Genomic DNA, 72089 nt, shown 5'->3' on the forward strand with positions numbered 1-72089 from the left:
AAGCATCCACTACATTGTCTGCTGCAAGACCATATTTTCTAACCATCATCCCCAACCCACCGCCGCTCAAGAACCCCCCAACTCCAATCGCCGGCACAAACCCTGCCGGAAATCCAAGGGTTTGACTTTTCTCGCCAATTCTGTAGTAGAGTTCGCCCACGGTTGCCCCAGATTGAACCCATGCACTCTCGTCCTCCATGTTGATGGTAATTGAATTGAGGTTTATCAAATCAATCAACACGAATGGAACGTTTGCGACGTAAGAACGACCTTCGAAGTCGTGGCCGCCACTACGAGTTCGGATCTGGAAGCCATGGCTTTTGCAGCAAATGACTGTGGCTTGAACTTGGGAAGCATGTGATGGTGTGATGATGGCTACTGGTTTAGGAGTTTCGGGATCGGAGAATCTGCGGTTGCAAATGGAGAAATTTAGAACATAAGAATAAGATGAAGAAGATGGAAGGTGAATGAGGGTTGAATTTGAGTCATTATTGTTGGAATGAAGATTAATACAGTGAACAAAATCTTCCATATTATAACCCCAACATCCAAATGTTCCTAATGAAAAAAGAAGAAGAAGAGATATGAAACCATAAAAACAGCTCGAAAAATATTTCATTCTTTAATTTTTTATTTTTTTTTTTCTTGTCTGCTTTTCTGATCTTATGCAATTGCAAACTAGTAGTTCTTTATATATAAATAGTAGTAGACTCAAAAGTCTCATTATTGCAAATTCACGTGACTCTCTCTTCTAATACAATATTTACTGTTTTACAACATTAATTGTCTTGGACAATCAAATAACCCTACAAAGTATTTCCCTGCCAAATGTTTATTTGTTTCATCATCATCCTGACATAACTTAATGGATAAAGCTCTGATTACCATCCTAAACCAAATCAACCTTTCCATTTGTCAAATCTGATTGGACGACGAACTTATCCGACATTGGACGACGACAAGGTGGCCTAGATAGACAGAAAATAGATCTACGGCAAAGGTTTTGGTTTGCAACATAGAGAAAAAGAAAAAAAATAAAATAAAACCTGAAATGTGTTAAACTCTTATACCATGGGTTTTTTTATTAAGGTCTTGTTCGATAACCATTTCATTTTTTTATTTTTAGTTTTTGAAAATTATGTCTATTTCTTTTCATTCTTACCATAATTTGTATCAATCTTAAGTAGAAGAGTTGTATTCTTAACCCAATTTCAAAAAAGAAAATTAAAATTACTTTTTTTAATTTTCAAAATTTGACTTGACTTTTGAAAGTATTGATAAAAAGTAGATATCAAAGCACAAGATTTAGTGATAGAAAATGTGTTTATAAGCTTAATTTTCAAAATCCAAAAAGCAAATATGAAATGACTACCAAATGGGATACTAATTAATTAGTATATTCAATATGTGTGTATACAAAGGTGAATATACATAGAGACTAGGAGGATACATAAGAAAGTTTTAAATTAGCCTTAAATGTAGATACTAATTTTCTAATTTTCAGTTCACAATATATATGGTAATAATTTTAATTCATATCTCTTATGAGTCATTTTTGGACTAAGAATCAAGAGTTTGGGACCACAGGGTGTTAAGGATAAAACCAAAATAATTATAGATGAGGGTAAGATTTGAGCCAATGGGTCGAGGGAGAAAAAAATCAAGGAAAAGAAAGAAATTGAGACAAACAACCCAACTTGCCCCCATCAGCCTCGAAGGCTGAGGCCAAGGTCTCTTTCCACCCATGAAGGCCCACTTCATGTGCACCATGATCTCAACCCCCATGTCTGACCCAAGTTAAGCATTCCCTAATGCCTTTTAGATTAGGAACCTTAGGTCCATTTCTCTATAAATAGGAAGACGTAGGCATCATTTAAGGTAAGCAATTCTTTCGATTTCAAGCTTACTCTGACCCTTTGTCGATTACTGATTTGAGCATTAAAGATTTTGTGGCAGGCACCACACCAGTGTTTTCTTCTTCTTTTTCTTGTAGATTGTATTTCTTCTCCAAAATTACAAATTTTTCATGAGGGGCATGTGAAGGTCAAGTGAGACTTCCTAATCAAATTTTGCCATCAACAATATCTATCCAAAATTTCAAAAATAATAACAAATATTTCCAAAAATTTTGATTTTTAGTTCTCAAAATTTAGCTTGAATTTTCAAAATATTTATAAAAGGTAGATAATAAAACAAATAAACTCATCCGTTGGGTGGGAATGCAATCAAAGTGCCACATGGGTTAAACAAGAGGATAATCATGGGTTTATAAGAGAGGACAACTATCTCCAATAGTATGAGGCCGTGAGAGTTTGTATCCAAAGTGGACAATATCATACCATTATAGAGATATATCCAATGGTATAGATATGGTGTTTATATACTTCATTTTCAAAAAAGCCAAATAATTATCAAAGATAGTTGTAGTGACCAAAATTTTAATTTAACTAATATACTATAACCTCATAATTGAAAAATTAAGGACTTAATTAAGTAGTTAATGTGCTTTAATAACAAATTGATTATCAAACTTATTGTTCTTGTTATTATCGTTATCATTATTATCGCCATTATGATAGATAGGAATGTATGTAATGCTTTTCCCTTTAGAGATAAGGATGGAAGACGCATACAATTCCATTAAAAAAAATTGTATAAAAATAATTTTAAGTTAATGAAAATTAAGTCTATAGATACTATTTTCACTTTCACATTTATTTTTTTTATTATTTAATTTTTAGTAATGATTTAAAAAGTCAATACCAAATTTTGAAAATTAAAAAAATAGTTTTTAAAATTTTGTTTTTATTTTTAGAATTTGGTAAAGAATTCAACTATTGTCTTAAGAAAAATGTAAATTATTGTAAAAATATGGAGAAAATGGACTTGATTTTCAAAAATCGAAAATAAAAAATGAAATAATTACCAAACGAGGTCTCAATTTTTCAATCTTTTCGATATATATATAAATATATAGTTTAGTCTTTCAACTGTCATCCCTATATTTTCAATTTGATAGTAATTCAGGACATAGATTTTAATATATAAAAATTTAATACATATACTTTTAAATTTTCAATGATTATAGTCTTCATTGTGATTTTTTAGTAGGACTTAATGACATTTCCATCCCTATATTGGCTTCTAAATTGTGGACCAAGGGTTTGGAATTGCAGTAGTTTTTCAAGTAATGGTGGGTAACTATACTTCTAAAAAAATCAGTTTGAAACCTAAAAAGGTAGGGTTACATTGTTTGATAAATAAATACTAAATTATATGTTTTAACTTTAATAACTAAAATAGGCCTATTATTAATTTTTTTTTCTTTATAATTTGTAGCTTTAAACAATGGTTTACAATAATATATTTTGTTTGTTCTATATTAAGTTTTAAATATTAAGGAAAACAGCTTTATTTTAGAAAAAAAAATATGGTACAATATTTTAAAAAATAGATGCATTCAACTTATGAAAATTAGAATACATATTTGATTAGGTAAGAAAGAAATAAATATATAAAATAAATCTTAATTTTAAAAGATAAAATTTGAATTTAAAAACTATATATGATTTTTGGAGAATCTAAAAGTTAATAGAAAATTGATTTTAAATAGGGGTGAAATGAATATGTTTTTAAAAGTCATTTTGATACATTTAATTCCAATCTGTTTTACTAAACAAAAAAAATACTTTTAAGACTTTTTTATAATCACTTCTATCCCTCTCCAAAGTAACCCAAACATGTTTATAAACTACAAATATTAGATCAAACGTTAAATGACATTTAATTTTATGGAAATTTCCATGACAAAGATTAAATTGCTATAAATTTGAATTTATGTAGACCAAATTATTACATATTAGAGTTTGTTGTCTAAATTATTAGAAATTTCAAAATATATGGACTAAATTATTACAAAAGTATATTTTTTTTAACTTGAAAACTTGCAAAATGCACTTTATAAAAGTCAATCATTTTAGTCCAAACAGAGAATGGGTGGGGATATATAACCTCAACATGATAAGGAGTCAAATATTGTTGCACATTACCAATAGGCCATATTTTCTAATTATACAGTGGTCATCTTCATCCCAACTATCATTGAACAAAACTCTTAATCGTTGAACAACCATAACAAGAAAGCGTTCAATACAGAGATGAAGAAAGTTAGGGCTACGAGTTATATTCTAATAATTTATATTTGAAACAAAAGAATAATAAATATAATGTTAAAAATCATATAAAACTTGTGAATCTTAGTTAAGATTAATAGAAAGAATAATATAAATAACAAATCTCAGTTAGGATAATTAATATAATATGATATTTTAAATTTCAAAATAAGATTTGAAAATTAGTTGATGTACAAGATTCGAAAATTGAATGAACTATTAAATCTGATTTCAAAATTCAAAAGAACTATTAAATCTCGAGATTTATGGGAAATTAAATTATCCACTTGAAATGATGATCTTAATTGATGTTGAAAATTTGTTAGATATATAGATGAACAATTAATTAATTACAGTCTCATTAATAAAGATGTGAAATTAATTACACTGCAATTAAAAGAGACGATGAAGACATTTTAGGATTTCAAAAAATTGTGTTCGCATGACATATATGTGTTTTGCTATAATTCAAAATGATTTCGCTTTCTACTATTTTTTTAATTGATAGTGTAATTACTGTTATATACCAAATTATTCCTTTTACCAAATCCATAAAAAGTTGCCCAATAAACCTCAAAATTAGCGTTTTGGGCCTAGCCAAACATCGATCTCAATCACCAACTCCAAAGTCGTCCACTACATAACAAATTCAAGGAAATCTCGAAGGGCCAAAAACTTTCCACAAACCCTAAAAAATGAAAGAACAAACTTATAGACAATATGAACGCTACATGAGAGTGTTATAGCATTGCAAGGAAAAAGTTTAGCATCCTACATTTTACAACTTTAAGTGCTAGCGTTTCAACGTTGCTCGTCAATTTTTCCAATAGCATCATGATGCTAATGAGTTAATTAATTAATATTTGATTATTTTATTTGTAATAATAAATTAGAGTAAAAGTTCAAAATTAACGAGTATAATCTTGAATAGTATATGATCGACATAGCGATAGAACGTTCAAAAAATAATAGAGATTCTATAACATATCAATAAGTTGAGTGTCTCATCTTGATGACATTATCCATACGACCCAATTTATAATTGTTACAGATAATTTGACCCATATTATTCATGTAAAAACATGTGAATAGAGACATCATATACAATGAGTTTATATAGAACTGGAATCTAAAGTACTTAATCTCTCTTTGTAAATTTATTATTGAGAAGATTAATATTTCACAAGTTGGATCATATACGACTTAATCTCAATCTTAAATGAGTTATGAACGGCCGGTTGTGATGGTTCGTCTTTTAATTTTCATGTGTGAGAATAACTTTGTAACCGGTTCAATAATCCTACCATTTTTAGAACTTGACCAAATAGAGAGTTGAGAACATAATTCCACAAATGAAATTTATTACTCATATAGAAAAACTAGATGAAAAGTTTGGGACCCATCTCTCTTTGGCCCAAGAGAAACTTGATTTATGATTGAATCATAAACATATTGTTCACTAGACATCAACAATATCTAATGTACAAGAAGTAATTATAAAGGTAAAATGAATATTTGATTCAGTCGTAAGCATGGACAATTCATGAAGGATCGACTTGCTTGTAATTGGAGTCACTGAATCTCGAAATACAATCGAATTCATATTCGTTGCATCATTCTATCACAGTTAGAACTATCTCTGTGTTGAACACTTTCTTATTATGGTTGTTCAACGATTAAGAGTTTTGTTCAATGGTAAGTGGGATGAAGATGACCACTATATAGGTACGAAAACATGACCTATTGGTAATGTGCAACAATATATAACCTCATTTTTTATTCCTAGACATTCTATTCCCAGTCATCTTTTATTCTCGGACATCTATAAAACCGTAAACCAAACGGCTCCTAAGATAACACCTATGTTTGCTAGAAACAACCTCTAAAGGAAATTGAAAGTTAAAGAAAATATCCTTACCGTTTGATGTATTTTCCTTTCTATTGTAATGATGGATGGAGGAGACTTCAAGTAACTTAGGAGCTTGAGGTAATGCTTGAATACCTTAGACAAGAGGTAAGGACATGCTTAGGGTCTAAAAAAATGGAGTAGGGAAAGACTCACAACAAAAGGAGATTGAAAATGGATTTTTCTTCCTAATTTGATGTTACTGTTGAATATTCTTGTGAAATCCAATAGCAGCACTTGAAGTAACTTTGAATACACAATATTCTTTCTCACAGAAGTGTGATTTACAACATTAGGATAAGGGTTAAAGAAGAAATTTTTAAATTTTTTTTAGGCTCTCTTGAAGGATAAATGAAATGGCACTTAGGAAACTTAAGAGAAGTTTTTCGAAAAACGAGGAAACCTCTATTCTCCCTCCTTAATGCATGCATGACCTAGATGTATTCAAATAGGATTTTTGGCTCTTCAATTCACTCACGTAAACTCTTAATTAACCTAGAGGGGAAGCTCAAAAGGTTGGGCTATGAAAACTATACTATGATTGAAGTTAACTTAAGATATAACTAAGATTATTCTTATTAACTATGTACTCTCTTCAAAGAAGCATCAGTTAATGAATTTTAATTCTTATATTTTCAAGCAAGCATCACTTAATGAATTTTAACTCATACTTTTAAATCCCTAATAAAAAACTTATGACAAAAAGTTTAATAAAGTAATGTTTAGTAAAAAAACTTATGACAAAAAGTTGCAAACTAAAAAATTCGTAGATAACTATACCATTCATCCACTTAACTAATATTATATTTCTATCAAGTTGAGTAAATTTTTAGGAAGGTAATAATCATATGGAAAACAAGTATTGAAATCAACTTTGATAAAAGGGTTGTTTTCAAATATAGAAAAATAAATCAAAATATTTACAAAATAGAACTATCAATGATAGACGATGATAGACTTCTATCAGTGTCTATCAGTGACATTGATAAACACTGATAGAAGTCAATCAGTATCTACTAGCGTCTATCATTGATAGTTCTAAAATTTTTCTCTATCTTGTAAATATTTTCAACAATTTTACCATTTGAAATTGTTTTCCTTGATAAAAAATAATTATATTAATTAAGCTTAGTAACACTCGATTATCTTAAATTAAGTTTATGAAGGATCCTATACTAGATTTAAATTTGCAAAAATATAATAATATTATAAAATTACAAAAATACCCTTAATGATTGTTTGGGTCATTACAATAAATGTGAAAAGTAGAGAGAGTGGAAGATGAATGTTTCATAATATTTATTATTGAACTTGAGTTGTTTACACGAACGTCTATGTGGAAAAAACAAGATTAAATCATACAAAATACCCTTAAACTTTGTTCTTTGTGTCAAAAAATCTTTTAAACTTTCAAAAGTTTCAAAAATACCCATAAACTTCCAAGATGAGTTTAAACATACCTTTACCGTTAGTTTTGGATGGAAACCGTTAGTATTTTGTGTAAAAAATACATCTAAATTTTCAAAAGTTTCAATATTATCCTTGAACTTAAAAAATAGATAAAAGAAAATATTCTTTATGTTATACAAACAGAAACCGTTAATATCGTCTTACTTCTTTATTTTCTCTATTTTTTCTCCCATCTCTTCTTCAATACCCTCTTACTTCATTTTTGTTAACTAACATTTGTTTATTAAAAAATAATAAATAAATGAAATGGTACACTTTAATTAAGATATCTGGATTATTATAATAATAAAAAATAAAGGAAACACCAAGGAATCTTAGAACTTGAATATTTTAACAAAGTTGTACTTAATAAAACTTCAAATAAATTTATCACCATGTTAAGAGTGGAACATTTTTAAACTTTTTTTTTTTAATTTAGATTTATTTTTTACGATAAGATATTAACGGTTCCTATTTATATGTATTAATGGTGAGAGTTTTTTTTAAAACTTTTTTTTAAGCTTCAGGATATGTTTGAAACTTTTGAAAGTTTAAGGTATTTTTGAAACTCTTCCTAAAATTTTAAATGTAAAATACGAAAATTTAAAATTATTTTTGACACGTGTACAAAGTTCAACAATAATTTTTTATAATTTAGAAAAAAAACAGAAAAGATAGTTAATCAAACCTTAAAAATTTTGTGAACTTCAGCCGCCAGACCCACCCTTTCGAAATCCCACTCTTTCTTCAACCTCTCGTTGCCGCAGGTACCGCCGCCCACTCTGTCGCCGTCGATCAGTGCCACCACTCCAATCGGTCGTCTACAGGTTGCGTCCACTTCGCCGCTGTTGACTGTAGGTGTTTCCGTTTCTCCCTCTGTCTCACAGTGTCCCGCCGTCCTTAGACGCCAGTGTGGTTTTGGGTGTTAGATAAGATTTTGACTTTCTGATTGGGGCGTTTTTGGATGCTTTTTGGTGATCCATTAAGGTTTGGCCTATAATCCATTTACCCACCAAGTTTCGAGTGTACATTCGAGGTCTTGAAGGGGGGGTTAAATTGTTGTCCAACAGGAATTGAGAACAATTGCGAGTTATTAGTGAACTTCCTTTGGGTTCTTGTTTATTTGGGTCCTAGATTCGAGTTTTGAAGGTTGTTAGCGTTGTATTGCAAAGTTCAAGTGTGTCTGGTTCGTTTTTGGTAAGAAGTAAGGCTTTGAAACCATTTGGATTTAATATTTCTATTTGGAAATTGGGTTTACAATTGTAACCCATAGTATTTGAATTTTGCATACGTTGGATTCATTCTTTAGAGTAAGAGTTGTTTGGAGACTTCTGGAATTGAATTCTTGGTTTTTTTTTTTTTTTTTTGGTTTGTAATTAAATTCTTGGTTGGGTTACTGACCATGTTATTGGAGTTTGGTCGGGGAGTTTAACCCATCCTACAATATGTTTGTTTTCTATATGTTTTCAAAGGCCGATGATGATTCCTTCATTTCTAGTACGTCACTTTCTTGTTCTGAAATTTATATTCAACTATCTGACTCTTGCTTTCAATTCATTGATTCTCTATCGTAATCACTACATACACTAAAGTTGAAATTGAATTGTAAAAAATCCCCTTCTTATGTTGATTATGTTTAGTTCGGTTTGATTGAAATTGTATCACTTTATTTTCAGATCATAGAAGCTTTGTTTTCTGGTTTCTGTATGCATATATTGAATTTGAAACTGAATTCTTTCTTATGTTGATTTTGTATTTGAGTTGGAATTTTTAAATTTTTTGTGATATAGCTATTTTAGTGCATTAATTCATCATTCAGTCTTCTTTCCACCTAGTATGTTGTAGTTTCTTTAATTTTAGTTTTATTTGCACTTAGTTTCATTCCAATCTAACTTTACTTTGTTATCTTTCTTTTAGGACCCAAACTAATTGATAATCACTTCAATAATTATCTTGACATGTGCTTGGAAATTGTTGAAGGCATCATTATTTGCTTGTAGATGGTTGTTATTTTATATACCATTCAGTGTGAGTGTAATACATATTTAATATGGAATTACAATTTTTATTTTCCGTGCTACAATCTAAAAAGAATCTTCATTTATATTTTTCTAAGATGTTATTTTTTATAATTTGAAATGTATAAAAACGTACCATTTGAAATGTATGATTAACTCATAAAAAAAGCTTGATATTTCATTTTCACATTGAAGTTCAAAAGTTTTACACACTCATTCGAAATGCCAAATATTTTTTTATTCTATGAATGGTGCAAAATGTAATAAATCTAAGTTCATGAGTTATTTGTCAACCTAATCATATACTAACCGAAAAAGATAAGCCTAACGCATTAGTTATCAAAAAAAATATTTAGGTGTTACTAAGCTACACTTATAATTTGACAACTAGAATATTTAGTTGCCAAATCATTAGTTTTTTACTATTTAATAAAGGGTTGCATGAGAACCCCTAAACCCTAACCTCACCAAATCCATAAAAAAACTTTAAACCATAACCATTGAAATCCTTAAAAGATATATTATATAAATATAAATTGTTAAGTTATTGAATGTTCATGTTTGAGTGCTAAGCATTGAATTAAAAAATTTGTGTTTATATGACACTTTGAGAGAATTCATTATGTTTTGAGAAATTGCATTTCTTTTTTTTTTTTGGTCTTAGAAAAGTTAGAAAAATATATGTATAGTTGAAAATTAAAATCTACCAGAGAAAAAAAAAACAAAAAAAAATTAATTTCATTTATAAAAATTACACAAAATAATCCAATTGAACTCAACTCTGCATCTAATATAGATTTTTTTACTCAACTCATCACTTCAAACACAAACAATAATTACCAACTCAATTATATACTCAAACACAAACAATTTAACTTTTTAGATAATTTAACTCTCTAAACAATAATTATCAAGTTAATTTTATACTTTTATTGCATGTCAAACACCTCTTAAAGGCAAACACACGGACGAGATGAACACGGACCAATAAGAGCAGCAACCGACAAAGACAGAAGTCAACCACCACATCCATAAAACAAACCAACCAACAATAGAGGGAAAAAAACAACCAACAAACTAACATCTAAAATAGAAGCCAGAACCAAACCAACCAAATAAAAAACAAACAATGTCTGAATTCTGAAACATAGCTGCAAAACACAACTATCGTCAGCCACAAGCACTTCCCATTCTGCCTTAAAAAAACATTACTGAGGATGCAAAGAACCAGGAACCCAAGAGGACATAACACCTCTGTTTATAGGTGTCAAAAGAAGATTCTAAAAATGTTTAGTTACTAACATAAAAACTAGTTATGTTGAAAATTATATACACTTAAAACGTCATAGTCTAATAACTCAAACGACTATTTAGAAATTACACATCTTAATAACTCCAACCGACTGTTTAAACATATATTATTCCTAAAACCCTTATATGCGCTCCAAAAAGTCACATATAACAACTGAAACGACTGTTTAGAAATTACAAATTACATTTAGCATGCTGAACATTGTTCAATCAAACATTTATTTTATCTATGATACATAAGAAATTAAATGAAATTACATTATTATTCCAAACCAAAACTACGTAATTGGTAGCCTAGTAATTTTGTCTATTACACATGACATGATCTCATAAGACACATCCAGACAATAAGCGCTTAGATTCTTACTCTCGGTGGTGCCGGCGGTATGCTTTGCTCATGCCGAAAGAAGTTAAATTGATCCACCTTCGCTTTCACTTCCATCAACCTTTCAAAATTGTTCCCAAAGTATTGATGCCCCCAAACGCTAGCTTCCTCATAGCTTGTCAGGATCCTGTCCTCGTTGTTTGTTCCAATGTCAAGGTCTCTATAATTTGCATACGCTGCTCTCGGCGATTTCGATACAAAAGGAGTCATGTAATTGTAGAGCTCTCGAGTCCATTCCAAGTGTCTGGAATCAGCATCAGGATGTTGCCATTTAACGTAGTAGCCGATATGTATGGGATATCCAGCTCGATGTGCGGAAGGGGTTTCTGATTCAGAAATCTCATTCATTTTGCCTCCAAAAGGGATCAGTATGAACTGCACTTTTTCAAGTTCTTCATTTTTAAACCTTTCCCACATGCCTTCAAGGGCGGTTTCTGAGATCGGTTCAGTGGGGTAATCGGATTTGATTTTCTGTCTGCCGTTGTCGAGTGGTGATCTGTTGAGCAAGAGTTCTAAGCTTTTAGCAGAAACAAACCCACTTGCTGAAAATGCCATTGATTCAACCCAACTCATTTCGAGACAATCTTCTTTTTTTAGCCCTAGCTCTGGGAAAGTCTTCTCCATAAGAGAGAGAAGCTCGGTTGCTTTTCCAAGATATAAGGAGAAGAATGAAGCCTCCATAATTCTTCCACTTCCATCGCTTGAATTGAAAGCTGGTAAGATTAAAGGGTGCTTTTTAGTTTGAAAATTTTAACAATATAAGATTAAACACACGACAAATGAGGTTGAGAGATTTTAACTACTAACCTTAATAGCAATAGAATATATCAATTATTATGGTGAACTATTATTCTTACTTTGATCACTATTTTTTCTTATAAGTAATTTATATTGATTATGGGTTAGAAGTATTTAGACTTAGTCTAAACAAAAGCCCAATAACTAAAAATATTAATTATTAACGTATTCTAGAGAAATTATTTGCATAAGATATTTGGAGTGCATATTGTAGAATTCTCAAAACAAATGGAAAAAAAAAAATGTGTAATTGTAAAGAATGGTCTAGATAGACATTTGTAGTGACTAGACCATGAATGTGTTCGCAAAATCGTAAACATAGATTTAGGAGTGTCAACTATAAAATAGAAGAGATGTCTTAGCATTTGTATCAAACCAAAAAAATTAAAAGTGATCAATAACACGCGGATAATGTTACGAAATCGACAATTAAAGAATACAACAGAAACGTTAAGAAAGATTGACACGCAGATATACATGGTTCACTAACTGTGTGTTAGCTACATCCATGGGACAAAGAGAGAACAATATTATTAGAGAAAATGTTTTCTGAATACAAAACGACACCACTAGGGTTAGAGAGTTTATATAATGTGCTTCTATAAACCCTGAGATTATAATCTTAAATAATCATAAATGATTAAAAATATGCTAAATATGAATTCTAAATAGGTTTTGGAGGTGTTGCCCCCGAACTTCCACCAAGGCACACCGCCCCTAGACTTGGTTGTTCGAAGTCCCGGCTAACAAATTAAAGGCATTCCAATAAGTAGCCTCTTTCTTCAAATTCTCCTTCAAATTTCCTCTTTATCTTCAAAATTTCTACTACGTACGCATAGTGATTCTTTGTTAATCATAAAATTGTTATTTTTATCACTATATGTAATCTTTTCTTCCTTATCTTTGTGGCTTTTCTCAAAGCCATCTTGCTCTTCTTTCCTTTTCATCTCCACATGCTTCATCTGTACTTTATATATATATATTTGAATGGATTTGGGACATGATGAAGATGCTACAAGAATACCAACCTAATTGGGATTCTCTAACGCACCTATTAAACTAATATTGTATCTTTCTCTAAAAAGTATTAGTCTTTCATTTTTGGATAATCATGGTTGTGAGTGTGTTTGATATGTCTTTTATGGAAACAAACAAACAGGGTGTTTTTAAGTGTAACTGAATCACTTTGTATGTTTGCTTAAAATATTATTTTGATCTCAATACTTTCAAATTTTTTCTATTTAGTTTATGCAATTTCAATAAATCTTAAATTTAGTCCTCAACTAACTATTTTATTGACTTTTTAAAATATATATATACATTGTTATCAATTAGCATTTTAATTTCTTACACGCATTAACTATCTTCCAAGGCATATGCAATACACATTATCTATTTTTCTTACACACATGAGGGTAAAATACCTATCTGGGCAGAAATGGTATAAAAAAAAATACTTGGATATTGCATCTCAGGCTGGACCAATCTTTGTGCAGCTCACCCAAGTGTCCAATCACAAGTTATCATATGATAATTTTTTTTAAAAAAAGATATAATATTTAATATTTTTTCAACCTTTATGATTAAAAATGATCATCGAGATGGAGATGAGTGTAGCATGAGTTTTCATCTTAACTAATTTCATAGTTGGCTCATGTGGTGAAAGAAATGAGCAAACCTGTGACCCATGCAGAGATGAAAAGATCTTGATCTACCTCCGGTGCGACGTATTGCCAGCGATGGATTAAGTCAGCCGCATTTTGGTCCCATGTTTTGCTGAGAGAAAAGGACGTAACAGTTGGAGGGACTGGTACCAACTTCAACTTCCATGCCAAAACAATCCCAAAGCTTCCTCCTCCACCTCCTCTAATGGCCCAAAACAAATCCTCTCCCATTGAATATCTATCAAAAACACTCCCATTTGCATCTACAACATAAGCATCCACCACATTGTCCGCTGCAAGACCATATTTTCTGACCATCATCCCGAACCCGCCGCCGCTCAAGAACCCCCCAATTCCAATCGTCGGCACAAACCCCGCCGGAAATCCAAGGGTCCGACTTTTCTCGCCAATTCTGTAGTAGAGTTCGCCCACGGTTGCCCCAGATTGAACCCATGCACTCTCGTCCTCCGTGTCGATGGTAATTGAATTGAGGTTTATCAAATCGATCAACACGAATGGGACGTTTGCGACATAAGAACTACCTTCGAAGTCATGGCCGCCACTGCGAGTTCGGATTTGGAAGCCATGGCTTTTGCAGCAAATGACTGCAGCTTGGACTTGGGAAGCATGTGATGGTGTGATGATGGCTACTGGTTTGGGAGTTTCGGGTTCGGAGAATCTGAGATTGCGAATTGAGAAATTTAGAACATAAGAATAAGATGAAGAAGATGGAGTGTGAATGAGGGTTGAATTTGAGTCATTATTGTTGGAATGAAGATAAATACAGTGAACAAAATCTTCCATATTGTAACCCCAACATCCCAATGTTGCTAATGAAAAAAGAAGAAGAAATATGAAACCATAATAGCAGCTGCAAAAATATTTCATTCTTTAATTTCTTTTCTTTTCGGCTTGTTTGATCTTATGCAATTGCAAACAAGTAGTTCTTTATATATAATTAGTAGTAGACTCAAAAGCCTCATTATTGCAAATTCACGTGTCTCTCTCTTTTAATACAGTATTTACTGTTTCACAACATTTAATTGTCTTGAACAATCAAATAACCCTACAAAATAGTTATTTGTTTCAATTGTCAAATCTGATTGGACGACAAACTTATCCGACAGTTTGGACGACGGCAAGGTAGCCTAGATGGACAGCAGAGGATCTACGACAAAGGTTTTGGTTTTCAACATAGAGAAAAAGCGGAAAAAAAAAAAAAAAGAAACCTGAAACATGTTAGGCTTTATACCATTTGTTTTTTATTTAGACCCCGGTAGTTGTTTCGTTTCTAGGTTTTGGTTTTTGAAAATTATGTCTATTTTCTTTGGTTCTTACCATAGTGTAACATTTTGATTTATTATATAATTATGCGTTATTTTGTTGTGGATTGTTTGGTTAGGCCGGAATTCAAGATTTGATTGATTGGCTCAATTAATTTCAATTTAATTGAATTAATTAAGATTAATTGGTTGATTCGATTCGATTTGTTTCATGAATGGAATATTTAGTTAATTTGAAAATTTTGGAATGTCAAAAATATTCTATAGGATTTTAGTAAATTTGAATTTATTTGGATTTATTTGGATTCAGGTTAGGAAGGGAATTGAGTAGGAAAAGGAAAAAGAAAAGGACAAAAAAAAAACATTATATAGGAGGGTTTGTTTGGGTTAAAAGTGAAAGAAGGAAAAAAAACAAAGAAAAGGAAAAATTTTATTTCCATTATCTCTCTCCCTCTCGGGTTGCATGCAGAAAAAAAAAACAAATCGGGCACCTGAAAGCCATAGGAGAAAGAAAAATCAAATTCATTAAAGATAACATTTCTGGAGATGAACACTTTACCATCTTTGTTCAGACATCGATGTCCCTTGTGAACCATGGTTGGACCCAAGAAAACACATTTATTAGAATGGAACTGAAATTTGTTTGGTTGGTATGCTCAAAGACATGGAAAATAGGTGCAACCAAACACTCTTAGTTTTGTAACATCTAGTAGTTTACTATACATCAGTTGTCTAGGTGATTGGTTCTTTAGTACCAGCGAGGGAAGATCATTTATCAGATGATATGCATTAAGAAAGGAATTCCACCAGAACTGAAGAGACATTGATGCTTGTTCTAGTAAGGTTTGTCCCATCTATACTAGGTGTCTATGTTTTCTTTCAGCTCTTCCATTTTGTTGAGATGTATAGGGACAAGAAAACCGAGAGGCAATGCCTTGTGAATTGCATAACTGATGCAATTTGGCATATTCACCACCATTATATGACTGCGGTGCTTTAATGTTTGTTTTAAAACTGTATTTGAACAACTTGTAGGAAATGTTTGAAAGTCTGTAGTGTATCTGACTTTTGTGTAAGAGGGTAGACCCAGAGATATCTACTATAATCATCAATAAATTATATGTAATATCTATATCCTTCAGTGGAGTTTGTAGAGGTTGGACCCCATACATCTGAGTGTATTAAATCACATTTATGTTGTGCACGAGACAAAGAATTGAGGAAGGGTAGGCAATGGGCATTACCAAGACAGCAAGGTTCACAAAACTTAATCTCTTCATTCAACTTAGTAGGAAGATTACAAGTTTTTAATATAGTCTCCAAAACTCGAAGAGAAGGATGACCTCGTCTCCTATGCCATAACCCTTTTGATTCTACTAAGTTTGCTCCACTTTTGGTCAGAACAAATGTTGTAGAATTGTTATTTTTGTTCATTGGGTTGAGAAAACAGCTTGCCTTTTTGATATTTACATCAACTGGGATCATCTCTGCTTCATTCAACTGATATATTCGTCTTTAAGAGTTCCTTTCACCAGTACTTGTCTCAAACATTTGTCCTTAACAACACAACAATCATTATAGAACTCAACAGAAACATCATTATCTTGAACCAGTTTTGATATACTAACCAGATTCTTTGCAATGTTTGGTACACACAAGATGTTTTTAGATTCAGCTTACAACTAGAGGAACTTAAACAACATTGCCTATTGAGGATATGTCTAACTTTTGTCCATTCCCTACTATAATATGTTCATTACCTGTGTACTTAGAGGGATTTGCTATATTGTTGGGATCTGTTGTGACACGGTTGGTTGCTCCACTATCTGCATACCAATTAAAGTCCCCTGCTGATTCAATCTGAAGAAATGGATTCAAGTTCTGTGAAGTAACGAAGGCTGAGGGATTTGCCCCAGGGTTCCCTTAATTCTAAGTGTTTCCTTTACCACTGTTTTGATTTTGGACATATTCTCGATTGTACCTTTGATAGCACACATCTACAGCATGTCCATACTTGGAGCAAACCTAACAGGTAGGCCTATTTCCTCCACCACGACCTCTTCCTCTGTTTCCCCTACTGTTGATGTTTCCTCTAGATCCATTAAATTGTTGCCTGTTAACTCCTTATGTGTTGCTCTGTCCAAGGGCCTCGTATGTAGAGTTGTGCCAATTGAAAGCAACATTGGTCGAGGCATTATGGGCAAAGGTTGTAGTGGCTTTTGAAGTATTCTGGTGTTCCAACCTCTTCTCGAATGACAGAAGTTCAGATTGTATATCTAACCAAGAGATCTCAGGCTTACTCTGAATAACTACCACCACTGGATTATACTTCTCATCCAGCCCAACGAGTACCTGAGACACTAGGTTACGTGTAGACACTTGGCTACCAGCTTGAGCCAGATTATCATAGTGAAGCTTCATAAGTTTCAAATATTCAGACGTTGACATTTTACCTTTACGAGTTCGTTGAAAAACTTGGTGAAGATAGTCTTCTTCTGCCCTCGACTGAACTCCAAACAACGAGTGAATGGCATCCCATAGACTCTTAGCACTTTCGTACCCCGTCAGTTGTATAGCAACTTTAGGAGTCATAGAGTTGTATAACCACCCTAACAAGAGTTGGTCTGCTGTAACCCAAGCTTCATACAGTAGGTTCAGGGACTTCACGCAGGTAGAGCTTGAAGCTCCATCTGAGGCTTGAGAGTCTGCTTCACCAGGTTCAACAGTTGACGAAGTAGACACAATGAACATAGGAGGACATACTTCAGTTCCAGACAGATGACCTTCAAGTCTGTATCCTTTCAGAATTGGAAGAGCTAGCATCTTCCACAGTATAAAGTTTCCTCTCTCCAACATGGTGCTAGTTATTTGATTTAGCAATTGGTTAAGGGGAGGTATGTTGAACTTTGACGATTCAGTGGTCGCATTGAATCCTATGACAATGGCGTTTGCCATAGCTGCTTTGAAACCACGTTAGAAAAATAAAGCAGATGGAAAACGGTACCGTTTACCTCTTCGTTGTGCACGATAGAGTCAGGTAGATAAACAATGTGAAGATAAATCTTATCGTTTACCTCATCATACTACAAAATGGAGCCTCGGAACTTATACAATAGTAAAACGAGTTATCGTTTATCTTTTCATTGTATACGATAGGATTCAGGAGCTACACGATAGAGGCTATCGTTTACCTTTTCATTGTACACAATGGACGCTCAGTGCTAAAAGATGAACGGTGTATTCAGTCGTTTAGCTAATCGTTGTATACGATGGAACCAAATTACTAAAGGATAGACAAAGAGCTTTTCAACTTTGCCTCTTCATATTCTTTTCTTACATTGGAAAGAGGCAGCATGCCCAATTTATACACTATTCCCTATTTAAGAGATTCAAAGAATTAAAAAATTATATACCAAATGACTAATGAAATGAGGACACATGGTCCAATACATGAAGAAAGAATATTTGTTTGTTATCACCCAATCCTAACAAAAATCTAGAGCACTAAGGGACTAATCCTTCATGACCCACCTCAGTGATATAGCATTCTTTAGCTGATGTCTTTTCTTGACTCATCCTTGGTTGCTGATGTGGCATATTCTCTAACATTTCTCTCTCTCATACGCACGCAAGACGGAACCCCCTTTCATCTTCGTTTCTTCTGTCTCGGCTTTAGACCCACACTGACGCCCTTAACGTCGCCAGCCATTTCACATCACCAGCCGTCGGAGATCTGTGCACGAGTCGTTTAACATCGTGTCGCCTCCACCCAAGTCAACTGACGTTGCACTGCCATCAACCCTCAAATCGCCAAATCCAGTTCTCTAGCCGTCTCTCTTTCTCTCTAACGTCGCTTTGTTCGTCCGACCATCATGGTTCATCACCTCATTAAGTCGACGTTGCTAGTCTGCCACGCAGTTTTCCTTCACCACTATTTCGTCAGATTTTGGTTTAGGGGTAAGATCTTGGTTTAATGGTGAGATTTTTTATTTTTGGTTGAGTGCCTACTTAATTTTTGGATTAAATCTTACTTGCCTACAATGTATTGACTATAGATTGGAGTTGGTGTGCAATTAACTTATTGTTTAGTGGGTTGATTTTTTACATTTTCGACTTAATTTTGGGTATGTAATTAAACCTTATACTTTTTTTGGAAACATCAAAGGTTGATGTACATTAGGTGTTTTAGGATTGGACCTAAAGATTTAAATTGAGGTTTTTGAAGTTGATGTGAATGTTGCATATTATGTTAGGGACATTAGTTCAAGTCTCTCGTTGGAGATTGGTTGCTTCAATCTCCAGGTAGTAGGTGTTTCGTAAACCGTCAACTTACTTACTAGCCCGGGTGATTTTGTAACCATAGTTTTACAAGATAACGATCTTAACTACTTAAAACAAGATGTTATTTGTTAACCCTAGGTGAGCATGCATCTTATCTTTGTTATAGATTTTAAATGTCTAATTCATTTTATAACACTTTCTAAAATATAGACATGCTTCCAATCCATAACCTTCATCAGGCCATTTTACAATTTAATATAACTAATTATATTAAATACATGAAACCCTAAATTATGCATACTATATATTATAACAAATTATAACATACTTTCAATGCATGATACATACTTCCTATGGTAGAATTTTAAATCTACATTGCATACTATATGCACATACAAGATTTATTTAATTATAACATACATTTAGAATGCATAAATAATTAAACACGCATTGATATGGCCCAATTTTGGCATCCTAAGCAAGCAAACAGCCTAAATTATTACAATAATAATTAAAAACTGCCTTGAACTATCAATGGACCGTCTGAACCAACTTGAATCGATTCCAAATCACCCAAACCGGACCTTCAATGCTTGAATTTGGGCTGAACCGATCAAAATCCTGTTGATCCAAACCTAAAAGAGTAAAATCGGCCCAATTGAACCACTTGGACCACCGATCAAGAGGTCCGCTAAAATTTGCTTTCTACCAGCATAAAATGAAATAAAAAAAAGATTGATTCGGCCGCCCTCCGAGGTCGTATCGATTGGTTGCCCCGCCGTGATCGAATGAGAATGGATAAGAGGGTTCGTATCGCCGGAAAAGCCAAAGGATAATGTAATTAAATTACTCAAATCAAAATTTGCACGTTTCAAGAACATTGTTGTGATGCTGCGAGGCAGAAGCGTTTCCTACTGCAACCAGCTGTTGAGCGTGCTTCAAATCTTCTTCAATTACAACCTAATTGTAACTCTATTGACTCTAATAAATTTATAGACACTTAATCATATATTAAGGCCCATGAACAAATAGCCAATTACAACAATTACTATAGAATTGAAGAGGAATCTAATGCTAAAATTGTGAAAATATCCATATCAGCACCATTTCATACAACTTATAAAAAACACCCAGTAAACTAAAATTAACGTAAATTGAGTGCTTAAATCATGCTCTGATACCAGTGTTGGTGTTGACAATCAATAACCTGGAGCAATTAGGATCTTAAGCACTCTAACTACATCAATTTTAACAATCAAGCATGCATGGTCATAAAAATAGAAGTGGGGTTTTTGAAATTCACCTTTGAAGATTCCTCCAAATTAGCAACGATTCCAGCTCGAATCTCCTCTCCTTTGACTTCAAGACTACCAGTTCATCTTCCTTACTATCCTCTTGACCCTTAGATTGGATTGTGGGAACCAAAATGAGAATGACTTTAGTGAACTTTGGAGAAAAACTATTTTTTGTGTCAAGGAGAAGAACCCATTCTTCATCAAAAATTTCTCTTGCATGAACTCTCTTCTACTCCATGAAGCCAGGTTTTATTCTCATTTCACATGCAATCAGATTGCATTCTTAGTTGACACCAAATACTTCAATAGATAATGGAATTGAGAGGTGGAAGAGGTGGTGGAAGAAGTGGGAAAAACCCACTTCCTTCCATTTTTTATTTAAAAAATTGATTTTCATTAAAATCAATTTGATATAAATTTAACCAAACTCCCTTAAATTAATTTCATATAAAACCAATTCAAATAAGTAATTTTAAATAATTAATTAAATAATTTTAATTAATTAAAATAATTTAATATCAAATATTAAATTATTAAACCACCAATTCCTTAACCACGAATCATTATTCATGTGTTTCATATTAAAATCATATTTAAAGATCTTTCAATTCTCCAATTTCGTTTAATTCGACAATTAAACGTTTAATTATATCACATATAATTAATAATTCTCTCAAATCGAATTTGAACGTTTCAAATTCTCTCATCACGTTGTTCTAAGATTTAGTCCATTTACGAGTTAGTAGAGGGACCTAATGGACCTACAATCATCAGCTCCAACGATCCGAGATTAATTGCCTAAACTTTTTTAACTGAATTAACTAACATTCGTAACTATCGGGTCATTCCACTAAAGCCCAATAACTGCACTTTTCTCACTATAGATATATTTCTGTCCACTTGATTTAACCATGATCAGTAACTCGATCTTTCCCAAGTTGTTTGTATTAATAGCTGAGTGAATATTACCGTTTTACCCTTGTAATACATCTTTCTCCTTAAGTCTCCACTGATCTACTAATGAACAATTGGTTTATGGTCCTACCAATAAATCGAGTCCCTCTCAATCATAGAGAGGGTGGGGCCCCTTGTTCAAGATTAGGAAACAGTACTTAAGGGAACAACCTATCTACTAACCCTAAAATGGGTAGGAATGAGTTCCATATTGCAGGACTATGTCCCCAGTTGTCTACCCGATCTTACCCCTAAAATAAGAGGCTTATTGAGCGGCGCTGTTGGGCCACTCTCACCCATGGAAATTAAAGGATAATTTTGAATAAATAGAAGTTCATAATTAGCTCATGATTGAGATCGAGTTTCCTTTGGTCATCAGATTGAAATAGTTAATTTTAACAGTAAATGGTCATTATAAAGAAAAGATACTATTTCGTGGTTCGATCTTATGCAAACATCCTTTGCATAGGATGCCCCCACTCGCATGTGTCTACATGAACGATTTTGGAATCACATCGTTTGTATCTAATACAAAGCAGACCGCATCCATAGTGTCCCCAGAAGATATCCAACCCTATCCTTATACTTATAGACCGTTTTTTCTATATATTCAAACCCTTCCTTCTTTATGTCTCCACATAAGGTTCAAGTATGCTATAGCCAGGGGTTCGTTAGTTTATTGGATTTAGGCTTTACAAGTGCAATTTTACATATTCAATAACAGCTTTATTGAATAAATCTCAACATCTTTATTGTAAATAAAAATGTTTAATTTACAAATTGCAAGTTTTAGGACATACAACCCAATAAGACCCTACCAAGACAGAGTTGTGGTTATGTTCCATATAGATGATCTTTCGGTATATGAAGTGTTTGGGCAACCAGAAAGTACTATGTGTGGCTTTCTTGCTTACAGATAATGCTACCATCTGATGGCAGTCCACTGAAAGTATGATTGGTGTTGAAGCTAGGGCGATATTTGGGAGCAGTTTAAAAATCGGTTTTACCTAAAACACTTCTCTGCCAGCCTGAGGAATGCTAAAGAATATGAGTTCTTAGATTTGAAGCAGGGTTGGATGTCGATCGAAGATTATGATCAAGAGTTTGACAGGTTGTCTCGTTTTGCTCCAAAGTTGGTTAGCACGGTGGTTAAGAGAGCCAAAAGATTTTTCCAGGGCCTAAAAAATAAGATACGTAGTTTTGTATGGGCCTTCAAACCGACTACTCATGCAGAGGCACTCCGTTTGGTGATAGAGATGGACACTTTAGAGGAAGGGGAACGCCCAAGACCTCAAAGGTCAAAACCCTCATCAAGACAGAAGAGAAAGGCAAAGCATAAGGCCCTTGAACCCCCACCGAAGAGCTTAAGAACGTTTGGACCATTACGACTTTATCAGCAAAAGAACCTAGAGATAGAAGGGGTCTCAAAAGATAAGCTCGTGTCTAGAACATGCAAAAAGTTTCATGTGGGGTGTTGTCTAATTGGTACGAGAGTATGCTTTAAATGAAAATAAGAGAGGCATATGGCAGACAGATGCCTTGGTGTTCCTATTGAAGGTGGTTAAAATCAGCCACTGAACACTCAGCACAATTCTAATAGACAGCAGAACAACATGGTGGGGTTTATGTCACCGATCGTCATGAGGCCGAGTAGTCCGGAACAGTAGTGATAGGTACACTCCTAATCTTGGGACATTATGCCTTGGTATTATTTGACTTTGGATCATCCCGTTATTTCATATCATCATTGTTTGTAAAGCATGCTGATAGCTTGTAGAAATACAAGCTATTGTAGCATTTTACTTAGAACTATGAGGATTGATGAGCAGAACATGCGTTAATTTTGCTAAAAATTCATGTGGAATAATGAGTTTACATTGATTAGCACTAAATATCCTATCGAAATGCTTGTCTATGAGCAGAATAGCTATAACCAATTGCCCAAGAGGGTAAGTAGTAGCATTCACTAAGCAAAGTAAACAGTGTTCCTAGAGATAGGAATAACCTTATGCTCAACGTAACCATGCGTTATAGAGATATAAGCATGTGGCTGACTATCGAGAGATGTATCATGCGTTAGTGTGACGAGCTAGGATTACCCTTGTGACCAAACTTCTTGGTGATATCTCCTCCAAAACTCTACTTCTCCATGCATTTTATTATGCGTTAACAATTGCCGCATCTCTATCGATTCTCATAGTCAAACTTCAATTATTCAATCTGTTTAGCTAGGAGTAAGAGTAGCGCATAGTAATCAGCTTCTTTCTCTTTATTTTTATTCCCCGCCTCAAATGAATTAATTTACAATCATCTTTTAGTTGCAAGTCCCGTGTTTGACCTCGGATCATCCCGAGGAACTTATGATCTTATTATACTTGGCAAGAGAGCAAGAAAACTTATGACAGGAACGCATGATCATCGCATACACAATTAACGCATACTACAATTCATCAGATTAACGCATGATCAGCGCATGACCATCAACGCATATCCATTAACACAAAATCAAATTAAAATTTTCCTCGCATCACATGCCACGTTAGCTTTAGAGCCTTTGAATTATGTTTTATCAGTTTCTACTCTGTCTCGAGAAATTATGATAGCAAACAAAAAGATAAAAGCATGTCAGTTAGAAATAGAAAACCGTACTCTAGATGTAACTTTAATAGTGGTTGAAATGCGTGACTTTGATATGATACTGGGCATAGATTGGTTGGCTACCAACCATGCCAGTATAGATGATTCTTGTAAGGAGGTAATTTTTAATCCTCCTATGGAAGCTAGTTTTAAGTTCAAAGTGGTCGAGACCATGGTATTGCCCAATGTAATTTCAGCTATGAAGGCCAAAAATTTGCTTAACCAAGGTACCTAGAGTATCTTGGCTAGTGTAGTTGACTCTAAAGAAATTGAGGTTGCCTTGACCTCAGAACCAGTGGTGAGAGAATACTATGATGTATTTCTAGAGGAACTTCCAGGTTTGCTACTACCCAGGGAGATATATTTTACGATCGATTTGGAGCCAAGCACCATTCCTATATCTAAAGCTCTGTATAGAATGGCTCTGGCCGAATTAAAGGACTTAATGTCTAGTTGCAAGAATTGCTTGATAAAGGGTTCATACGACTAAGTGTGTCCCCATGGGGTGCACTAGTGCTGTTCATAAAGAAGAAGGATGACTCATTATGTTTATGTATAGATTACAAAGAATTGAACAAAATGACTATTAAGAACAAGTACCCTCTTCCTAGAATCGACAATTTGTTTGATCAATTGCAAGGTGTCACGATGTTTTCCAAGATTGATTTACGCTCAGGGTATCACCAGTTGAGGATTAAAGATAGTGATATTCCCAAGACTGCATTTCACTCTAGATATGGGCATGACGAGTTTATTGTAATGTTATTTGGATTGACGAATGCTCCTGTGGTATTCATGGATTTGATGAATAGGGTGTTTAAGGAGTTCCTAGACACTTTTATTATAATTTTTATTGATGATATCTTGGTTTATTCCAAGACTGAGGTAGAGCACAAGGAGCAATTATGTAAGATCTTGGATACCTTAAGGTCGAATAAGCTATATGCTAAGTTTTCCAAATGTGAGTTTTGGTTGAAGCAAGTGACTTGTCTAGGGCATGTGGTGTCTAGAGATGGAGTTTCTATAGGTTCAACAAACATTGAAGTGGTTACCTATTGGTCTCGGCCTATTACAGTTAGTGAAGTATGTAGTTTTTTGGGGCTAGCCAGTTATTACCGACGGTTTGTTAAAGATTTCTCTCATATAGTTACACCATTGACCCAGTTGACTAAAAAGGGAACCCACTTTGTTTGTAGTAAAGCTCGTGAAGGGAGTTTCCAGGACCTAAAGCAGAAAATTGTTACTGCCTCAGTTCTTACAGTGCCAGAAGTATCAAGTAGTTTTTTTAATTATAATAATGTCTCGAAGAAAGGGATGGGATGTGTGCATGGCAAGGTGGTTGTTTATGCCTCCTGTCAGCCGAAGAACCATGAACGGGACTATCCTGCACATGACTTTGAATTAGCAACTATGGTTTTTGCTTTGAAAAATTGGAGACATTATTTGTATAGGGAGAAAATATAGATCTTCATAGACCATAAGAGTCTGAAGTACTTCTTCACTCAAAAGGAGCTAAACATGAGACAGTGCAGATGTAGGATTATTGATGCTCAACAGGGTGATCCTTACCTTGTAGAGAGATTTTATCAGGTGGAGCAAGGGCAGGGAAGTTAATTCTCGATATCCCAAGATTACGGTCTCCTGTACCAGAGACACTTATGTGTACCTGCGGACAATGGCATTAAGAATGAAATATCGACAAAGGCCCATAGTTCCCCATTTTCAATACATCCCGACAGCACCAAGATGTATCAAGGCCTAAAATAATGCTACTAGTGGAATGATATGAAAAGGGAAATTGTTGAGTTTGTTAGCAAGTGTTTTGTATGCCAACAGGTTAAAGCCTCGAGATAAAAGCCAACAACATTGTTGCAGCCCTTGAGTGTACTAGAGTAGAAGTAGGAGAATGTGTCTATGGATTTCTTTGTGGGTTTACCAAGGACAACGAAAGGCTATACAATGATATGGGTTATAGTGGATAGACTCACCAAGCTAGCACATTGTATCCCATGAAAGTCCACATATTCAGTGAATAGGTGGGTGCAGTTGTATATGAAGCAGATGATGAGATTGTACGAGGTGTCGGTGTCCATCGTGTCTGATAGGGACCCTCATTTTACATCTAGCTTTTAGAAGAGTCTTCAGACAACGCTGGGTAATTAATTGGATTTCAATACAACTTTTCACCTATAGACTGGTGGTCAAACTGAGCACTTGAACCAAACCTTGGAGGATATCTTATGTGTGTGTGCATTGGAGTTTTTAGAGAGTTGGGATTCTCACTTGCATTTGATGGAGTTCACTTATAATAAAAGCTATCAAGCTACCATTGGCATGACGCCATTTGAGGCCTTGTATGGTAGGAGCTCAGGTCTCCTATTTATTGGATGAGGTTGGTCAATGGAAATTGTTGAGTCTGGAGTTTGTGCAGACCACTAATGAGGTGATACAGAAGATTAGAGCCCAAATGTTGAAAGAAAGATTTAGAGTTCTAGGTAGGTGATAAAATATTTTTTAAAGTGGCTCCTATGAAGGGAGTGTTGAGGTTTGGCAGGAAAGGTAAGTTGAGCCCTCGGTTCATTGCACCATTTGAGATCCCGGAATAGATTGGTCTTGTAACTTATCGGTTGGCCTTACCACCGACTCTTTTAGCAGTTCATGATGCTCTTCATGTTTCCATGTTGAGGACGTACGTAGCGGACCCATCTCATATTGTTGGCTATGAGCCGTTGTAATTGAATGAGAACCTGAGTTACGAAAAGAAGCCTATTCAAATCCTGGCCAAGGAAGTGAAAGCTTTACGCAACAAAGAGATAACATTGGTAAGGTATTTTGGTGGAATCATTAGTTGGAAAAAGCAATGTGGAAATGAGAAGACAAGATAAGACTGCATCATCCGAGCTTTTTCAGGATTAAAAATTTCGAAGAAGAAAGTTTCTTAAGGGGGGAAGAAAGTAACACCCTGATTTATTATGTAATTATGCATTATTTCGTTGTAGATTGTTTAATTAGGTTGGAATTCAAGATTTGATTGATTGGCTCAATTAATTTCAATTTAATTATTTTGAAATAATTGAGATTAATTGGTTGATTTGATTCGATTTTTATGAGGATGGAAGATTTATTTTAATTTGGAAAATTTGGGATGTCGAGATATTGGATAGGATTTTAGTAAATTTGAATTTATTTGGATTTATATGGATTTTTTTGGATTTGGATTTGGGTTAGGAAGGGATTTGAGTAGGAAGAGGAAGAAAGAGAAAAAAATTATATAGGAGGGTTTATTTGGGTTAAAAAGTGAAAGAAAAAACGAGAAAAGTAGAAAATTTATTTCCCTTCTCTCTCCTTCTTGTGTTGCGTGCAAGAAAAATACAAAAGATAATACCCCTTTCTCTCTCTCTCACACGCACGCAAGACGAAACCCCCCTTCATCTTCGCTTCTTCCATCTCGGCTTCAGACCCACATTGACACCCTCAACGCTGTCTAGCCACTTCACGTCGCCAGCCATCAGAGATCTGCGCACAAGTTGCTTAATGCCGCACCATCTCCATTTGAGTCGTCTAACTGAAGAAAATCTAAACATAGAGATCCAGTGAGCAGAAGCAGGTCGTTCCAAATCCCATTGAGAAAGAACACAAACATATTATAGTCTATAAGAACAGATTATGCATAATTAAGTAAATTACAAGCATGTTTCTTAAGAAGAACAAGGGATAGAGTATGCTGACCTTTGAAGAACCTTTCTTCAAGTATCCCTCGATTAATCTCCAATGCGTCCAATGAAGTATTCGAACGTAACGATCAGACTAGCCAATAGCACAAACGGAAGAATCCTTGATCACTATCGAGTCCAACTTGATCCTCGACCCTCGAACAGAACTAGAACACCACCATAAGAGTTACCTTGGTATTCTCGATGTGAGAATCCAGGAGTTGTGGGCTCTGTGTGACTTTGGATAGATGAATGAAGAAGGTAGACGATCGAGTAAATGAGAGATAGATGAAGTTTATCAAATAGACTAGATACTCAATCGTTTAGTATGAAGTAGCCTATCGTATAGACTTTCTACTCAATCGTGTAGTACCGAGTAACTATCGTATAGCAAACTCGATATTTGATCATTTATACTCTCTATGCTATCGTTTAGTAAAACGCTTTTACTCGATAGCCTCTATGAGATCTAATTCCGAATGAATCATCCACTAAATTTGGAAAACAATTTTTCTTTTTATCTCACAGTTACCATAAAATTTTCAATAACCTCCCAATCAAACGGTTATTAAAAAAAGAATTAATTAACATATAATTAATATATTATAAATAAATATGATAACCAACTTATCATATTATAATTCTCAATTATCAACAGCGTTATATAAAGAGACTAATTATTTCGTAGTCCAGTCTTATACAAAATCTTTGTATAAGATACCCCTGCTCGCATGTCTCCACATGAATGATCAGGATCAAACCATTTGTAGCACTTTACAACACTTATAACATCTACAAAAGCGGGTCGTATCTGTAGTGTCACCAGGATAAGGTATCCCTCCTTTTTCTTTATACTACAGACCATTTATGTTATTACTTAAGACATGATCCACTTGTATTCTCCACATACATGCTTAAGTTACATAAAATAACCACAGATCTTAGTTTATTGGATTGAGTAAATGCTTATAAAATAACACTTATTTTATTAATAACAATATGTTCACAAAGTGTTTACAAACTACGAGACTACCAGGAGAATTAGGACACAATCCCAACACTGATGTCGCATCGCCTCCAACCTTCAAGTTGCTAGATCCAGTTCTCACACCATCTCTCTTTCTCTCTCGTGCCACTCTGTCCGTCCGGTCGCTATGGTTCGCCATCGTCATCGAGTCGTTGACGCTAGTTTGCCGCGCAGTTTTCCTTCGCCACTATTTCGTTGGATTTTGGTTTTAGGGTAAGATCTTGGTTTAATGGTGAGATTTTGGATTTTTGGTTGAGTGCCTACTTAATTTTTGACGTTTTCGACATAATTTTGAGTAAGAGATTAAACCTCAGAATTTATTTTGAAACATCAAAGGTTGATGTGAATTGGTGTTTTAAGATTGGACCTAAAGATTTAAATTGAGGCTTTTGGGTTGATTTGAATGTTGTGTATTGTGTTAGGGACATTAGTTTAAGTTTCTCATTGGAGATTGGTTGCTTCAATAACAACGTTTGGGCCTAAATTCATGTAAGCGTCTTTCTACTGGTTTGCCTTCGAACTAGTCGTCCCTATTACTTAGACTGTATATTATGACTAAATAGACTAGTTACATTAGATTGCTTGGACGGTATATTTTTTACTGAATGGACTGGTTACTCTACATTGCTTGAATTGTTAATTTTTTACTACTTGAACTACATGATTTAACGATATTGATTGAATGGAAAGTTTTGACCATGATGATATGTAACGTTGATTGAGGATATACTAGTAATTTTACCCTAAGATAAACGACTATACATATAACAAATGAGTTATATGTAAACTAATGCATGCTACGTTATAGGGTTCTTGTTAGCTTTTCTTATCTGTGTAGGTCTACACATATGACTGTATATGTGCACATTATGACTAATTTGTGAACCTTCGAGTTACACACTATGACTGATGCATGTTCCTTCGGGTTCATGTTTACGATTAATTTGTAGACCTTCGGGTTATACACTATGACTAATGTTGGTCCTTCAGGTTCATATTTACGACTGATTTGTGGACTTTTAGGTTATACACTATGACTGATGCATATTCCTCCGGATTCAAGTTTACGACCGATTGATGTACCTCTAGGATACACACTATGACTTATGTGTGTTCCTTCAAGATCGCATTTATGACTGACAGGTGACCCCTTCGGGATTACTACAACTGATATGATATGGGTGTACACTGATGCTTAGATAAACTAGTTAACAAGTAACCTAGAGGACCCACTAGTGGGTCACTTACTGGGTATTATTATACTCACCCTTTCTTCTGTTATGTTTTTCAGGCAACAACAGAAATGGACCGACGAGGGACAAAAGTGATCCGTGATAGAGTCATACGGGGACAATAGAAAATGCTTCCGCACAATTCATGTTTTTATTTTTATTTACTTATTTTAATGTTTTAATTTTTTTTTATTTGAGTTTTTTCACAAATAAAATGTTTTATTATTTTTTTTTTTGGAATATTATTTTTTTGTAAAGTTTTTTTTTATCCCAACTAAATTTGATGATTATTGAATTTAAATTAACATTTCAGTTTAAAATGCTCATTCATGTTTTCATTAAATTTACGTTATGACGGTAAAAAAATTTTTTTAATGAAAATGAGTATTTAGTCGTAACGACCGATGTCAATGTACTTGAAGGGTCAAGTTGTTACACATGGTTTGTATCAATCTTACGTAGAAGAGTTGCATTCTTAGCCATATTTCAAAAGCAAAAACATGTTTTTAAAAACTATTTTTTCTAGTTTTCAAAATTTGATTTGATTTTTGAAAACATTGGTAAGAAGCAGATATCAAAGCAATAGATTTAGTGGTGGAAAAGTTGTTCATAATCTTAATTTTCAAAAACCAAAAAGAAAAAATGAAATGATTACGAAACGGAGTCTTAAAAAATCAGTATATTCAGTATGTATGTACAAAGGATATTTTATAAGGTGATTATACATAGAGAATAGGATACATAAGAAATTTTTAAAATAGCCTTAAATGTTGATTCTAATTTCCTAATTTTCAGTTCACAATATATATGGTAATAATTTTAAATCATATCTGGTTCATTTTTAGACTAAAAATCATGAGCTCAGAAGGACAAACTGTTAAGGATAAAACCAAAATAATAATCGTCACGTGAGAGCAAGAGGATGGTAAGATTTGAGCCAATGGGCCGAGGGAAGAAGAGATCAAAGAAAGGAAAGAAGTTAGGACAAACGACCCAACTCGCCCGCCTCGGCTTCGGAGGCTGAGGCCGAGGCCAAGGCAAGCCTCTTTCCTCCCATGACGGTCTACTTTCTGTGGCCTATGATCTCAACCCGCATGGACGACCCGAATTAGCATTCCCTAATCCCTTTGAGATTAGGAACCCTAAGTCCACCCTTATATAAATAGAAGGACATAGGCATCACCTAAGGTAAGTAATTCTTTTGATTTCAAGCTTGCTCTGACCCTTTGCTGATTACTGATTTTAGCATTAAAGGTTCTGTGATAGACACCAGACTAGTGTTTTCTTCTTCTTTGTCTTGCAGATTGTATATCTTTCCCGAAATTATAAATTTATGATGAGGGCACGAGAAGGTCAAGTGAGACTTCCTATTCAAATTTTGCCATTAACAATATCTATCCAAAATTTCAAAAAAAATAAAAACTTTTTTAAGAATTATTATTTTTAATTCTCAAAATTTAGCTTTCATGTTCAAAATATTTATAAAAGATAGATAACAAAACAAATAAACTCATTGATAGATGTAGTTTTTATAGATTTCATTTTCAAAAAAATGCCAAATAGTTATCAAAGACAGTCTGGTGACCAAAATTTTAATTTAACTAATATACTATAACTTCATAGTCGAGAAATTAACGACTTTATTAGGTCTAATTTTAAATTAAGTAGTTAATGTGCTTTAATAACAAATTGATTATCAAAGTTATTGTTCTTGTTATTATCATTATCGGTATTATCGCTATTATGATACTTAAAAGGGATGTAAGTAATGTTTTTCCCTATCTTAGAGATAAGGATGGAAGCCGCGTACATTTCCACTAAAAAAATTGACAAAACAATTTTAAGTTCATGGAAAGTAGAGGCTGATTCGGTAATAATTTAGATTTTTATTTTTTTATTTTTAAAAATTAAATTTATAGACACTATTTCTACTTCCAAATTTATATCTTTATTATCTACTTTTTACCAATGATTTAAAAAATCAAACGAAAATTTGAAAACTAAAAAGATAGGTTTTAAAAATTTGTATTTAGAATTTAGAATTTGACTAAGAATTCAATCATTGTCTTATAAAAAAATAGAAATAAATAAGTTTAATTTTCAAAAACGAAAAAAAAAATAAAATGATTATCAAATGGAGTCTCAGTCTTCTAATATTTTAAAATATATATATAGTTTAGTCTTTCAAAAGATCCTTTATTTTCATTTCTGTAGTAACTCAGCAAATAGATTTTAATATATAAAAATTTAATACATATACTTTTAAATTTCCAATGATTATAGTCTTTATTGTGGTTTTTATAGTAAGATTTAATGACATTTCCATCCCTATATTGGCTTCTAAATTGTAGACCAAGGGTTTGGAATTGCGGTAGTTTTCCAAGTAGTCGGTAACTATGCTTCTAAAAAAATCAATTTGAAACCTAAAAAGGGTAGGATTATATTGTTTGATAAATAAATTTTGAAGCTATAATAATTAAAAGGGAAATGATTTTAAATGACAAAAATTATTTAAAATATTTATAAATAATACCAAAATATTATCGTTTATCTGTCATAGACTGTGATAGACCATGATAGACAATGAAATTTTACTATTATTTGTAAATATTTGTGTTTCTGTATCTGAAAATAGCTCTAACTAAAATAGGCCTATTATTAATCTTTTATTTTTTTTTTATAATTTATAATTCTGAACAATTGTTACATTTTGTTTGCTCTATGTTAATTTTTATATATTAAGGGAAACTTTATTTTTTTAAAAAAAAGGGGTATAATGTTTTAAAAAGTAGATGTACTCAACCTATGAAAATTAGAATATATATTTGATTAGGTAAGAAAGAAATAGATACATAAAATAGATCTTAATTTTAAAGGACAAAATTTGATATTAAAAATTAACTAAAAATTGTATCCGACTTTGGGAGAATCTAAAAGTTAGTAAGAAACTGATATTAAATAGTGTGAAATGAACATGTTTTTAAAAGTGATTTTAATAAATTTAATTCAATCTATTTTATTAAACATACAAAAAGGAAAAAAAAACATTTAAGATTTTTTTATAATAACTTCTATCTCTCCCCAAAACAACCCCAAATGTGCTTACAAACTACAAATATTAAATTGAACGTAGCAAAAATGATACTTAATTTGATGAAAATTTTCATGGTAAAGATTAAATTGTTATAGATTTGAATTTATGTAGACCAAATTATTACATACTAGAGATTGTTGTCTAAATTGTTAGAAATTTTAAAATATATAGACTAAATTATTATAAAAAGTTCTTTTGATTTTTTTTCATATTTTTTTTTTAACTTGAAAACATGTAAAATGCACAAAAAAAAAAGTCGATCGTTTTAGTCCAAACAGAGAATGGGTGGGGATATATAACCTTGGCATGACAAGAAGTCGACTACTTTTTTTCTATAACAATATGGGTTTATGAGGAATCGATTTTCCCAGGTATATATTTTAAGTAATGAAGCTACAATATGTCATAGGATTCATGTCTCACTTACTTTAGAATAGAGAGAAAGAAATAAAACCAATGAGTTTTATAGTGGTTTGGAATCCCTACTTCATTCTCCAAGAATTCTTCTTCGGTATTTTACTACACAAATTCTCTTACAGGTGAGAACCAAACTAATTTATCACTTTTTTCTACGGGTTCAAGAGTCAAACCACTACCGATCCTTTTTTAGGTTTAGGATCCAACCTATTCCGATCCTTTCCAACAGGTTCAAGATCAAATCACTATAAATCTTTTTTCTTTTTGAAGTTTAGGATTAAACCACTCGCTCAAATGCAAGAAGCACATGAACCTTAATATGAATTTCTAATTGAAATTGTGAAACTGATGCTGGGATTTGTCCCATAAAACCTCGTGATTAATTATTTAATGTAGTATTCAATTCAATTATTAAATATACAATAATGAATTATTCATTATAGTAAAAATCTAAGGTTATTTTATGAGACTTGAACAGTATGTAGTTGACATACAAGTGAATCATGTTTAAGTAATGACCTAAAGGGTCTATAATATATAGATTAATTTGAGTACTTTATCTTGGTAATACTATAGATACGACCCAGTTTGTAATTTGTTACAAATGATGTGACCATATCATTCACGTGGAGATATACGAATGAAGGTATCCTATATAAAGAGTTTGTATAAGATTAGACTACGAAATAGTTAATCTCTTTTTGCAACTCTGTTAATTGAAGAAATTAAAATTTCATAGGATGATCATAAGTAACTCGATCTGAATCCTGAGTGAGCTACAGACTCCTATTTATTAGGGCTCGTCATTTGATTTTCATGGGTGATAGTGGCTCAAGTCGCCGACTAAATAAGCCTACTATTTTGGGGACTTCACACAATAAAGAGTTGGGAATGTAATTTTTTACAAAATGAAACTCGCTCATTCTCATTTAGGGTAAGTAGACAAGTAGTTCCCTTAAGTGCTGACTCTAGAACTTGAACGATGGAGTCCACAATCTCAGTGGCCCAAAAGGGGCTTGGTTTATGGTTTGACCATAAACAAATTATTCATTAGAAAATCAATGGTACTTAAGGATTAAGAGGTAATTCCATAGGTAAAATGGACAATTGATCACCCTGTAGTTACGAACAACTCGTGGAAGATCGATTTTCGTGTAATGCTTATATCCATGGATGGCACATGTTCTACAGTGCATAAAAGTGCAACTACGGGTCTATAATGGTTTGCCACATAGTTAATGAATGTTGATTAATTTAATTAAAGCATTCAATTAATTAATATGACATTATTGACGCTTATAATCTATAGGTCCATTAGGTCTCTTTGCCAGCTCACAACAGATTAACAAGAAGCAATGTGTTAAAAGAATAATTGAAATGTTCAAATTAATATGAAGAGTAATATGTTAATTAATTCTATATGATACAATTAACATAATGTATATAGATATATTAAAATATATAGTTAATTTTGAATTAAGCTATATAATATGAGAGATGTACTGTGTATTTGAATGTCATTCAAATAATAAGCTAATATGAATAAGATTAATATTAAAATTATGGGTCAAAAGTTATTATGAATAAGATTCATATTAAAATTATAGATTATGAGATAAATAAATATTTGAATATGATTCAAATATTCATTTGATAAAATAAGAGATATTTAATTTAATTAAGTAATTAATTATATTTAATTTAATAAAGTTAAATAATAACTCCCCTTGGGAGTGTGAGAGAGATGGGAAGTGGGAAGTTATCTCACTTCACATGTTATATAAAGAAACTCTCGGTAAGAAACAACGGTGGCTTTCGGCCTTTTTCTCTAGATCTCGTAACATAAAGAGGTTATCTCACTTTCCATGGTATATTGACATTGATAGATATCTATAATCTTGGAATTTAAGTTCAAAATCTCGTAGTCTGTGTAAATTTGTAAAAATATTTTTAATACATAAATAAAGTGTTTAATTGATGATTAAAATACTCTATGATTTGCATACTTCAAAATTCAATCAACTAAGATTCGAGATTATTTAATGCAACTTGAACAGTATGTAATGGATATACATGGATCGTGTTCAAGAAATAACCTGACATATCTATAATATATGGATAAGTTTGGGTGTCTTATCATAGTAACACTATGGATACGACCCATTTTGTAGATGTTACAACATTTGTAGTGATGACATGAAAATGGGAGTATCTTATACAATGAGTATGTATAAGACAGGACCTTTCCATATAATATCTCCTTGTTACAACGTTATTTGAAGAGTTTTATATTTCAAACAATAACCATGTAACTCGATCTCAATCCTAAGTGGGTTATGAACTCTTGTTCATAAAGGTCGTTCTTTGATTTGTATGGGTGAGAATCGCCTTAGCTGCCAAATATGCCTACCATTTTAAGGACAATACATAGTGAGGAGCTGGGAACATAGCTTCACAAGATGGAATTAACTCATTCATGGCTTCAGGGAAAGTAGACAGATTATTCCCAAGTGCTGACTGCAAGACTTAGACAATGAGGACTCACTCTCTCACTGGCTCGAGAGAGACTTTGTTTATGATTGGACTGTAAACAAAATTGTTCATTAGAGGATCAGTGGTACTTAGGGTACAAGTGGTAATCACAGGGGTAAAATGGTAATTTGACCTAGTTATACTTTCGAACAAAAAATTGTTATTTAACCCAGCTATAACTACGAGAAATTTGTAAAAGGTTGACTTAGATAATATGGTTAATTCAATGGACTCATAAATATACTGTTCATAAGAGTTAGTTATCGGTCTTTAATAGAGTGCCCTATAGTTAAAGAATGGCGATTAACTTAGTTAAAGAGTTTAATTAATTAATCCTGAATCATTAGAGCGTAAAATTGTAAGTCCATTAGGTCCTTCTGCTAGTTCATAAACAGATTCAACAAGGATTTTAAAGTGGAAAGAATTTGAAGAGTTCAAATAAATTTAAGGAAATTAATTGTATAATATAATTGCATACGATACAATTAATATTCATTATAACGTAAATTTTGAAGTAGATTCAAAATTAAACTATATAATATGAGAGTATTAATTTGAATAAGATTCAAATATTAAGTTCATATAAATTTATTTTAAAATTCTAGGTTAGAATTAATGTGAATAAGATTCATATTGAAACTATAGGTTATATGAGAGATGCACATTTGATATAATTCAAAGCAGTTAAATTAAATATAAGAAATTTAACTAATTAGTTAAATTGTTTAATTTCATTTTTAATTTAATTAAAGTTCCTGTTTTAATTTAAATAAATTACATTAAACCCCCTACATTGCAGTGGAATAGGAGAGTGTAAGAGCGGAGAGAGGATGGTTACCCTCTCTCTGTCTTTAAACGTGCAGAGTCTACAATTGAAAGTGAAGGAGTTGACTATTAATAAACGAAAATAATTTAAATCTCATGCACTCTAATTTAATTAATTTCGAGGAAATAAACATGCCTATTTAAAACTTAATTAAGGTTAGAATATACAACCTTTGTAGCCCAAATTCTACTTAGTTTTAATCAATTCTTCTCATGATTGGTTCGTAGACCACAATGAGAGTCTCCCTGACTATTCTTCGGCCTTAGATCGGAATGGTGGGATCCAATGAGTGACAAAATTTTGAGAGAAATTGTATAAGGGTTTGAGAGAGAATTAGGATTAGGTTATTCAAAAAATCTCAAGAATTTCCATTTGACCAAGAAGATTAAAATTCATAAAACCATTCTATTTATAGGCAAATTCATGCAAATCATGCAAAGTTGAGTTAATGACAATTTGACACTAAAAAATCTATAAACTCTAAGTGGGATTAGTTCTTAACTTGGGATGAACATCTAGCAAAATTGGTTTAAACAAATCCACTAAGAAATTGAATTTTTTCACTAAGTCAATCTTAGATTTTCCCACTAAACTGCTCAAATAGTCAAACTTTGACTCTCAAAGTATGTAGTCAACATTTTTACTTTATCTCAATTTTGACCTGGTCAACAATTTTGACTTTTCTTCCAATTTTGACCTCTTTAATTTAAAATTAATTTAAATAATTAATTAAACAATTTAATTAATTTAAAATTAAAATCACACCAATCCCAATTAATCTTGATTGACCGTTTTTTAATCCTTATTTAAAAAATTCGGATATTCAAATCTTATTTTAATATTTTTTTCTCTCTTAAATGAATTAAACATTAGGTTAAATATATAGGATATATTTAAACTTTACTCCAAAAATCGAATTCGAAAACTTCGAACTCGTTCATCACATTGTTCTAAGGTTTAGTCCGATATGAGCTAATAGGAGGACCTAATCGGCCTACAGATCATGAGCTTCAACAATCCAAGATTAACAAGCTAAACTCTTTAACCTAGTTAACCAACATTCGTTAACTATCAGGATACTCCAATATAACCCATTAGTTGTACTCTTCTCACTGCAGATATATTTCTGTCCACTTAATATAGTCATCATCAGTAAGTCAACCCTTCACAAGTCGTTCGTAATTATAGCTGGTTAAAATATCTGTTTTATCCCCGTAATTATCTTTTGTTCCTTAAGTCTCACTAATTTTTTAATGAACAATTGTTTGTGATCCAGTTACTAAACCAAGTCCCTCTCAGACTAATGAGAGGGTGGGACCCCTTATTCAAGACCTAAACTCAACACTTAAGCAAACAACCACTCTACTATCCCTAAAAGCAGGTAGGAGTGACTAATTTGCACATTATGACTAATTTGTGAACCTTCGAGTTACACGCTATGATTGATGCATGTTCCTTCGGGTTCATGTTTATGACTGATTTGTGAACCTTCGGGTTACACATTATGACTGGTGCATGTTCCTCCAGGTTCATGTTTACGACTGATTTGTGGACCTTCAGGTCACACACTATGACTAATGCATACTCCTCCGGGTTCATGTTTACGACCGATTTATGTACCTCCGGGATACACACTATGACTTATGTGTGTTCCTTCGAGATCGCATTTATGACTGATAGGTGACCCTTTGGGATCATTACAACTGATATGATATGGGTGTACATCGATGCTTAGATAAACTAGTTAACAAGTAACCTAAAGTGCCCACTAGCGGGTCACTTACTAGGTATTGTTACACTCACCATTTCTTCTTTTATATTTTTCAGGCAACAACAGAAATGGACCGGTGAGGGACAAAAGGGATCCGTGATAGAGCCATACGGGGATAATAGAAAACGCTTCCACGCAATTCATGTTTTTATTTTTATTTACTTACTTAAATGTTTTAATTTTGTTTTATTTGAGTTTGTTGACAATGATATGTTTTATTATTATTTTTTGAAATATATATATATATATATATATTGTAAATTCTTTTTTCGAGATCCCAACTAAATATGTTGATTTATTGGATTTAAATTAACATTTCAGTTTAAAATGGTTATTCATGTTTTCACTGATTTTACATTATCACAGTCAAATTTTTTTTAATAAATTTTTTTTAATAAAAATGAGTATTTAGTTGTAAGGATCCATGTTAGAGTACTCGAAGGGTCAAGTTGTTACACATGGTTTGGATCAATCTTAAGTAGAAGTGTTGCATTCTTAGCCATATTTCAAAAGCAAAAACATGTTTTTAAAAACTATTTTTTTTAGTTTTCAAAATTTGATTTGATTTTTGAAAACATTGGTAACAAACAGATATCAAAGCAATAGATTTAGTGGTGGAAAAGTTGTTCATAATCTTAATTTTCAAAAACCAAAAAGAAAAAATGAAATGATTACCAAACGGGGTCTTAAAAAATCAATATATTCAGTATGTATGTACAAAGGATATTTTATAAGGTGATTATACATAGAGAATAGGATACATAAGAAAGTTTTAAAATAGCCTTAAATGTTTATTCTAATTTCCTAATTTTCAGTTCACAATATATATGGTAATAATTTTAAATCATATCTGGTTCATTTTTGGACTAAAAATCATGAGCTTAGAAGGGTAGACTGTTAAGGATAAAACCAAAATAATAATCGTCACGTGAGAGCAAGAGGATGTTAAGATTTGAGCCAATGGGTCGAGGGAAGAAGAGATCAAAGAAAGGAAAGAAGTTGGAACAAACGACCCAACTTGCCCGCCTCGGCCTTGGAGGCTGAGGCCGAGGCCGAGGCAAGCCTCTTTCCTCCCATGACGGCCTACTTTCTGTGGCCCATGATCTCAACCCGCATGGACGACCCGAATTAGCATTCCCTAATCTCTTTGAGATTAGGAACTCTAGGTCCACCCTTACATAAATAGGACATAGGCATCACCTAAGATAAGCAATTCTTTTGATTTCAAGCTTGCTTTGATCCTTTGCTAATTATTGATTTGAGCATCAAAGTTTCTGTGGCAAACACTACATTAGTGTTTTCTTCTTCTTTGTCTTACACATCGTATTTTTCCCCAAAACTACAAATTTCTCATGAGGGCACATGAAGGTCAAGTGAGACTTCCTATTCAGATTTTGCCATTAAAAATATCTATCCAAAATTTCAAAAACAATAACAAACTTTTTAAGAATTATTATTTTTAATTCTCAAAATTTAGCTTTCATTTTCAAAATATTTATAAAAGATAGATAACAAAACAAATAAACTCATCGATAGATGTAGTTTTTATAGACTTCATTTTCAAAAAATGCCAAATAGTTATCAAAGACAGTTCGGGTGACCAAAATTTTAATTTAACTAATATACTATAACTTCATAGTTGAGAAATTAACGACTTTATTAGGTCCAATTTTAAATTTAGTTAATGTGCTTTAATAACAAATTGATTATCAATGTTATTGTTCTTGTTATATCATTTATCATTATTATCGCTATTATGATACTTAAAAGAGATGTAAGTAATGTTTTCCCCATCTTAGAGATAAGGATGGAAGCCGCGTATAATTCCACTAAAAATAATTTTCGGTTTGACAATCATTTGGTTTTTTTAGTTTTTTATTTATAAAAATTAAATTAGACACTATTTCTATTTCCAAATTTATATCTTTATTATCTACTTTTTACAAATGATTTAAAAAATCAAGCCAAATTTTGAAAACTAAAAAATAGCTTTTAAAAATTTGTGTTTGAAATTTGGAATTTGACTAAGAATTCAATTACTGTCTTAAGAGAAATACACATTATTGTAAGAATAGGGAAAAAAAAAGACTTAATTTTTAAAAATGTAAAACAAAAAATTAAATTATTACCAGATCGAGTCTCAATCTTTCCACCTTTTCAATATATATATATATATATATATATATATAGTTTAGTCTTTCAACAAATCCTTTATTTTCAATTCTGTAGTAACTCAGCACATAGATTTTAATATATATAAATTTTATTTTTTTAGAATAGGTGATATTATTATATAATAACAAGGGGGATTCCACAACTCGAGATCAAGGCATCAAAGCAACAAAGCACAAACAAAGACAGTGCAACAAAACCAAAACAAAGCCAGCAAGATAAGACCAGAACAAAACCACCATATAAATGCAAACTCGCAAAACACCAGGGAGAAAGCCAGAGAAAAGAACCCAAAACCCCATAAACTAGGGACAAGAGCAAAACAAAGAGCAACGTAAAGTTCAAAAAGAAAAAACAACTGTAAACACATTAGATAAGATCAAGAAGATCAACCCGCCAGGAAGCAGCTCGAGCACGAACTATAGAGACCATAAGGTGAACCAGAGTAGACACCGACCTCAGTCGATCTCCTACCAGATGTAGTATATGGAAACATACTAGAAAACACGGAACAACTTACTACGCACCTTTTTACCCGACCCCACTCGGCACAACCAACTCAACTCTAAATTTGCAATGATTATAGTATTTATTGTGATTTTTATAGTAAGATTTAATGACATTTCCATCCCTGTATTGGCTTCTAAATTGTAAACCAAGGGTTTGGAATTACGGTAGTTTTTCAAGTAGTTGGTAACTATGCTTCTAAAAAAGCAGTTTGAAATCTGAAAAGGGTAATTATATTGTTTGGTAAATAAATTTTAAAGCTATAATAATTAAAAGGGAAATGATTTTAAATGATACAAACTATTGAAAATATTTATAAATAATAGCAAAATATTATAGTCTATCTATTATAGATTGTGATAGACCATGATAGACAATGAAATTTTGTATTATTTGTAAATATTTGTGTTCATTTTTCTGAATCTGAAAATAGCCCTAACTAAAATAGGGCTATTGTTAATTTTTTATTTTATTTTTTATAATTTTGAACAATTGGTACATTTTGTTTGCTCTATATTAATTTTTATATATTAAGGGAAACTTTATTATTTTAAAAAAATGTGGTATAATGTTTTAAAAAGTACTCAACCTAAGAAAATTATATTATATATTTGATTAGGTAAGAAAGAAATAGATACATAAAATAGATCTTAAAGGACAAAATTTGAAATTAAAAATTAACTAAAAACTATATCTGACTTTGGGAGAATCTAAAAGCCAGTAGAAAATTGATATTAAATAGGTATGAAATGAACATGTTTCTAAGTGTGTTTTTAATAAATTTAATCTCAATCTATTTTACTTAAAAAAAAAAACATTTAAAACTTTTTTTATAATAACTTCTATCTCTCCCAAAACAACCCCAAATGTGCTTATAAACTTCAAACATTAAAATGAACGTAGTAAAAATGATATTTAATTTGATGAAAATTTTCATGACAAAATTTAAATTGTTATTATATACTAGAGAATTTAAATTATATAGACCAAATTATTACAAAAAGTTGTTTTAATTTTTTTTTGGTAAAGTATTTTTTTTTTAACTTGAAAACAAGCAAAATGCACTAAAAAAAAGTCAATCGTTTTAGTCCAAACAGAGAATGGGTGGGGATATATAATCTTAGCATGACAAGAAGTCAACTACATTTTTTTCTATAATAATATGAGTATATGAGGAATCTATTTTCCCGCCTTTTAATTGAATGTATATATTTTAAGTAATGAAGCTACAATAGGTCATAGGATACATGTTTCACTGACTTTAGAGTAGAGTGAAAAAAAAATGACACCAATGATTTTTATAGTTGTTTGGAATCCCTATTTCATTCTCCAAGTGTTCTTCTTGGATATTTTTCTACACGAATTCTCTTATAGGTGTAAACCAAACCAATTTACCGCTCTTTTTTACGGTTCAGGAGTCAACCACTATCGATCCTTTTTCAGCTTTAAGATCCAACCTATTCCGATCTTTTCCAACAGGTTCAAGATCAAATCACTATAAATCCTTTTTCTTTTTCAAGTTTAGGATTAAACCACGTGCTCAAATCCAAGGAGCACCCACACCTTATTATGAATTTGTAATTGAAATTGTGAAATTGATGTTGGGATTTGTGCTATAAAATCTCGTAATTAATTATTTAATGTAGTATGTTATTCAATTATTAAATATACAATAATGAATTATTCATTACAGTAAAAATCTAAGGTTATTTTATGAGACTTAAACAGTATGTAGTTGACATACAAGTGAATAATGTTTAAGTAATAACCTAAAGGGTCTATAATTTATAGATTAGTTTGGGTACTTTATCTTCGTAATATTATAGATATGACCCACTATGTAATCCAAATTATTCACGTGGAGACATGCGAATGAGTGTATCCTATATAAAGAGTTTGCATAAGATTAGACCACGAGATAGAATCTCTTTTTGCAACTCCGTTAATTCAAAAATTTAATATTTCATAGGATGATCATAAGTAACTTGATCTGAATCCTGAGTGAGTTACAAACCTCTGTTTATTAAGGCTCGTCCTTTGATTTACATGGGTGAGAGTGGCTCAAGTCATCAACTCAATAAGCCTACCATTTTGGGGTCTTGGCCAAATAAAGAGTTGAGAACGTAATTTTTCACAAGATGGAACTCACTCCTTCCCATTTAGGGTAAGTAGACGAGTAGTTCTCTTAAGTGCTGATTCCAGGACTTGAACAATGAGGTCCACCCTCTCAGTGGTCCGAGAGGGACTTGGTTTATGGTTTGACCATAAACAAATTGTTCATTAGAAAACAATAGTACTTAAGAATTAAGAGGTAATTTCATGGGTAAAATGAACAATTGACCCAACTATAAATACGAACAACTTGTAAATGATCGAATTTCGTGTAATGGTTATATCCATGGATGCCACATATTCTACAGTGCATAAAAGTGAAACTATGGATCTATAGTGTTTTGTCTTATAGTTAATGAATGATTAATTTAATTAAGATTAATTTGATTACAATCTTTAATTAATTAATCTCAAATTATTAGCACTTATAATTTATAGGACCATTAGGCCCCCTTGCTAGCTTGCAACGGATTAACGAGGACCAATGTGTTAAAAGAATAATTGAAATGTTCAAATTAGTTTGAAGAGTAATATGTTAATTATATATGATACAATTAACATAATGTATATAGATATATTAAAATACATAGTTAATTTTGAATTAAGCTATATAGAATGAGAGATGTAATGTGTATTTGAATGTCATTCAAATTAGAAGTTAATATGGATAAGATTCATATTAAAATTATAGGTCAAAAGTTAATGTGAATAAGATTCATATTAAAACTAAAAAGAGATATTTAATTTAATTTAATTAAGTAATTCATTAATTCATTAATTATATTTAATTTAATTAAGTTAAATAATAACTCCCATTAGGAGTGGGAGAGAGATGGGAAGTGGGAAGTTATCCCACCTCACATGTTATATAAATAAGTTTTCTTTGGGTTTGAGGAACTCTATGTAAGAAACAATGGTGGCTCTCCGCCTTTCTTTCTAGATCTCATAACACAAAGAAGTTATCTCACTTCACATGCTATATTGACACTGATAGATGTCTATGATCTTACGATTTATATCCAAAATCTCGTTGTCTGTGTAAATTTGTAAAAAAAAATATTTTTAAGACATAAATAAAGTGTTTATTTGATGAATAAAGTATTTTATGATTTGCATACTTCAAAATCCAATAAACTAAGATCTGATGTTATTTAATACAACTTGAACAGTATGTAATGGACATACAAATGGATCGTATTCAAGAAATAACTTAACAGATCTATAGTATATGGATAAGGTTGGGTGTCTTATTTTGGTAACACTATGGATACGACCCATTTTGTAAATGTTGCAACAGTTGCAAGTGTTACGAACGATTTGATCCAAATCACTCATGTGATGATGTAAGAGGGAGTATCTTATACAATGAGTCTGTATAAGACCGAACTTCGCAATATAATCTCTCCTTGTAACAATGTTAATTGAAGAATTTTATATCTCAAACAATAACCATGTAACTCAATCTCAATCTTGAGTGGATTAAGAACTCTTGCTCTTAAGGGTCTTTCTTTGATTTGTATGGGTGAGAGTGACCTTAGCTACCGAATATGCCTACCATTTTGAGGACAATACCGAATGAGGAGTTGAGAACATAGCTTCATGACATGGAATTCGTTCCTTCCCAACTTCAGTGAAAGTGAAAGTGGACAGATTATTCCCAAGTGCTGATTGCGAGACTTGAATAATGAGAGCTCACCCTCTCACTAGTCTGAGAGGAACTTTGTTTATAATTGGACTGTAAATAAAATTGTTCTTTAGAGGATCAGTGGTACTTAAGGAAAGAGGTAATCATAGGAGTAAAATGAAAATTTTACCTAGCTGTAATTACGAACAAAAAATGGTAATTTGACCCAGTTGTAACTACGAGCAATTTGTAAAGGGTTGACTTAGAGAATATGGTTAATTCAATGCACACATAAATATACTGTTCATAAGCGTGCAGTTATCGGTCTTAAGTAAAGTACCATATAGTTAATGAATGATGATTAACTTAATTAAAGAGTTTAACTAATTAATCATAAATCATTAGAGCTTATGATTGTAAGTCCATTAGGTCTCTTTGCTAGTTCATAAATGAATTCAACAAGGATTTTATAGTGGAAAGACTTTGAAGAGTTCAAATAAATTTAAGGAAATTAATTGTATAATATAATTGCATATGATACAATTAATATACATTATAAGGTTAATTTTGAATTAGATTCAAAATTAAACTATATAAATTGAGAGTATTAAGATTCAAATATTAAATTAATATAAATTTATTTCAAGACTATAGGTTGGAATTAATGTGAATAAGATTCATATTAAAACTATAGGTTATATGAGAGATGCACATTTGAATATAATTCAAAGCAATTAAATTAAATATAAGATAATTAATTAATTAATTAAATTGTTTAATTTCATTTTGAGTTAAATTAAAGTACTTGTTTTAATTTAATTAAATTACATTAAACCCCCTGTAAGAGCGGAGAGAGGGTAGTTACCATCTATCTCTGTCTTTAAACCTACAGAGAGTCTGCAGTTGAAAGTGAAGGAGTTAACTAATAACAAGCGAAAACAATTTAGATCTTATGCACTATAATTTAATTAATGATAATTTGATACTAAAATATCCATTAACTCTAAGTGGGATTAGTGTCTTAATATGGGATGAACACCTAGCAAAATTGGTTTAAACAAATCCACTAAAAAAATTTAATTTTTCCACTAAGTCAATCTTGGATTTTCCCACTAAATTGGTCAAATAGTCAAACTTTGACTCTCAAAGTCTATAGTCAACATTTTGACTTTATCTCAATTTTGACTTTTATTCCAATTTGAATCTTTCTAATTGCATCTCGTTTCTCTTGTAGATTCATTTACAATCGATAAGTATTACTCCATCTGATTGATCTACAAGCTCCTAGACCGAATTGAAGTACATTGAATCCATTTCGAGGTCCATGGCTTTGATCCACTAATCTCTATCAATATCATTCATTGCTTGTTTGTAGGTCAATGGATCTTCGATGCCATTATCAAGTATGATGGCCTGAATTTCAATTAAACCCATGTAACGGCCAGGCTGTTGCACAACCCTCCCACTACGTCGAGGTACTCTCAACTCTTTAGATAGATGTGACTAATCAAAAGTACTGGCTCTATCAACAACTCTTGTTGAGGGACCAGCCTCATCAACTACTTTTGTTGATTTATCTGTAGCTTCTTTGGAAACTTCACGCAATACTAGCTTACTGCGAGCTTGATGATCTCTTGTATGGTTTTCTTCGAGAAAAGCAGTATTTGTCGATATAAATACTTTATTTTCTTCTGAATCGAAGAAGTATCCAGTTTTTTATTCTTTTGGTAGCCTACGAATAAGCATACTTGTGAATGACATTCCAATTTTTTAAGGTATTGTACCAACACATATGTCGAGCATCCATATATCCTGAAGTGACGTAAACTAGTTTTACGCCCTTTTCATAACTCATAAGGTGTTCCAGAAACACGCTTAGAGGGAACATTGTGCAAAATGTAGGCAGTAGTTTCTACTGCATATCCCCAAAATGAACTAGGCAGATAAGCATAGCTCATCATTGATCGAACCATGTCTAGTAAGGTTTTATTTCTTCTCTCTGATACACCGTTCTGTTGAGGCATACCAGGTGCAGAGAGTTGTAACTAAATTCCATGTTATATCAAATAGTTTTGAAATCTCAAGTCTAGATACTCTCCACCTCGATCTGATCATAGTGTCTTAATTGTTTTACCTAATAAGTTCTCAACTCCAGTCTTATACATTCTTTTCTAGTGCCCATCTTTGTTGCAATGAAAACATTTCCCTTTGACTGTAACTTGAACCCTGCTTTTGTGACCAGTAGGAGTTTTCCCTTTCCCTTTACTCTTCTTTTTCATTAAAACCTTCTTGTCCTTAGAAGAGGAAGAAGGGCTAGACTTTATCCCAAAGGATGATCCTCAGGAGAACCTTTTAGTGGTAGCAACATTTACCTCTACTTTCTGTCCCTTATGTTTCAGGAGAGACTGATAAGTCTATAGCTCATTGAGAAGAATAGACAAGTTATTTTCTTATTTGTTCATCATCGCATTTGTGCGGAACTGTAAGAAGCTCTCTTGAAGAGACTTTAGAATAAAACTGACTTAGCTCTTCTCATCAATGATAGCTCCATTTACTTCTGCCACGTTAAAATGGACAATCATGTCCAAGATATGTTCTTTAACAGAGGTCCCTTCTTTCATTCGACAGTTGTAAACGTATTTGATGGCATCATGTCTAAGAAAGAAGGATGACTGTCCAAACATCCCTTGCAAAGATTCCATAATCTCTTTAACAGTACCCTTATCGTGTTTCTTAACCAATACATCAGATATGCTGGCCAAAATGTAGACTCGGGATTTGTTGTTTGCCTTTGTCCACTTGTCATGTGCATCCCCAACATTTCAGTTTGCATTTGAGCCAGGGTTTGGAGAACATTCCTCAGTTAAAATCAACCTTGGATCATCAATAACTAGTTTTGTGTTTAAGTTTGATGTCCGCATTGCGTAATTGTCCCCATTAATTTTGTCGTGAACAAGTAACTTTACTATTGAGATAGTCATGCTAACAATATATATAAAAAAACTTATTACTGAATCACCATTAATTTTTATTCAATCTTGTTTAGAAAAAGTAATAATGTACCTATCATTATTCTTCTTACAACGATACTTCAAAGGTTTAGAGTAACATCCATCTAGGGGAGGTCTGGTACTCCTCCTTTGAATCAAGACATTCTCGACTAATCACTATTGCCAGAATAACTTATATTCCAATAGATATTTTTAGCTATTGTTACTTTGGTTAAGAAGTTACTAACACTTAGTAATTTTATAAGTGTGACCTTCCATTTTCAGACCTTAGAGATTGAAATCAATAAGCTCCAAAGTTGGAAAGACAATGCTAAAAACGGACCTATGAGACCCTATCCATTTTTAGAATTCCCGGTGTTCCAAATCCCATGATACAACCCTCGTAAGGGGTGGCCGCTCCCAGGGCAGACTTGAGGCTCATCATTGGAATCTCACAGTGCAACCTAATGGAAGAGACCGTAGGATGTGTTGACACATTTCCTTCGTCCACTTACTATGATCAACTTCCCCTATTCACCTTGTTCTTGACTCATGCAAACACTTTCCTAGTGGAGGCCGCTCCCAGAGCAACTCGAAGCCGAGCATGAATCTTACGGTGTGAACTCTTAGGGATGTGTGAGCTGAAAACATTTTTCCTCCCACTGAAGTGTTTTAGATGGTTGGGTATTACTTAGGCATATTCCGGCTAATTACATATTTACCTAAGTCTAGTTGTTTTAACCTATGATGTTTAGGTGATAAACATTTTAAAACCTCACAACACTCACGATGCTCATAAAATCGGGTTAACAAAAAACCCAAATATCGACTCGATCTCTAGGTAGAAGGTGTTTCGTAAACTGTCAACTTAAGTACCCCAAGCCTTAGATAAGATTGTGCCAGATGATTTTTCTTGTAACCATAGTTTTACTAGAAAATGACCTATTTTAACTATAAAAATAGGAATTTGCTTCATGGTTAACCCTAAGTGAACATGCATTTATCTTTATTATAGGTTTTGAAGTCTAATTCATTTTATGACACTTAAAACTTAAACAAACCCTATAACATTCATCTAACATGTTTCATATTACAATTACGTAAACATCCATTCCACGCAATAATATAAAAAAATTATATCATAACTCATGGAACCCTAAACATGCATATTATATATTATAACATTTATAACATACTTTCAATGCATGCTACATGCTTATCCTATAGTGGGATTTAAATCTACATGACATACTATATGTATACAGCAGACAAATTATTTAAACTATACATCCATAATGCATATTTAAAGAAACACACACTCAAATGGACTGGTTTTTCACATACTAAACTAGCAAATAATTAAATTATTACAATAATAATTTTAAAAATAGTCTTAAACCAGACCCGAACACTTCGAACCAGCTCGAACCGTTTGTAAACCCATTGGACCAGCTCCAAAAACACCAAAAACTGATTGAAACTAGCCAAAACTGGCCAAACAAGTTGAATCAGACCAGTCCAGACCATCTGGACCGGCTGAGCCAATGCAGATCGAGCGTGCGTAGGCAGATGGGTCAGGGAGGCGGGTTGCGTGAGTCTGGAGCCTTCATGAACCAGGTTAGATGTAGGCGCAGCTCGGGTCTGGTGCTGCTACACGCGTCAAGTGCGGCTCACGGGTCAGGCATCATCTCGGGTCGGGTCACAGACCTTTCTAGAGACATTAAATACCCATTAAATACTGGGAAATTACAATAATTATTATAAATTTGAAGGGAAAAAAATATGTCAAAGGCTAAAAATCCATTTTAGCACACATGCATCCATCACATGAATAATTACCCACCAATTCTAAGTTAATCAAAATTGAGTCCTTTAAGCATGCTCTGATACCATTTGAAGGAGTTAACTATTAACAAGCGGAAACAATTTAGACTTTAAGCACTCTAAATTCATTAATTTAGAGGAAATATGCATGCATGTTCAAAATTTAATTAGGGTTAGAATATACAGACTTTGTAGCCAAAATTCCTTCTTGGTTTTGATCAATTCTTCTCACGATTGGTTCATAGAACACCACGAGAGTCTTTCCAACTATTCTCCAGCCTTAGATCAGGATGATGGGATCTGATGAGTGACAAAATTTGGAGAGAAACTGTATAAGGGTTTAAGAGAGAATTAGGGTTAGGGTTCTTCAAAAAACTTAAGAATTTCCACTTGAGAAGATTAAACTTCATAGAACCATTCTATTTATAGAAAAATTTATGCAAATCATGTAAAGTTGAGTTAATGACAATTTGACCTAAAAAAACCCTTAACTCTAAGTGGGATTAGTGTCTTAATGTGGGGTGAACACCTAACAAAATTGGTTTAAATAAATCCACTAAAAAATTGGATTTTTCCACTAAATCAATCTTGGATTTTCCCACTAAATTGGTCAAATAGTCAAACTTTGACTCTCAAAGTCTATAGTCAACATTTTGACTTTATCTTAATTTTGACCTAGTCAACAATTTTGACTTTTATTCTAATTTTGACCTAGTCAATAATTTTGATTTTTATTATAATTTTGACCTAATCGACAATTTTGATTTTTATTCCAATTTTAACCTCTTTAAATTAAAATTAATTTAAACAATTAATTTTAATTTAAATAATTAATTAAATAATTTAATGAATTTAAAATTAAAACCACACTAATCCTGATAAATTCTGATTGGCCGTTTTTTTAATCCTTATTTAAAAAATTTTGATATTCAAATCTTATTTAAATATATTTTTCTCTCTCTTTATGTTTAATTCATAATTAAACATTAGATTAAATATATCGGATATAGTTAACACTTTACTCAAGAAATCAAATTCGAAAACTTCGAACTCGTTCATCATATCATTCTAAGGTTTAGTCAATATGAGCTAGTAGGGGGATCGAATGGATCTACAGATTATGAGCTCCAATGATCCTAGATTAACCAGCTAAACTCTTTAACCTAGTTAACCAACACTTGTTAACTATCGGCACACTCCACTATAGCTTAATAGTGTTAGTTTCAACAAGCATGCAACGAAAGAAAACAGAATCATTAAGCACTCTAATTCATTAATTTTAGCATCAAACTAAGCATGTTCATCAAATGAAAGGAGGGTTTCAGTAAATACATCTGAAGATTCTCATCAATCCACAAATTCAACTTCAATATTCTCCTATACTATTAGTGAACCACCACAAGATCATTCCTACTATCCTTGAAGACCTTAGATTGAGTTGTGGGACTCAAAATGAGCTGAAATTTAGAGGGAATTTTAGGAAAAGATAGCCTGGTTTTTCACCCAAGCTGAAGAACCCTTCTTCAATATGGAATATTAAAAAAATCCAACTGTTTGTATGTCTTCCCTCAGCTAAAGCTTGAGTGTATTATTCAACCTCGGCATGCTGCAAGTCTTCATCAAATGAAGACACTACCTACTTGGTGGATTTAGTGGAATTAGGTGAGTTGTGTGGGAAAAACCCACTTAAATTGGGTTTTCTAATTTTCTTAAATAATTTTCAATTTTAACCAAATTAAAATTGATTATTGAATTTCCAAAATTCAAAATCAATTTTTTTTTTAAAAAAATGATTTAAAATAAATTAATTGGATTTTCATTAAAATTCAATTTTAATCTAATTTTCTAAAAATTAAATTATACAAAATTGATTTTCTAATTTTGAATTTTCACAAAAATTCAAAATTTCAATTTTAAAAATAAGTTATTTAATTAATTAAACAATTTTATTAAGTTAATTTCAAATATTAAATTAATTAAATATCGATTCCACTACCATGAATCCTTATTCATATAATGTGGTATTCAAATCGAATTTAAATATCAACCTATTCTCCAATTTCATTTGATTCATTAATTAAACGTGTAATTATATCACATTTAATTATTAATTACCTTAATTCAAATTTGAACGTTTCAAAATAACACATCACGCTATTCTAAGATTTATTATATTTGTGAGCTAGTAGGTGGATCTAATGGACCTACAGATCCTAGGCTCTAACGATCCGAGATTAATTAGCTAAACTCTTTAACTAAATTAACCCTCATTCGTTAATTACCGAGTCACTCCACTAAAGCCTAGTAGTTTCACGCCCTCACTACAGATATATTGTGTCCACTTGATATAACCATGATTAGTAAGTTAACCCTTCACAGGTTATTTGTAATAACGGCTAGGTCAATAGTTGTTTTACCCCCGAGATTACCTCTTGTTCCTTAAGTTCCACTGATCCTCTAATCAACAAATGGGTTGAGATCTAATCATAAAATCGAGTCCCTCGGGGGCCAATGAGAAGGTGGGGCCCCTTGTTCAAGACCCGGAGTTAGTACTTAAGGGAACAACCTCTCCATTAACCCTAAAAAGCGGGTAGGAGCAAATTCCATCTTCCACCCGATGTCCCCAACTATCTATCCGATCTTACCCCTAAAATGGGGAACTTATTGAGTCGGCGCTGTTGAATCAGCTCTCACTCATGAAAATCTAAGGATAATCCCGAATAAATAGGAGTTCATAATTAGCTCAGGATTAAGGTTAAGTTACTTAGTTCATTGCTTTGAAATAGTCAGTCTTTAAACAATAAACATCGTTATGAAGTAAGAGTGACTTATTTCATAGTTCGATCTTATATAAATTCATTGCATAGGATGCCTACACTCCTCATGTCTTCACGTGAATGAATTAGGATCACTTCGTTTGTAGCAGTTTACAACGATTGTAACAACTACAGAGTGGGCTGCATCTGATAGTGTTACAAGATTAAGGTACCCAACCTTATTCATATACTATAGACTATTTTGGCTATTTACTAGACTTGATTCACTCTTATGTCTCCACATAAAGTTTAAGTATTCATATAGTAATCATGAATCTTTAAGTTTGTTGAATTTAGTCTTAACAACTGTTATTTATATATTCAACAACAACTTTATTGAATAAACGTCAATAACATCTTTATTGAAAATAGAATATATTTCTAAACTACGAGTTTTAGAACATAAAACCCAGCAAGTAGTTGCACTCTCATCACTGTAGATATATTTCTGTCGACTCATATAACCATCATCAGTAAGTCGACCCTTCAAAGGTCGTTCATAATTTCGGCTGCGTCAAATATTCATTTTACCCCCATAATTATCTCTTATTCTTTAAGTCCCACTGATTCTCTAATGAACAATTGGTTTGTGATCCAATCACTAAATTGAGTCCCTAGGCAAATAAGAGGGTGGGGTCCCTTGTTGAAGATTTAGAGTCAACACTTAAGGAAACAACCTCTCTACTATTCCTAGAAGCGAGTATGAGTGAGTTTCGTCTTGCACTCTATGTCTCAAGCAGTATACCTAGTTTTATCCTTGAAATGGGAGACTTATTGAGCTGGCGCTAATGAGCCACCCTTACCCGTGCGGATCTAAGGATAATCCCAAATAAACAGGAGTTCATAGTTAGCTCAGAATTAAGGTCAAGTTACCCAGGTCATCATATTTGAAATAGTCAGTCTTAAATAGTAAACAGTGTCATAAAGTAAGAGTGACTTATTTCTTGGTCCGGTCTTATACAAATTCTTTGTATAGGACGCCCCCACTCAAATTTTCCCACATGAACGATTCAGAATCACACCATTTGTACTAAATACAAAGTGGATCGCATTCGATAGTATCTCAAGAATAAGGTACCCAGCCTTATCTATATACTATAGACCATTTAGGCTATTTATTCGAACTTGATCCACTTTTATGTCTCTATATAATGTCCAAATATTCATGCATATTATAGCCATGGATTTTAGTTTATTGGATTTAGGGTTTTCTAAAATGAAATATACAATTCACATATTCAATAACAACTTTATTGAATAAACCTTAGTAACATCTTTATTAGTAATAGAATATGTTTAACATTTACAAACCATGAGTTTTAGGACATAAAACCCAACAAAAAGGGGTTGGTGAAGCATTATGTTGTTTTTACTCTCTTTATCTCTCAATCTCTTGAAAAAACTCACTCTTAGAGAAAAAGTTGTGTATTTTTCCTTTCCTTCCACAAAGTTCCCATAAACCTCCTTGAAAGGATAGTAGAGAAGGCTTGTGATTTTCTCCTATGATATAAGCTCTTGGTGCAATGTTGTGAAAGAAAACTCTCAGTGGGTGAGATTGAAGATCGATTTTCAAAGATAACTTCTTTTTCCTTTAAATTTCTTAATAGCATGATGAATCTTATAGCTTTGTTATTGTTCCATTTAAAATTCATATAACATAGTTGAGGCAAACAACCATCACACGCTTCCGCAAAAGGAATTCGATTCCATCAATTGGTCTCAAAGCTAGGTTTTGCCTTAAATTGTTGTTCTTTCATGCATTTTGCTGTATGGAATTGGTTTGCATAGTAGATGTTTGCAAGATTGGCACTTAGTTTCAGAATTAATTCTATTGGTATGATTGATGTAAGGGCCTAGTTTTTTGGGCATTTATATTCTGTAATTGAGTCTGTAAGTTGATGCGTTATTTTATGCGGTGAAATAATGAAAGAAAACTACGGTAATAGAAAATGCATTGTGCAACAAGTTTTCTCAGTAGGACCCAAGTATAAATCCTACTGAGTTTCCTGGTAAGTCCAGGGTCGAACTCAGGGACTAAGGAAAACAATATGTGGCAATAATTTTTAGATTACTTTGCAGTAACTAATAAGTCAAAGAGCTGTTGGGTTGTTGTTTACAGTATGAAATGTATGCGGCAGAGTTAAGAAAAGAGTTAATACTACGGAAGATGCGATGAATATGCAGGAGAACGGGTTGAGAAGGGGTTCAGCTAACACTTCCTAGGATTTCGTTCATGTCATGCGATCATGCTATACACATACTATAGCAAATCATCTCTCAATGAAAATGCTACAGTTTATAGTTCTAGAACGCATGTGATATATGCGATGATGTCTATAGGACCTACACATAAGCCTCTATTCTTGTCTATGCGATGACGAATGACACACACACATACAAAGCGACCTCATAATACCATAACCTAACTCTAGGGTGCATGTGATGAATGTTGGCAAACAAAGCTTATCTCTAAGTCCTTATCTCTTACTTATGCAGATCTAATCTTGCTTTCTCGAGTCTAGTTTCTAACCTAGCTCTCTCAAGTCTTAGGTTTTTTCTTTAGACTCTCTCTCGAGTAGCTCTAAAGGGGTTTTGGGCGCAACATAAGACAAGTTGATCGCATGCAATGAAAATCCTAGGTCATGTTAACTAAGTTCTTCTCAACCCATTCGATAGATTTAGCTACCCATGCGTGCTTTTAAGAGAATGAACAGATGTAGATAAGCAAGTTCCATTTTATAGATATAGAATTGAAATACAGAATAACAATGTGGAATAAGAATAAATAGCCTGGTAGCAATCTCTTGCTTCCTAAGGCTTTTACACTGTTCTTCTCTACTCTGCTCAAAAGATAATCTTGCTCTCGCAAGAGTCGACCCTCCCTCTGTTTTTCCACGCCTCCTGAGTTCTCTCTCGACCTGACCAGGGCGATCTTCTGGCGTCTCTTCCCTTCTCTCGCTCCATCTTCTAAGTAAAAGAAAAACTATGGACAAGGCTGCTTCTATCTATGGAGAAAATTATCTAACTGTACGAACTTCTTCACTGAAGGCGGCCTCTGGTATTTATAGAGTTTCAGGGTGAAAGGTTTCTTCTCTTTTATGATTGCACTGATGGAATGGCATTAATTCTCTGTCTGATGCGCTGAATATTTGTCACCAAAAAGTTGAGTGTACTTGCTACAGTAGTTCGTTAACTGCTTGTCAACTTAATTCGAAATCGATCGTCACCAGCTTTCTGTCTCATTGTGATTTATTGCAATTTTCACCAGATGCGCTGGCTCTATGCAATAACTTTCTTGAGTAGATAATCGCGAGCGCAAATGATCGCATAGCCTTGCTTTAACGCAATCTCTTGATGTGCTCGACCGTTGATTTCTTTGGATCACATTTTCCACCTTGCGTCAACGCATATTCTGCACAAAAATACACAAGTTAGCTATTTTAATGCGATAGACGCATGCGATCGCAATATTGTGAACTTAATGCTTTTTGGACGCAATCTTGTATATTTTTATCATCACAATCCTACATTGTTATTAATTTAGCACTGTAATAATGTGCATTTCTACCCATTATCACACCCCCAAATTTAAACAATGCTTGTCCTGAAGCATAAGCTAAAGATTTCCTTTAGAAAGTCGACCGCCTTCTCTTTTCCTAGATTTCTCAAGGATGCCTTATTCAAATCCTATACACCAAAATTTCCTTAATTTTTATCCAGGTCTCTTCTTAAAATATTTCTAAAATTTAAGGACCACAAGCTTAACCTTAAAAAAGACTTTACTATATTCCAGGGTATCGCACGATTTATTTTTTAAAAAAAAACTTTAATTAGGGTGTTTTCAAATGATTTTTATTATCCTTGCGTATTTTAGAAATTATTTTTTTCTCTAACCTTGCGTTGATCCAAGTGTCTCGCCTTCGTTTTTGCTTACCCCCACGTGTGTCATGCGGACATCCAACTACGAGCAAGGCGCTCTTTCTCAGACTAAATTCATGCGCATTTGGCAGCGGAGTTGCGATCATTTTATTTATGCATTGATCATGATTCCTACCTTCGTTTTGGCTTGCCCCCATGGATGTCATGCGGGCATCTAACTACGAGTAGGATCTGATCGCAACGTTATGAAAATTTTTATTTTTGTTCGTAAGGCTAAAAATAGCAAGGTCGAAAAATGAATACCACACCCCCAAATTTAAAATGCGGCAATGTCCTCATTACTTAAAAGATTGAAATAAGTCATGTGATGTTCTTAGGAAGTTTCGTAAAGGGTTGGTTTGAAAGAATGCTAGCAGACCACTAACTTCTAGAAATATTTCATGAGGTGATTGTCCTAAAATCAAGTTAACTTTAGTGTATACGAAAAATAGAAGCATGTGTTTCATCATTGAAATCATAATTAGCAAAGAGAAATCATGTGGTGACTTACTAAATTGATCAATGTTAAATGATTGCGGCAACCAAAGAGGATGCGGTGATAAAATATTCAAAATTAAAATGCTATGTGATAGTGCAAAATTTGGAATAAAGTCAAGGAAAGATACAACCCCCAAATTTGCGTTGTCGCCCGCATTACTTGTTGACGCATCCTGCTTTGCGACGATCTACTTCCTTTGGATTGCGGTGACGAAATAAAGTAGTTGTGTCTTCGTGTAGCGCTTCCACCGGAACTACGTAAAATCTGGCGCTCCATCTGAAATCGTTCGTTCACCCAAAAGTCCTCCACCATCTGAAATGCGTGAAACTTCGATTGGTAGAAGCCAGGTGGAAGGGAGTTTTCTTAGCTCCCGATACACTGAATGTCGAATCCTTAACAGGTGACGTCTATTAGTGAATTATCTCTCCAGGGATTGTGAAAGATGTTCCACTAGAAAGATTCTTGTTATTGCTTCAACCCATATTCCCCAAAAAGCAGACCCGCACGAATCGAAGGTATGGTATAGCAGCCTTTCCGAGCGAGCCTCTGGGATCTCCTGTCGAACCCGGCTTCCAACTAGCGTACTAGAAGATGTGGTTTATGAGATCTGAAGCTGGCAAAAGATGACAGCAAAGTGAGGACCACTAAACAAGAAGACCTTTTCGAATCCCAAACGAGGAGATAGACTAGAAGGTCAAATATTTGATGATTCCATCATACATGATTGAGTTGCGAAAACTTCAAAAATCCCACATCTGAACTGGTTAAAGAATCTCTTTCTAGTTGCTCTGGAACAATTAGGAGATTCTCTAGAAGAGAATTCCCACTACTGCTGCAGGCCAGCTGGGCCTGTCGCTGTGGGAACTCTAGCGGAAGTCTAAGGCTCTTCCCGGCTGGGCCCCTGATCCGCACCAAGGGCGAATACGTATGGCATCACCACTCCCTTTGGCAGCATCCATTAATTCAGAACTACGGACCCTCTGTCATCCATTGCAGCGGAGCCGTTTCATGAGCGCGCGCGGGGGGGAGGGGGGGCTAAGCACAGTTCTTTGATTCAAACGTTGAAGTTTGAAGACACTAATCTAATACCGAGTGAAGAAGAAGAAACGAAACTCCACAAATTCTTTATACAAATCGAGGAGGCCAAAAGAATGGGAATCATAAACAGTAAGTGACGATTCTAACTCATCCTGGATGCCCATGCTTTGATTCGAAAGCCCTAGCCTGAATCCCCGGAGAAGGACATCCGGAAGCTCTACAAAGGGTTCTTGAAAGATCAAGAAAATCTCACTCTTTCCGATGGTCTTCCGTGGAGGATGTGGTTGGCCACCTTCTTTAGTACTCCTTGAGCTAATCCCTCATTGTTTTCGCAGCAATAAATAGCTCACTGAGCAATGATTGATGAAACCAAACTGAAGATCCTTACAAGAAGCATTGCTACATAACCAATCCCTTTGAATACTATCAAATACAGGATAAGACTTTTTTCAGAAAGGCAGCTAGTAAGCAAGTCGAGTAAGACAGCTATTATTATTAAATCGACCCTCTTCTTTCTTCTTTTTTTTTTTCAAAGAAAGTCTATTTTCTTCAAAGAATACGCCCCACCCAGACTATAGCAGCCTTAGAGACTTCTCTCTCGACTTTAACGGCGACATACTCCAAGACCATCTTGCCCTCTCTACCATCCGGCATTATCACGAAAGGAGCCCTGGTACCGGGCAGATGGGGAATGTTCGAGATACTTCGATCCAACAACTTTTTAGCATTGTAAGAAAAACATTGAGAGGGTCAAATACAAAAACAAAGTTAACAAAATCGTTTACCACGATCGTTCAACACGATTGCATTATTATTTTGTTTTTTTTAAGATGTAAAGACAAAAATACGATAACAATTAAAAGACAGGTGACGAAAGTTCATGAAACATTGGTGTAAAAAGGATATTTCAAAAGGAATGCATCCCTGATGAGTTTGAGTTGCATAGTAACGCAAGGACTGCTTATTTTAGGCTGGACCTTTTACGTCCACAGTGGCTTTTTCTTCTTTTCTCGGTCCTCTGGGATTTTGATGTCTTAATCCGGAGCTTTTCCTTATTGACATCCATTACAATTTCCCCCTTGCGCACATCAATTTGAGCACGACCGATCGAGAGGAATGGTTGTCCCAATATGATAGGTGCATCTTCGTCCACTTTATAATCTAAAATGATGAAGTCTGCCGGCAAGATGAATTTATCAATTGAGATTGCGACATCTTTCAACTCTCCCTCAGGATGTATTCGGGATCTGTCCGTAAGTAGGAGAGTCTCCGTCGTGGGCGTGAGTTTCCTCATATTCAATCGTTTGAAGATTGATAGCGACATTACGTTTATACTCGCCCCAAGATCACATAGTGCATGGCCACTATAGACCCCTCCAATGAAGCATGGTATCGTGAAGATTCTTGGGCCGCATATTTTTTGGTGGGATCGTTGTATTTTGCGTTACTGCCTCCGTGGCGATCTTATCTTCATCACTTTGTTTCTTTTTCAATCTTTGCAGGAATGGTGGTAGCTGGACTTCTTCTATCTAATCTTCTAGAGGCTTAAAGGTGGACGCAACTTCTGGTTTCATCTTCTCGGGCTCTTCTGAATCATATGCCAACGGGTCCTCTATTGTTGTCGCATTCAAGTTAGTCGTGATTGGTTCTTTCCCTACTTTCGCTGTCATTTTTTCACTTAGCAAGGAGACTGCTAAGTATTGTTCCTTTTCTGTACCCCCAGTGTTGCGAGGGAGCTCAGTTGAGCTCGGCAACGCTCCTTGCGATCTGTTTTTAAGTTCACCCGCAATCTGTCCTAGCTAAATTTCGATATTTCAGATGGACGTTGCTTGATTCTAAAGCATTGATTCGTTCTTCTCAATGTATTGCTTCAGCAAGCTCTGTAAGGATGAAGATTGTGGTGCCTGTGAACTGCTGGCTTGGTTATGCATTGGACCGTTGGTTCGCCGGAAAAATCCGGGTGACCCTTATTTTTGCACCACTGGTTGAAAGCTTTGTTGTTGATTTTTTCACGCGAAATTGGGGTGATTTCTCCACCCAGGGTTGTATGTGTCGAAATAAGGATTATTCTTTATGAAGCATACTGACTGCGGATTTCCTGGGCATTCTTCCATCGGATGGGCATCTCCACAGATGACACAACTTGCAGTCATTTGAGCAATTGCGTTGACATGCCCTTTTTTCGCTCCTGTGCTATTAATTGCGATGCCTTGTATCAAACTCATCATCGCAGTCATTTGGTTCTGAAGGGATGCGATGGTCCCGTTGTTCGCGTCATTGTCTCTAATTCTTAATATTTGATTGCTTTCTCTCCAGTCCTCGTGATTTTTTGAAATGGGATCAAGGATATTCTTAGCCTCCTCATACGTTTTATCCAGTAGACCTCTAGCTGCTACTGCATTGGCAACGATCTGCGATGCAGGGGTTAATCCTTGGTCGAAAATCTCCATCTGTAAGCAATCTGGTAAGCCGTTATGTGGGCAGTCTCTTACCAGCCTCTTAAACCTCGCCCAAGTATCGTTGAGCGATTCGTCAGTTTCCTGTTCAAAATTCGTAATTAACTTCCTCCTTTTTGCATTCTCCATTAGAGGGAAGTATTTCTTCATGAACTTTTCCACAACTTGTTCCCACGAAGTTATCTCTCTCGGTTCAAGAGAATAAGCCCATTTTATTGCTTGATCGCATAAGGAAAATGGGAACAACGTTAGTCGAACCTCCTCAGTAGAGATATTGGGAACACAAAAGTGTTGCAGATCTCAATGAAGCTCCAAAGATGGGCGTGCGGGTCCTCACCACGCTTCCCTCCAAACTGTCTAGTAGTCTGGATCATCTGTAGCAGCATCGATTTCATTTCGAATCTCAATCTATCAAGAGTGGGCCTCATGATTCCTGGGGAGAAATCGTAGATGTTGGGCGACGCATAGTCCTGAATGGGCCTATTGCGGTCATTCCCCAGTAGGATAGGATTCGCCATGACGTTATTTTCATTTGGTGCTCCATTTCCAGGTTGTTCCGTCATATTATCTTTATCTTGTTGTTGTTGTTGGCAGCTATCTCTCAATCTTCGTCGGAACGTTCTTTCAATCTCTAGGTCGTAATGCGCCAGAGATTGAAAGCTGCAAAGAAATCAGAAAAATTACCGTTAGCACACTAAATTGCCGAAATCCCCGACAACCGTGCCAAAAACTTGATGCATTATTTTATGCGGTGAAATAATGAAAGGAAATTACAGTAATGGAAAATGCGTTGTACAACAAGTTTTCTCAGCAGGACCTAAGTATAAATCCTACTGAGTATCCTGGTAAGTCTAGGGTCGAATTCAGGGACTAAGGAAAACAATATGCGGCAATAATTTTTAGATTACTTTGCGGTAACCAATAAGTCAAAGAGTTGTTGAGTTGTTGTTTACAGTATGAAATGTATGCGACGAAGTTAAGAAAAGAGTTAATACTACGGAAGATGCGATGAATATGCAGGGGAACGGGTTGAAAAGGGGTTCAGCATACACTTCCTAGGATTACGTTCATGTTATGCGATCACGCTACACACATACAATAGCAAATCATCTCTCAATGTAAATGCTACGGCTTCTAGTTCTAGAACGCATGCGATATATGCGATGATGTCTATAGGACTTACACATAAGCCTCTATTCTTGTCTATGCAATGACGAATGACACACACATATATAAGGCAACCGCATAATACCATAACCTAACTCTAGGGTGCATGCGATGAATGTTGGCAAACTGAGCTTATCTCTAAGTCCCTATCTCTTACTTATACAGATCTAATCTTGCTTTCTCGAGTCTAGATTCTAACCTAGCTCTCTCAAGTCTTAGGTTCTTTCTTTAGACTCTCTCTCGAGTAGCTCTAAAGGGGTGTTGGGCGTAACATAAGACAAGATGATCGCATGCAATGAAAATCCTAAGTCATGTTAACTAAGTTCTTCTCAACCCATTCGATAGATTTAGCTACCCATGCGTGCTTTTAAGAGAGTGAACAGAGTTAGATAAGCAAGTTCTATTTTATAGATATAGAATTGAAATACAGAATAACAATGCGGAATAAGAATAAATAGCCTGGTAGCAATCTCTTGCTTCCCAAGGCTTTTACACTGTTCTTCTCTATTCTGCTCAAAGATAATCTTGCTTTCGCAAGAGTCGACCCTCCCTCTGTTTTTCTACGCCTCCTGGGTTCTCTCTCGATCTAACCAGGGCGATCTTCTGGCATCTCTTCCCTTCTCTTGCTCCACCTTCTAAGTAAAAGAAAAACTATGGACAAGGCTGCTTCTATCTATGGAGAAAATTATCTAACTGTACGAACTCCTTCACTGAATGTGGCCTCTGGTATTTATAGAGCTTGGGGGTGAAAGGCTTCTTCTCTCTTATGATTGCACTGATGGGATGACATTAATTCTCTGGCTGATGTGCCGAATATTTGTCACCGAAAAGTTGATTGTACTTGCTACAGTAGTTCGTCAACGGCTTGTCAACTTAATTCGGAATCGATCGTTATCAGCTTTCTGTCCCATCGTGATTTATTGCGCTTTTCACCCAGATGTGCCCACCATGATGCGTCGGCTCTATACGGCAACTTTCTTGAGCAGATAATCGCGAGCGTAAATGATCGCATAGCCTTGCGTTAACGCAATCTCTTGATGCGCTCGGCCGTTGATTTCTTTGGATTGCATTTTCCGCCTTGCGTCAACGCATATTCTGCACAAAAATACACAAGTTAGCTGTTTTAATGCGATTGACGCATGCAACCGCAATATTGTGAACTTAATGATTTTTGGACGCAATCTTTTATATTTTTATCATCGCAATCCTGCATTGTTTAATAACTTACACTGTAATAACATGCATTTCTGCCCGTTATCATAAGTCTATGTCATTATTTTTGGCAATAGTTTTTTAGCATAGAGATCAAGTTTGGGGCAATTCGGACAAAAGATCGAAACAAAGTATTGCATTTTATGTTGGAGCATAAAGCACATCGTTGCAACACTGTGGTTTACACTATGGCACAGAAGGCCCGGCGTTGCAACGCTGCGAAGAGCTTAGCGTTATTCTACGACAACCTCCTAGACTAGTGTTGCTATGCTTAGAATGAGTGTTGCAATACTCCAAGCATCAAACACGCATGTGCAAGCAGTTTCAAGGTCGTGGTCCAATCCTCAAAGGAGATTTGGAGCACTTTTTTGTATTAATTTTGTTTTTATTATTTTTTGTGATTAATTAAATTAATATAATTATTATATTGATTTAATTAATCCTTTCAGAGGTGTCAGTCTAGTCTATTATTGCTTTATAATATAGTTTAATGTGCATAAGATGTATACTTTATTATATTGCATATTGCATATTGTATGCCATATAGTCTAAAATTCCACGATATGATTAATTATGTTCATGCATCATATTAGAATATAATTGTTATATAATATAATAGCATGTGTTAATATTTCATTTTTTTTCATATAAGAGTTGTATTATTTGATGAAATTACATGATCATGCATATTTGATATACATATGCATGTTAAATAGTATGCATGCTATAATATAATTGTTATATTATATAGTTTAATGAGATTAAAATTTGTATACTATATCGTTTTAATTTATATACTATATCATTTTATTTTTTATTAAATTTATATAAAGGTTATATTAAGTCATTTAATAAATTAAAATGATGCATGTTATAAGTTTTAGTAATTAAAATCCATACTAAAGAATTGCATGCAAACATAGGATTTTAATTTTTTTTTAAAGAGTTTAAAAATTGGTAAATTAAAACTTTATGTTAAAATGTTTCTAATCAGATTAGAAAATAGGAAAATCTCTTACTTGGTTTGATAGGATAAAAATAAGTCAATAAAAGATTAAATTTATAAAATTTTGACTATAAGGGACTGATAACTTGTAGAAATACAAGTTATTGTCTCTCAAAAGTTAGAACAATTAGGGTTTTTAATGATAAAATCTCATAATTCTTAGAGAAAACACATAGAATTACTCAAACACTACCAAACTCATACAAAAGAGTGTTTATTGCGAAAAGCTGCTCCACTAATGCATAATATTGCAGGATTTCAACAAAAATTCTAAGTGTCGTAGGCAACGTCAACACATGGACATGCGTCAAAAGGATTTCAACGCAACAAAGGTTCATTGATTCAGGTTGTTTGTGTCAAATCACCACTTGCAAGCATGGGCATCTGCAGCTGATGGTGTCTGAGTGTCAGGCGGCTGACCAGGTTATGAAATTTAATGTTGTCCCATCATCAAGCTGATGAAGAACAACACCTATAAACAGAAGAAATCCTACTAGAAGAACAGATTAACTCATTTTGTATAATTTTGAAATTTAGAGACTTAGAGTTGTGCTGCTGTGATAAGAAGAGCAAAAGAAGGAAGAGATCCACCCCCACCGTCGATCAAGGAGTGGAGAAAGCTTAGCTCGAGAGAGAATTTTCTTCCATTTCTTCTACAAGTTGGTTGTACACGAATTTAAATTGAGCCAAAAAGAACAAGAGATTGTACTCTGTGGCTTGACTCTTTTCTTCTTCATCTCAATTCTAATTCTTTTCATCTCATTTGATTGAGTATTGATCTTGTAAAGACAATCTGTTTCTTTATGAATTCACATATTTGATCTACTACACTTCGCCACTGTTTATTTCTTGCTTTACGTCAGATGCATCTATACTTCATGCAAAGTCCATTTCTAAATGCTTAAGCCAACCAAATCACTTGGTAAAAGCTACTTTAGCTTGAATTATTCGAGAGAATAAGAAAGCAAGCATTAAGTTAAAACACTTAGTACATCTAGAGATAGAAGCACTAGTGTTTTATTTCATTCTATGATTAACGCATACATCCTAGAGATAGGAAATTGTATGGCATTCGCATTGAGAAGTGCTTAATAGAAAGTAAGCAGAAATCTAACATATTTACAGAGATAAACAGGTAAAGTCATTTCCATTCACATCGCATTCTTGTACGTGTATATTTCACTTAGATCGACGCATACCACTTGCACTGAACACCATTTTCACATGACCCTCTGTTTTCTACTTGACCTTTTTGACCTTTTTGTACCTTTTTGCACACACACAGCAAACTTAGTGTAGATAACTCATTCTGCATTCACTTAGGATAGTCCTACATTAGCTACAATGCAAGCTCTGCGTTAGCTTTAATCTAAATTCCTAAGTTCGACCATGGACTTACCAGGAACCTGGATTGAATTTATACTTGGATCTGATTCAAGAAAAACTTGAACGCATAAAGAGGAGTGTCACGCGCCCCTTCACGCATCACTAATGCATCACTCACATTTCCACCTTATTTTTCCAATTTCCTCATACAATAGCTCCTAAGCTCGCATCACGAAGTGATCGAACAAGTTTTTGGCACCGTTGCCAGGGATTTAGCAACAAAACAGAAATTTTGCTTGTATCTTTTGTAGGAAACTTATAGTTGAGGAAGTATTACGAGCTAAGCTGAAGCTTGTAAACGTTTATAAGAAGGGAAAATACTCCTGAACTCGTATACGACCCCAAAGTTGAAAGGACCTTTCGACGAAGAAATCGACCTAATCGTCGCTGAAGGTTAAGGCAACAACTACTTAGACAGCAAATCTGGCAACAACAAATGGCAGACGAGCAAGTAAATCATAACTTAGTTCAACAGCTAGCCCACGCTGCTTAAAATCCTATCATAATGGAAAACAGTAGTATGCGTCCCATGCAGGAGTATGCGTCTCCTGTGTTATATGATTTCTCACCAGGGTTCATATCTCTAATGCTAGATGGGACAAGGTTTGAGATGAAATCTATAATGTTACAAATGCTTCAAACAGCTGGCCAATTTGGGGGTGCTCAAGGAGAAGACCCTCACGCCCACATGAAATGTTTCCTAGAGACGTGCAATTCGTTTATAATTCCTAGGATCACATCAGAAGTTATCAGGCTATCTTTATTCCTATATTCTCTGCGTGACGACGCAAAGCAATGGGCGAGTTATTTGGAGCCTGGGGAGATAACGACTTGGGAAAAGTTAGTGGAGAAATTCATGCAGAAATATTTCCCACCCACCACGAACGCAAGGAGGCGGAGAGAAATAATGAACTTTGAGCAAGAAGAATTCAAAACCTTGAGTGCCGCATGGGAGCGCTTTAAAGGACTGTTCAACAATTGCCCCAATCACAGATTACCTTTAACTGTCCAGATGGAAACCTTTTATGGAGGATTGAACAGAGCATCTCTAATGGCAACCAACGCAGCAGCTGTATCATGGATAAATCTTACAACGAAGCTAAGTAGATACTAGACCGCATCACAAGCATAATATAGAATGAGTAGATGACACTTACGACACAAGAGCGGATAGAAGGAGATGCTCTTAGAATGTGAACTATGTTGATTCTAACACAATAGCCACACTCTCTGCACAAGTGGCTACCATGACAAACCTTTTGCAGAATATAACACTGGGCACGCATCAAACACGGAAAAGGTAAATCAGGTGGGAACATTCATACAACCCATGGTTAGTTGTGTGAGTTGTGGAAATTTTCATTCCTACACTGATTGCCCACAGAATCCACAGTATGTATGCTTTATTAAAAACAACCCATTCTTGAACACCTATAATCCCGGATGGAGGAACCATCCAAATTTCTCTTGAGGAAGTCACCAATAGAAGCAACACCAATCAGGGGCAAATCAGCAGCATAGGCAAGGACCGCCGCTTGGATTCCAGCCATCTCAGCAGTCGCACCAACAATCCTTTAATAGAGGAAGTCATGCGTCGAGTTCAACTTCTTCGCTTGAAAACCTCTTAAAGGAATATATCCCCTAGAATGACGCATTGCTAAAAAGCCAAGCTTCATCCATTAGAAATCTGGATATATAAGTGGGGCAAATCGCTAGTGAACTGAAGAATCGGTCGTCAGGAGTCTTGCCCAGCAATACAGAAACCCCGAGAAATAGCAACGGAAAAGAGCAATGTCATACGTTATCATTGCGAAGTGGTAGATCTCTTGTAGAAAGAACCATGAACCCAAGAAACAACAATCCTTCAACTGAGCACACAACACGCCCAAAAGGCATTTGAAGATCAAGAAGAACGAACGCCAGAATCCACAAGTCATTCCAACCCGAGCACGTCTAACGCAAGAGAACCTGCGATGCAGCTGATAGCACCATTTCTTGAACTTCTAAGGCAATTGCACATTAACATCCCACTTATATAAGCCTTAGAACAAATGCCAAAGTACGTAAAATTTCTGAAGGATATTCTGACGAAGAAAAGAAGAGTCGATGAGACAAAAGTAATTGCTCTAACGCAGAAGTGCAATGCGTTAGTCAGCAACAACTTACCTAAGAAATAGAAGGATCTAGGAAGCTTCACAGTCTTGTGCTCAATCGGAGGGCTAGACGTGGAACATGCACTATGTGATCTGGGAGCAAGCATCAACCTCATGCCCCTCTCAATTTTCAAGAAATTAAGAATTGGTGAAACTCAGCCCACTTCTGTAACGCTTCAACTCGCTGATAGAACGATCACATATTCTAAAGGAAAGATTGAGGATGTTCTGATGAAAGGTGACAAATTCATATTCCCAGCGGATTTCATCATCCTTGATTATAAAGCAGACAAAGATGTACCAATCATTCTTTGATGCCCCTTTCTTACCAATGGGAAAGTACTAATAGACGTGCATAAGGGAGAACTGACCATGTGCGTAGATAACCAAGAAATGAAATTTAATGTGTTAAATGCATTAAAATATCCTAATGATGAAGAATGTCAACTAAGCAACTTGATAGAATTGCCTGAAGAAGCGGATCAAGTTTGTGAGGTCCTTGCGTTGGGAGAAACCATGAAGAACTCGAGCCGCTAATTCTGAGTGAACGGCAGACTAAGCCAGTGCATCCATCATTGGAGGAACTACTAGAAATAGAATTGAAACCTTTACCTGACCATCTTAAATATGCTTTTCTTGGATTAAATTACACTTTACCTGTAATTATTTCAACTAATCTTTTTGAGCCTAATGAATGCTCTCTTTTGCAGATGTTACAAAGACACATGTAGACAATAGGATGGACGCTGGCTGACATTCATGGCATCAACCCATCATACTGCATGCATAAGATTATGCTAGAAGAGGGAAAGATTGGACCAATTAATCCTCAACGTAGGCTGAATCCTATAATGAAGGAAGTAGTGAAGAAAGAGATTATTAAGTGGTTGGACGCATGAGTAATATAACCTATATCCAATAGTAGCTGGGTGAGCCCAGTTCAATGCGTCCCTAAAAAGGGAGGCACTACAGTGATAGTCAACAACAACAACGAACTCATCCCTTCAAGGACTGTCACAGGTTGGCGCATTTGCATGGATTATAGGAAACTCAATGCGGCGACCAAAAAGGACCACTTCCCTTTCCCCTTCATTGACCAGATGCTTGACCGATTAGCTGGAAAGGAATTCTATTGTTTTCTAGATGGATACTCTGGTTACAATCAAATTCTTATCGACTCGAAAGATCAAGAGAAGATGATGTTCACATGCCCATTTGGAACATTCGCGTTCAAACGCATTCCTTTCAGATTGTGCAACACACCAGAAACGTTCCAAAGATGCATAATGGCAATTTTTTCAGACTTCCTTGAACAGACCGTTGATGTTTTCATGGACAGCTTTTCAATTTTTGGAGACTCCTTTCAATCTTGCTTAGACAACCTAGAGGTCATCCTTGTGCGATGCGAGGAAACGAATCTTGTGTTAAATTGGGAAAAACGTCACTTTATGGTGACTGAAGGTGTTGTTTTAGGCCACAAGGTGTCTAAGGTCTGACTGGAAATTGATGAAGCCAAAATTGATGTCATAGCTAAACTTCTTCTACCATCAATTGTGAAAGTATTACAAAGTTTTCTAGGACATGCAGGTTTCTAGAGAAGGTTCATAAAAGGGTTTTCTCAGATTGCGCGTCGTCTGAGCGCACTGGCCCTATGTATTTAATGACGACTGCCTCAACGCATTTGAAACATTGAAGTATGCATTAACTACAGCTCTGATACTAATAGCACCGGACTGGACGCAACCCTTCATTCTGATATGTGACGCAAGCGAAGTTGCAGTTGGAACCATGTTGGGGCAGAAGAAAGGAAACTTGATACACCCCATCTTTTATGCATCGAAGACTTTAAACGACTCTCAAGAGCAGAAATGTTGGTTGTAGTGTTTGGAATTGAAAATTTTAGATCTTATCTAGTTGGTGTATCAGCAACCATCTACACAGATCACTCGGCCATTAAGTTCCTGATGAGTAAGAAGGACCTAAAACCAAGGTTAATCAGATGGGTGCTGCTTTTACAAGAATTCGACATTGACGTCAAGGTTAGAAAAGGGACTGAAAATCAGATGGTTGATCACTTGTCAAGATTAGAAAATCAGGAGATATAGGTTCAACAAGATGAAATCAGAGATGCATTTCCTGATGAATGTTTATTCAAAGTTGAAGATAGGGAACCGTGGTACACAGACATTGTTAATTACTTGACCACTAAATAATTCCCCGAGCATTTCAACTCTCAACAAAAGAAATGGCTTGTTCACGATAGCAAAATCTATTTTTGGGATGAACCGTTTCTTTACAAACAAAGTCCTGACTCCATTATGCGTCGGTGCATTCCAGAAGGAGAGACACAATGCATCCTAACTGAGTGTCATGATTCTCCTTACGAAGGTCATTTTGGAGGACAAAGAACTGCTGCAAAGGTTCTCCAAAGTGGGTATTTCTGTTCCACCCTTTTCAAGGATGCGAGGGAGTATGTTCTCAAGTGAGACTCTTTTCAACGCACAAGTAATATATCCTCAAGGGACGTAACGCCTCTGAATAATATACTTGAAGTCGAATTATTTGATGTATAGGGCATTGATTTTATGAGACCTTTCCTTCTGTCCTGTGGTCAATAATACATCTTGTTGGTAGTAGATTATGTATCAAAATCGGTGGAAGTTGTGGCTTGTGCCAAGAATGATGCAGCGACTGTTTCAAAGTTTCTCACCAAGAATATTTTCACACGCTTTGGAACACCGAGGGCACTAGTGAGTGACAAAGGTACGCACTTTATTAACCGCATCATTTCGAAATTACTTACTAACTACAATGTCAGGCACAAGATTGCTACCGCATATCACCCTCAAACCAACGATCAAGCATAAGTATCCAATCGGGAAATAAAGACGATATTGGAAAAGGTAGTCGATACATCAAGGAAAGATTGGGCACAAAGGCTAGACGAAGCACTTTGGGCTTATAGAACTACCTACAAAACTCCAATAGGTATGTCTCCATACTCTTTGGTATTTGGAAAAGCCTGTCACTTACCCTTGGAGTTGAAGTATAAAGCTTTTTGGGCAGTGAGAAAGCTAAACTTAAACCTAGAAGCCGCGGGCGAAAAACGCAAATTTAAGCTCAATAAGCTTGATGAATGGCGGCTGAACACATACGAAAATAGCAAGTTCTACAAGGAAAAGACCAAACGTTGGCATGACCAAGGCCTCAGTAAGAAAGAATTTTTTGTTGGGCAAAAAGTCTTATTATTCAACTCACGGTTGCGTTTGTTTCCAGGAAAATTAAAATCTAGATGGTCAGAACCGTTTATCATCAAAATAGTCTTTCCACATGGAGCTGTGGAGTTAACACGAGAAGATGGCACAAATACATTCAAAGTAAATGGGCAAAGGATGAAGCCCTACTTTGAAGAAAGCATAGAACGACACAAGTCATCTCTCGAGTTACGCGAAGCCAACTGCGGCTCGCGTCGAAGCTTCCCTGTGTTCAAATAGACAAATAATCTAGGGATGCTTCTTCTACACTAACTCTTTTTGCATTCTGTATTTTATGTTTGCGATTGTTTGCAATTTACTCTGTGTTATTTGTTAGGCTTTGCTTTGAATTATGGTTATTTTCTGATTTTTATTGCTTTACTATAAAAAAAATGTTGTTAAATCAACTTGAAGTTTAGAAAGAGGGTAGGATTCTAATGCGTTGGACTTAAGCCAACACATAGACCAAGCAGAAAGGACATCCCTCGAAAACACAAAGCACTCGATTGCTTAGAAACCCTAGGCACATCCTTTCGTCTGTGAAATTAATGACGATGTCAAGCACTGCCTGACGTTGCTTCATATTCCCCTAACAGCCTATAAAAGGCATTCTCCTCGGTCTTCTCTCTTCTTTCTTTACTTTCATTCCTTCCTCTCGAAGTCCTTTTCTCTCGAAGCTCTTGCCATCCGTTCGAACTAGGCATTTCAGTTTTCATTCCAGTCATCTCCTTCAGCAATGATGTTAGATGCTTCTGATAGCTAGAACCAATCGCTAAGCTTTGGAGAAGATTCACCGGTAAGCTCTTTTTCCTTTTCTTCCGTTTCAATGTCGCCTCCCTCATCCCCTTGCCCAGCCTCGAAAAGACCTTTTCCGGCCAAACCTTCGCACAGTGGGTCTTCCTCCATCTTTCAGAGACCATCTCGACCTAAACCCTCTAAAACCATCCAAAAACCTCAAATAGAAGAAATCCCACCAGAAGAACGTATTAGCTCATTTTGTATAATTCTGAAATTTAGAGACTTATAGTTGTGCTACTGTGACAAGAAGAGCACAAGAAGGAAGAAATCCACCCCCACCGTCGATCAAGAAGTGGAGAAAGCTTAGCTCGAGAGAGAATTTTCTTCCATTTCTTCTATAAGTTGGTTGTACATGAATTTAAATTAAGCCAAAGAGGACAAGAGATTGTACT

At 34.3% G+C, this 72089-nt stretch overlaps 3 protein-coding genes across 3 annotated transcripts in view; all 3 read right to left on the bottom strand.

Annotated features, from left to right (window-relative positions):
- The window catches only part of LOC120083372 (tetrahydroberberine oxidase-like), a 2399-nt gene extending 1730 nt beyond the window's left edge, over positions 1–669 (bottom strand). The window contains exon 1 of the mRNA XM_039039105.2: positions 1–669. This exon is cut by the window's left edge and continues 258 nt beyond it. Within this exon, the coding sequence (XP_038895033.2) occupies positions 1–619 (619 nt within the window). The 5' untranslated portion in view covers positions 620–669.
- Positions 670–10914: 10245 nt separating this feature from the next.
- On the bottom strand, positions 10915–14631 carry LOC120083391 (tetrahydroberberine oxidase-like). The gene is made up of 2 exons (XM_039039139.2): positions 13718–14631; positions 10915–11954 (listed from the first exon to the last, which is right to left on the bottom strand). The coding sequence occupies exons 1-2, from the start codon at positions 14589–14591 to the stop codon at positions 11212–11214; spliced, it is 1617 nt and encodes a 538-aa protein (XP_038895067.1). The 5' UTR covers positions 14592–14631; the 3' UTR covers positions 10915–11211.
- A 2479-nt stretch (positions 14632–17110) lies between these two features.
- LOC150034352 (uncharacterized) lies at positions 17111–17941 on the bottom strand. Its single transcript, XM_090316688.1, has one exon. It carries the CDS (start codon positions 17939–17941, stop codon positions 17111–17113), a length of 831 nt encoding a protein of 276 aa, XP_090172814.1.
- Between the last annotated feature and the right edge of the window lie 54148 nt (positions 17942–72089).

This window comes from Benincasa hispida, chromosome 8, assembly GCF_027475165.1.
Source record: "Benincasa hispida cultivar pf3 chromosome 8, pf3_genome.v1.1, whole genome shotgun sequence".
Classification (NCBI taxonomy): domain Eukaryota; kingdom Viridiplantae; phylum Streptophyta; class Magnoliopsida; order Cucurbitales; family Cucurbitaceae; genus Benincasa; species Benincasa hispida.

Coding starts and splice junctions, on each gene's coding strand:
- LOC120083391 (XM_039039139.2), bottom strand. CDS start 14,591: ATGAAATATTTTTGCAGCTGCTATTATGGTTTCATATTTCTTCTTCTT. Junction 11,955..13,717: donor CATCTCTGCATGGGTCACAG/GTTTGCTCATTT, acceptor TAATCTTACCAG/CTTTCAATTCAAGCGATGGA.
- LOC150034352 (XM_090316688.1), bottom strand. CDS start 17,941: ATGGCAAACGCCATTGTCATAGGATTCAATGCGACCACTGAATCGTCA.